Source organism: Macrobrachium rosenbergii, unplaced genomic scaffold, assembly GCF_040412425.1.
Source record: "Macrobrachium rosenbergii isolate ZJJX-2024 unplaced genomic scaffold, ASM4041242v1 60, whole genome shotgun sequence".
Classification (NCBI taxonomy): Eukaryota; Metazoa; Arthropoda; class Malacostraca; order Decapoda; family Palaemonidae; genus Macrobrachium; species Macrobrachium rosenbergii.
In genome coordinates this window covers 934,265-1,005,823 of record NW_027100732.1, presented here as the reverse complement: position 1 = coordinate 1,005,823, position 71,559 = coordinate 934,265, and the positions used below count along the sequence as shown (strand labels likewise).

General features: G+C 44.1%; 3 protein-coding genes and 1 long non-coding RNA gene across 4 annotated transcripts in view; 3 read left to right on the top strand and 1 right to left on the bottom strand.

The window, feature by feature from the left end:
* Nucleotides 1–1,255: 1,255 nt before the first annotated feature.
* Cdc42 (Cell division cycle 42) lies at nucleotides 1,256–16,011 on the bottom strand. Its single transcript, XM_067103180.1, has 4 exons — nucleotides 15,872–16,011; nucleotides 8,160–8,310; nucleotides 3,992–4,174; nucleotides 1,256–3,175 (listed from the first exon to the last, which is right to left on the bottom strand). Exons 2-4 carry the CDS (start codon nucleotides 8,262–8,264, stop codon nucleotides 2,888–2,890), a joined length of 576 nt encoding a protein of 191 aa, XP_066959281.1. The 5' UTR covers nucleotides 8,265–8,310; nucleotides 15,872–16,011; the 3' UTR covers nucleotides 1,256–2,887.
* Nucleotides 16,012–21,906: 5,895 nt separating this feature from the next.
* On the top strand, nucleotides 21,907–38,925 carry Cbl (E3 ubiquitin-protein ligase CBL). Its single transcript, XM_067103238.1, has 8 exons — nucleotides 21,907–22,345; nucleotides 28,555–28,796; nucleotides 29,315–29,461; nucleotides 31,126–31,257; nucleotides 32,115–32,252; nucleotides 37,145–37,223; nucleotides 38,066–38,206; nucleotides 38,378–38,925. The coding sequence occupies exons 1-8, from the start codon at nucleotides 22,037–22,039 to the stop codon at nucleotides 38,537–38,539; spliced, it is 1,350 nt and encodes a 449-aa protein (XP_066959339.1). The 5' UTR covers nucleotides 21,907–22,036; the 3' UTR covers nucleotides 38,540–38,925.
* A 421-nt stretch (nucleotides 38,926–39,346) lies between these two features.
* LOC136838332 (uncharacterized) lies at nucleotides 39,347–61,147 on the top strand. The gene is made up of 6 exons (XM_067103237.1): nucleotides 39,347–41,627; nucleotides 50,651–50,790; nucleotides 51,315–51,664; nucleotides 51,770–52,798; nucleotides 53,522–53,633; nucleotides 54,710–61,147. The coding sequence occupies exons 1-6, from the start codon at nucleotides 41,457–41,459 to the stop codon at nucleotides 54,900–54,902; spliced, it is 1,995 nt and encodes a 664-aa protein (XP_066959338.1). The 5' UTR covers nucleotides 39,347–41,456; the 3' UTR covers nucleotides 54,903–61,147.
* A 7,254-nt stretch (nucleotides 61,148–68,401) lies between these two features.
* LOC136838327 (uncharacterized) overlaps nucleotides 68,402–71,559 on the top strand; it is a 7,277-nt gene continuing 4,119 nt past the window's right edge. The window contains exon 1 of the long non-coding RNA XR_010852940.1: nucleotides 68,402–68,525. This is a non-coding gene — a long non-coding RNA (uncharacterized lncRNA). The remainder of the gene's footprint in view (nucleotides 68,526–71,559) is intronic.

Below are 71,559 nucleotides of genomic sequence, written 5' to 3'. Positions count from 1 at the left end.
CAATATTTAGATTTCTGTTAAGTAACTAAAGTCTGTTAAGGAACAAAGACACTGTAATAAACTTTGTACTCAATATTTAGATTCCTGTTAAGTAACAAAAGTCTGTTAAGGTAACAGACCCTGTAATAAACCTTGCACTCAATATTTAGATTCCTGTTAAGTAACAAAAGTCTGTTAAGGAACACAGGCCCTGCAATAAACCTTGCACTCAATATTTAGATTTCTGTTAAGTAACAAAAGTCTGTTAAGGTAACAGACCCTGTAATAAACCTTGCACTCAATATTTAGATTTCTGTTAAGTAACAAAAGTCTGTTAAGGAACACAGGCACTCTAATAAATCTTGTACTCAATATTTAGATTTCTGTTAAGTAACAAAAGTCTGTTAAGGAACAGACCCTGTAATAAACCTTGTACTCAGTATTTAGATTTCTGTTAAGTAACAAAAGTCTGTTAAGGAACACACTGTGTCATACCTTGCACTCAATATTTAGATTTCTGTTAAGTAACAAAAGTCTGTTAAGGAACAAAGACAGTGTCATACCTTGCACTTAATATTTAGATTTCTATTAATAAAAGTCTTTATATAGAAGCTATATCTCCTATAAACCTCCTATTAAAGGTCAAAGGTTTGTCTTCTTATAGGAACAGCTTCTATGTATATATCGCATACCCAATGGGGGTGCCCAGGGCATCAAATTCCCCCCCCCCTTGAGATGTATGACAGTATTGCACCTGCCCAGGTTTTTTTGCCATGCCCCTAGGTTAGGTTAGTACCTCTGGGGCATTTTGGGTATAGTTAGTTTTTAAGGGACCACGTTTCTTCCAGGGAAGGGTCCTGGTATACCCAGTCACATCTAAGGGGGGAAAATGCCCCCCATGCCACGGTTAGATTAGTGCCCCGACAGTCAATTGGGTATGGGAAACATAATGAGATTTTCAAGATAATTCTATGGTTGGTTTTTAAGATACGGCGTCCTGTTTCTTATAGGGAAAGGTCGGGGTATACCCGGTCACACCTCGGGGGGGAAAATGCCCCCCCCTTGGGGCATGGTTAGATTGGTACCCCAAGTCATTTGGGTATGGGAACCATAGTGAGATTTTCAAGATAATTCTATGGTTGGTTTTTAAGATACGGCGTCCCGTTTCTTATAGGGAAAGGTCCCGCTATACCCAGTCACACCCGGGGGGTAAATTCCCCCCGCCGGGGCACGACGGGGCACCGAACGCCCGAGGAAACACCAATGAAAGACCAAGAATATTAACACATTTTGTAATAGTACATAAAACATTACAAATATTCAAAATGTCTCAAAGCTATAGCATCAGTTTGTACAAAAAAAATTGAAAAAAAAAAAAAAAATCAAAAAATTCAAAATAAACCTAATAAAAAAAGACTCTTTCTTCTCCGACCGTAGTGGGTAAAAGTCCCGGATGGGTGGGTATGGTGGGGGTGGGTGGGTGGGTGGGGGGGACTTTTACGCAGGGGGTGGGGGGCTACCTCCTCCTCCTCGTTGTATAGACCCTCCTCGCAGTTTCCTACGTAGTGGAAGGAGGTGTATATATAGGAGTGGTGACGGATCTCCGACCGTAGTGGGTACGGGTATGGGGGGGGGAGGTGGCCGATTGCATCTCGTTACATAGACCGTTCTCACGGTTCTCTATTTAATGAGAGAGAGAGAGAGAGAGAGAGAGAGAGAGAGAGAGAGAGAGAGAGAGAGAGAGAGAGAGAGAGAGAGAGAGAGAGAGGAAGGAGTATATAGAAGTGGCGACGGAAGGAGGAACAGACGTATATAGGAGTGGTGACGACACGTAGACTCGCGGTTCCCCGTTTAATGAATGAGAGAGAGAGAGAGAGAGAGAGAGAGGACGTAGTAGTTACAGAAGGGGGTAACAGAACCAAACGTACATATAGAAGTGGCAAAGCCGTAGTGGAATCACAGAACCCGACACATACAGGAGTGGAGGAATCGCGGAACCCAGACGTACATAGAAGTGGAACGATATGATAAAAAAAAGTGTTAATACTAAAAAAAAAAAAAACCACCACTTAATTGTATCATTATTATCATCATCATCATTCATCATCATCATCATCATTAATAGTAATAATCTATATATATATATAATAATATTCCCTAGAAAAAGAGTGTAAAAGGCGTACAATTCCTTTCTGCTTCTTCCAATTCTTTTTTTTTTAACACCCCCCCCTTTCCACAATCTTCCCAGAATCCCTTAGGGGGGGGGCAGAGGGGGGGGCTCCGACCCCTTCCCGAGACACACACGCGCACACACACACACACTCGCGCGGGGCGCGGGACGTCCCCCCCTGAGAGAGAGAGAGAGAAAGGGGACGTCACACGCGCGAACTAACAGTAAACCAACTGCGTTTCAGCGGAAGAATCGAAACGAGAGAGAGAGAGAGAGAGAGAGAGAGAGAGAGAGAGAGAGAGAGAGAGAGAGAGAGAGAGAGAAAGAGTGAGATAGAGAGAGAGAGAGAGAGAGAGAAAGAGCAGCATCATCAATTTGAACACCAAAACTGTTATCATATATATGTTTATGTATATATTTATATATATATAGGATTCTCCCTCACACACATTCAGAGACACTCCCGTCCATTGGATAACGATGGAGAGAGGAGGAGAGGAGGAGGAGGAGGAGGAGGAGGAGGAGGAGGAGGAGGAAGAAGGAAGGCGACGACGACGAAGAAGAAGAAGAAGAAGAAGAGGAAAGAGAAAGACTCAAGACGACGACAGCAGGAGGAGGAAGACGGCGAAACGGCATCAGCGACAGACAACAGCGACAGAAAGACGACAGAGAAAAGGCAGCAATATACGACAGGCACCCTACGTCTCTCCCCCGCCCCCGCCCCCGCCCGCGGAGCCCCTAGAGGACGACGCACTTCCGGGGCTTCTTGGTCTCGGGGGGCTCCAGCGCTGCCAGGATGGCCTCGTCGAAGACGTTCTTCAGCCCCTTCTGCGTGAGGGCCGAGCACTCCACGTACTTCACCGCCTTCAGCTCCCGGCTCAACTTGTCCCCCTGTTCGTAGGTGATCGGCTTCTGCTTGTTTTTGGCCAGCTTCTCCACGGTGGCCGCGTCGTCCCGCAGGTCGATCTGGGTCCCCACCAGGAGGAAGGGCGTCTTCTGGCAGTGGTGCGTGATCTCGGGGACCCACTGCAAGAGAAAGGAAGGGCATCATCGTCAGTCGAAAGGGCGTCTCGGAAATCCCCGGAGGGACCCCGAACCTACACTCGATTCGAGCTTCTAAAGATATAAAACTATCGCCTAAACTCAACAGACTTTAGCCATCTCTGGCTTTCCGATCCATAAAAACAGTCTGTTAAGTAACAGACGCCCTGACATGAACATTCCCTAGATTTCTGTTAAGTAACAGAGTCTGTTCAGTAACGCTAAAATTGATTCGAGCTTAAAAGATATAAAACTAACATCTAAACTTGACAGACTCTGGTTGTCTCTGGCTTTCCGATGCATAAAACAGTCTGTTAAGTAACAGACCCCCTAGATTATAACCCTAACATGAACATTCCCTAGATTTCTGTTAAGTAACAGAGTCTGTTAACTAACAAAGACACTAAGAAAGTAACAAGTTTAGATATTTTGGTACATTTTCTGCGCATCAAAGACAATTTCCATTTCTGTTAATTCTGTTAATTCGAAGGAATGTATCGTTAAGTAGCGCCTAACCTTAACAGACATTTAATGGTTCCTGCTCTTCAAGTAACAAAGTTCCTATAATATCCCCTGCACCTAATTTTCTAGAGCTCAGCCAAGCAACACCAGTCTGTTAAGCACCAAAGACTCTAAGTAACAGCCCGCAACCGAACACCCCCTCTTACCAAGTCTGTTAAGCAGTCAAAGACCCCACAACGCACCCTCCAACCGAACACCCCCCCTCTTACCAAGTCTGTTAAGCAGCAAGGACCCCGTGGGGAGATTCGTACCTTCTCCCTCACGGACAGAGATTCGTACCTTTTCTTTCACGTTCTCGAAGGAGGACGGCGACACCACGGAGAAACAGACCAGAAAGACGTCCGTCTGTGGGTAGCTGAGGGGCCGCAGTCGGTCGTAGTCCTCCTGCCCGGCCGTGTCGAACAGCCCTAGTGTGTAGGGCTCCCCGCCGATCATGACGGTGACGGCGTAGTTGTCGAAAACCTGCGGGAGGTTCGGGCGTTAGTGCGTCGTTTCGATGGGGGTCGAAGGGGTGGGGCTTTTGATGTTGGAATGGGGTACAAAATGGAATGGAATATATAAAAAGGACTGGAATACAAAAAGGAATGGAATATAAAAAGGACTGGAATATAAAAAGGACTGGAATATAAAAAGGACTGGAATATAAAAAAGACTGGAATACAAAATGGAATGGAATACAAAAAGGACTGGAATACAAAATGGAACGGAATATAAAAAGGACTGGAATATAAAAAGGACTGGAATATAAAAAGGACTGGAATATAAAAAGGACTGGAATACAAAATGGAATGGAATACAAAATGGAATGGAATATAAAAAGGACTGGAATACAAAAAGGAATGGAATATAAAAAGGACTGGAATACAAAATGGAATGGAATATAAAATGGAATGGAATATATAAAAAGGACTGGAATACAAAATGGAATGGAATATAAAATGGAATGGAATATATAAAAAGGACTGGAATACAAAATGGAATGGAATATAAAATGGAATGGAATATATAAAAAGGACTGGAATACAAAAAGGAATGGAATATAAAAAGGACTGGAATACAAAAAGGACTGGAATATAAAAAGGACTGGAATATAAAAAGGACTGGAATACAAAATGGACTGGAATACAAAAAGGACTGGAATATAAAAAGGACTGGAATATAAAAAGGACTGGAATACAAAAAGGACTGGAATATAAAAAGGACTGGAATATAAAAAAGACTGGAATACAAAATGGACTGGAATAAAAAAAAGGACTGGAATATAAAAAAGACTGGAATACAAAATGGACTGGAATAAAAAAAAGGACTGGAATATAAAAAAGACTGGAATACAAAATGGACTGGAATAAAAAAAAGGACTGGAATACAAAATGGACTGGAATATAAAAAGGACTGGAATACAAAAAGGACTGGAATATAAAAAGGAATGGAATATAAAAAGGACTGGAATACAAAAAGGACTGGAATACAAAATGGAATGGAATATAAAAAAGGACTGGAATATAAAAAGGACTGGAATACAAAATGGAATATAAAAAGGACTGGAATACAAAATGGAATATAAAAAGGACTGGAATATAAAACGGACTGGAATACAGAATGGAATATAAAAAGGAATGGAATACAAAATGGAATGGAATATAAAACGGACTGGAATACAGAATGGAATATAAAAAGGACTGGAATACAAAATGGAATGGAATATAAAACGGACTGGAATACAGAATGGAATATAAAAAGGAATGGAATACAAAATGGAATGGAATATAAAACGGACTGGAATACAGAATGGAATATAAAAAGGAATGGAATACAAAATGGAATGGAATATAAAACTGGACTGGAATACAGAATGGAATATAAAAAGGAATGGAATACAAAATGGAATGGAATATAAAACGGACTGGAATACAGAATGGAATATAAAAAAGGACTGGAATACAAAATGGAATGGAATATAAAATGGACTGGAATACAGAATGGAATATAAAAAGGAATGGAATACAAAATGGAATGGAATATAAAACGGACTGGAATACAGAATGGAATATAAAAAGGACTGGAATACAAAATGGAATGGAATATAAAACGGACTGGAATACAGAATGGAATATAAAAAGGACTGGAATACAAAATGGAATATAAAAAGGACTGGAATACAAAATGGAATGGAATATAAAACGGACTGGAATACAGAATGGAATATAAAAAGGACTGGAATACAAAATGGAATATAAAAAAGGACTAGAATACAAAATGGAATGGAATACAGAATGGAATATAAAAAGGACTGGAATACAAAATGGACTGGAATACAGAATGGAATATAAAAAGGAATGGAATATAAAATGGACTGGAATACAAAATGGACTGGAATACAGAATGGAATATAAAAAGGAATGGAATATAAAACGGACTGGAATACAAAATGGACTGGAATACAGAATGGAATATAAAAAGGACTGGAATACAGAATGGAATATAAAAAGGACTGGAATACAAAATGGACTGGAATACAGAATGGAATATAAAAAGGAATGGAATATAAAACGGACTGGAATACAAAATGGAATATAAAAAGGACTGGAATACAAAATGGAATATAAAAAGGACTGGAATACAAAATGGACTGGAATACAGAAAGGAATATAAAAAGGACTGGAATACAAAATGGAATGGAATATAAAAAGGACTGGAATACAAAATGGAATGGAATATAAAAAGGACTGGAATACAAAATGGAATGGAATATAGAATGGAATATAAAAAGGACTGGAATACAAAATGGACTGGAATACAAAAAGGACTGGAATACAGAAAGGAATATAAAAGGACTGGAATACAAAATGGAATGGAATATAAAAGGACTGGAATACAAAATGGAATGGAATACAAAAAGGACTGGAATACAAAATGGAATGGAATATAAAATGGACTGGAATACAGAATGGAATATAAAAAGGACTGGAATACAAAATGGACTGGAATACAAAAAGGACTGGAATACAGAAAGGAATATAAAAAGGACTGGAATACAAAATGGAATGGAATACAAAAAGGACTGGAATACAAAATGGAATGGAATACAAAAAGGACTGGAATACAAAATGGAATGGAATATAAAATGGACTGGAATACAGAATGGAATATAAAAAGGACTGGAATACAAAATGGAATGGAATATAAAATGGACTGGAATACAGAATGGAATATAAAAAGGACTGGAATACAAAATGGAATGGAATATAAAATGGACTGGAATACAGAATGGAATATAAAAAGGACTGGAATACAAAATGGAATGGAATATAAAAAGGACTGGAATACAAAATGGAATATAAAAAGGACTGGAATACCAAATGGACTGGAATACAGAATGGAATATAAAAAGGACTGAAATACAAAATGGAATGGAATATAAAAAGGACTGGAATACAAAATGGAATGGAATATAAAAAGGACTGGAATACAAAATGGAATGGAATATAAAAATGACTGGAATACAAAATGGAATGGAATACAAAATGGACTGGAATACAAAATGGAATATAAAAAGGACTGGAATACAAAATGGAATGGAATATAAAAAGGACTGGAATACAGAATACAGCTAAAATAATCATCACAATTTGAATAAATATAAATGAGAGAGAGAGAGAGAGAGAGAGAGAGAGAGAGAGAGAGAGAGAGAGAGAGAGAGAGAGAGAGAGAGAGAGAGAGAGAGAGAGAGATTTTGACAAATATATACTTTTATATAATTATTGTATATAGAAGGATTTTTATAAACATGTAGAACGATTTTATAGATATAATATATAGAGAACAATTTTATAGATACAAAACTATTTTATAATTATATTTAAATATATATAGAATGATTTATATATATATATATATATATATATATATATATATATATATATATATATATATATATATATATATATATATATATATATATATATATATATATATATATATATATATATATATATATATATATAGAACTATTTTACATAAATATATAGAACAAATTTTATAGATACAATATATATAATATATAGAAGGATTTTGTAGATATAAATAGAATGATTTTTAATAAAATATATAGAGAGAGATTTTTAGATATATATATATATAGAAGTTTTTATAAATATATATAGAAGGATTTTATAGATATATATATATATATATATATATATAGAACCATTTTATAGATATAAATATATATAGAACCATTTTATAGATATATATATATAGAACAATTTTATTTCCAAAATTACCAACGGCTTAATGCAGCCCAACTCAACCCTGAGAGAGAGAGAGAGAGAGAGAGAGAGAGAGAGAGAGAGAGAGAGAGAAACAGCTTTTAGAGAGAGAGAGAGAGAGAGAGAGAGAGAGAGAGAGAGAGAGAGAGAGAGAGAGAGAGAGAGAGAGAGCGACTCACTGTGGGGACGTATTCTGACGGGAACTTGTTCGTGGTGTAGGAGATGAGGAGGCACGTCTTCCCGACGGCCCCGTCTCCCACCACTACGCACTTGATGGTCTGCATTGTGCCTCGATGATGATGTTCGACTCCTCCGACTCTTCTTCACCACCTGCAACAGAGGACGGGAATTACCACGGGAATCACTGGAATGACGGAGGAGGGGACGGGAATGACTACGGGAATCACTGCAATGACGGAAGGGGAGGGGGACGCAGAGCACCCCTTTTGCGACGGCTTTCGGGGGGCGCCCGGTTACCTTCCGATACTTACTGCTCCTAAAAGAGGACGGGAACTACCGTGGCGGGAGGATGTAGGGGGGGGCGTACACCCCTATTCCTGCAATGGGAATTACGATGATGAAAGAATGAGGGGGGCGTACAGCCCATTTCTGCGACGGGATTTAGAATAATGAAATAACGAGGGGGGCGCAGAGCCCCGCTTCTGCAATGGGAATTACAATAATGAAAGAACGAGGGGGGCGTAGAGCCCATTTCTGCGACGGGATTTACAATAATGAAAGAACGAGGGGGGCGCAGAGCCCCGCTTCTGCAATGGGAATTACAATAATGAAAGAACGAGGGGGGCACAGAGCCCCATTTCTGCAATGGGAATTACAATAATGAAAAGACAAGGGGGCATACAGCCCTATTTCAGTGACAGGAATTACAATGACGAAAGGGGGGAGGGGGGGTTAGAGCCCCCTTCCAGTGACGGCTCCCGGGGGGGCATTTTGGCCTTTCATAAAATGAAAATAACCAAATATAATTAAATATAATTTCAATGTATTATATAAAGTTGTCGCTACAAAATCACACAATCCAATCCTTCCGACGTTAAACAATCACAATGATTTTCATTTACTATAAGATTCACACTACAAAATCTCACAATCCAATCCTTCCGACGGCAAACAATCACAATGATTTTAATTTCTTATAAGATTCACACTACAAAATCACACAATCCAATCCTTCCGACGGCAAACAATCACAATGATTTTAATTTCTTATAAGATTCACACTACAAAATCACACAATCCAATCCTTCCCACGTTAAACAATCACAATAACTTCAATATATTATGAGATTCACACAATCCAATCCTTCCGACGTTAAACAATCACAATCATTTGAATATATTGTAAGATTCACACTACAAAATCACACAATCCAGATCTTAATTCGATCTGGATTGTGTGATTAGAACAGACCTAAATAATCTATACAATTCAAATAAACATTTTTCCTAATATACAAACCCGACGTCTATCCACAGGGGGGGGGGGGGGAAGTGGCCCCCTGTGGCAGAGCGAGGGTACCTGCGGAAGGGCCGGGAGCGAGGGGCGGGAGGGACCCGAAGGGTCGCGGACATCCTACCCAAAGGACACCCACGGCCCGGGTCTCCACCCCACGTCGCCGCCGCGTTGCCCGACGGGCACCCTCCGCCCTGAAGGAGGAGGAGGGCCGAAAGGGTCGTGGCCGCACGCCTTTCACTACCCGGGTACAAGACGCCTGGGTGCCCCTACAAGGGGCTGAGAAAGCTAGGGGCTTTCCCTGACCTGAAGAGGAAGGGTCATCCTGAAGGGTCATCCTGACCCAGGGTCGGGCCGCGGGGTCGCTCGAAGACCCGGAGGTCTTACCCGCTGCCTGCTGGAGAGGTCAACAACCCTAGAGGCCCGAGACAGCACGGCGTCTCGCCCCCGACAGCTTTGCCGTCTGGTGGAGGAGGTGGGGAACAGCCCTGCCCTACCTCCAAGCAGCGACGGCCTCTAGACGGCTGCATTCCCTGGGGGGGCACGGATGCCCGAAGAAGGGGAGGTCCTCTTGGCCAGCGACCGGGCCCCAAGGTCGATCTGCGAGACTGATCGGAATGCTGCCGCGGCAACCGATTCCAGTGCCGATGCCTGCGGGAGGGAGGCTCCCTTCGCACGGAGGTGCTTCTGCGACTCGGGGTGCCCCGGGGACTGGGGTATAGGGCCCTTTGGTCTCCCCAGAACCTGGTCCTCCTCCTGAGTGGGCACACCGAAGGTCTGCGTCTGTGTGGGAAAAAGATTCTTCCCTCTCACCCCTCAATGCTCGACAAGTGCCCGTCGGACATGCCCGGGCATGGCCGGCGTTCTGACGGGGCACAGGAGTCCGGCCCCGCCCCTTTACGATGGTATGGGGGCATGTATACATTATACATAATTAAGAACTGGGTATCGCTCGTTAAAAATAATTTTTTTCAAGCATACCCATATTTTCCTGATGCCCTGCTCGTCCTGGGGCATTGACGAGGGTAGCCTTATGCCGGCACGGGAGCGAGATGAATCGAACGAGCGAGTCGTCACGATCGCCGATTTCACAACGACGTTCGGGCGTTTCAGATCATTTTTCGCTTCGTACGTAATTCACAGATCTTCAGGTGGCAATAATCTCGCTTTCGGGTCGGTTAAACGGGACTTTTTCACTTGAATTGGGCCGAAATTTCTGGATCTTGAAATGGCAATAATCTCGCTTTGGAGTCGGTTAAACGAGAACATATCGCTTGAATTTGTATGTAATTTAAGGATCTTAAAATGGCAATAACCTAGCGTTGGAGTCGGCTAAACGAGACTACATTACTTGAATCGGGCCGAAATTCACGGATCTTAATACGGCAATAATCGACGCCCTGGGTAATAGGCTAGGCTATACCGGACCTAATCAGGTTAGGAAATCGTCGTAACCCGAAACGTCGTTGGAAATCGTTAATAAAACCTTCCTTTTAATATATAAGAAAATTGTTCCATAATCATAAGAGAAAGGGGCTCCGTAATTATGACACAAGAGAAAGTGACTCCATAATTACGGCACGAGGGAAAGTGATTCCATAATCGCGAAGGGAAAGAAATTAATTAAGGTAATTAAGGCATGAGGGAAAGTAGTTCCATACTTATTAAAAGAAAGTTCCGTAAGTATGGAGAAAGCAACTCCACATATAAAAAGAAAGTGGCTCCATAACTATGATCCGGGAGAAAGCACCGTAATTCCGTAACCACGACGCGAGAGAGAGAGAGAAAGAGTATTTCCGTAATTACGGCACGGGGGGAAAGTTATCCAGTAGTTATGGCATACAAGAAAGTGGTTCCGCCACCTGACTCGACTCAACCCTCCACTTAAACCTTTCAAACCTCTCGCTGTCCATCAAAAAAAAACCCTCCAAATTTTGACCGTTCTGACCCCTTTCGGAGCCTCGTTCCTTCCGCCGGACCGGCGCCACCGGTGTCGCGACCCCGGAACGCGCGTCGTGACCCGGGAAATCATTTTTGGCGAACCCCGGTCCTCGACGTGATCGGCTTTCGACGCGAAACGTCGAGTAAATCTTGCGTTGGAGCCCAAACGACGAACAGGAATCCGACACGACGAGTCGTGCGACGTCTGTGAACAAAAGCGTAACGGTCAGCCGCCGTTAGTTGGCGCCATCGGTGGCGTCGTTCCCACGCATCCTTTAAGGCGTTTAAAGCCCACTCGCGCCGACGCCGCCGCCGCCGCTGTTCGGAAAAGTAAACGCTTGCGCCGGCACGACAGAGCTTAAGAAGGATTACTGAGACGGCGGTGGGGTAACTCACGGGCGCGGGTAGTTGGGTGGTTGCAGTGGGGACCCACGCTAACCCCACCTCAACCGCCCAACTACCCGACCGGTAGTTATACGACCGCCGCGCCGCCTCGTCAAGTCTTCAGCGGCCAGTCCAGCTTTGGGGTAGTGACTGGTGGTCAGGAATGGACGAATCCATTCCCAGTCGCTTCTTAACGGGAGAAACCGCGATTCGGAACCCGACGGAATCGAACCTCGACGCTCCTTCCGGAACGGGCTAGCGTCGAGAACCGGGTCTCTGCTGTGCTCGAGGGGCGTCGTTGAGTCGCGCCCGTTGTGACCCGGGAACTGAACTGAATACATTACTTTCTCCCGTGCCATAATTATGGAAATACTTTCTCTCTCGTGTCATGGTTACGGAATTACTTTCCCTCACGCTGTCATTATGGAATTACTTTCCTTCCCGTCACGACTACGGAATTACTTTCTCTCTCGTCGCAATTACGGAACTGCTTTCTCCCTAAAGGCAATTCGAGCGTCACCTGGTATAGCCCATGGAGTAGGGTACATCTCATCCCCGGCCCAACTCATCCCCGGCCCAACTCATCCCTGGCCCAACTCATTCCCGGCCCAAATCATTCCCGGCCCAACTCATCCCTGGCCCAACTCATTCCCGGCCCAACTCATTCCTGGCCCAACTCATTCCTGGCCCAACTCATCCCCGGCCCAACTCATCCCCGGCCCAACTCATCCCTGGACCAACTCATCCCTGGACCAACTCATTCCCGGCCCAACTCATTCCCGGCAGTGATTAATGACATTCGGTAAATATTAAAAACACCTTCATTCAGAATCAAGAATTTATTTTACTTTATGAGAAATGCCTCTTGAATATTCAATGGGAGTCCTTCCATTAAAATCCTGGCCAATTCCAAGGATGCGGGAATCGGCATCCCCGCACTTTTTTAACTTGGCGGGTGGTGGGGCTGCCTGCCGTAAGTGATTCCAGATTCCAAATAAAGATCTCTACCTTTCGGAACTTTGTTAAGTGCATTGATGAACTTCCAGAGCGTGGGAAGTTCCGTTCCTGATTCCATTGGTAATCTGTCCGCCCCTTCGTGATTCAAAGTTCGAAAACTCAAGTTCCACATTCCCAATGGAAAGGGCGGAGCACGTCTGCTATTCCCGCGCCGGTTTAACCGGCCTGTACGATCGTCTTCGAGCCGGTTCAAGACTGGCACGTGCGCTCTGGGGATAATTCATCGGCTAAGACATCAATACACGAATCAATACGATTGACGGGTACAAATGCGGGCGCCAGCACCGCCTTTACTCGCTAAGAAAACGGGCTCTCGTTATCACAGCGAGGACTCGGCGCCCTTTTAGTTCGACTTGTGGACAATCTTCCTCGGTTGCCAAAAACGCTGCAGTTTCAAAATCGCATCCAACCGAAATTCTTTTAGTTTTAATCTGTCTCTTAATCATAAATCTCCCTTGGCTCTGTTTCGTAGGTCGAACATTCGTCAGGGATTGCTGAACGATTTAGGATCGACTGGATTTGGCGGAGAGGCGCTAATCCGATTCCGTTTCCAACGAATTCGGGAGTACTTTCACCGGCGAAGAGTCGTGGGTGCGAGTGTTCACGACTTCAACTGCGTTTCCGAATGTCGCGCGTATTCTCGCTCTACACCTGCCGGGCTGAGCACGTTTCCCGGGCGTCAAATTGCCGTCCGTTTTGCGGAATTTGTCGAAAACGAACAAATTTCGCTTCGCCGCTCCGACTTAAAATTGTCTCCGTTGTAGTTTACTGAAGGTGATATATCGAAAGGTTAATAATGACTGACGTTTTCGTTGACAAACTCTGATTTCATAGTTCGGTATTTTTGCTTAAAAATGGTAGGATTGGTGATTGAGTAACTGTCGTTTCGTTTTGTGTGTGTGTGTGTGCGTGTGTTGGACCGGTGATGAGTTGGGCCGGGTATGAGTTGGGCCGGGTATAAGTTGGGCCGGAGATAAGTTGGGCCGGAGACGAGTTGGGCCGGAGATGAGTTGGCTGGCGATGAGTTGTCCCATTTCGTAGCCCATGACAGTAAACGCAGTCCCCGCGGCTACGACAGCCTCGGCTCACGACGCCCTCCAAATATATCCATCGAAAATGATTTCCCGGGGTACGACGCACCTTCCGGGGTACGATGCCCATCCGACGGAAGAAATATGGCCCCAAAAAGGGGCAAAATGGTCAAATTTTGGAGGTTTTTCGATGAAAAACTCTGAAAATTGCAGTTTACGTCGTTTAGAATTCCGGTTTTCGACGACGTTTCGCATCACGACGATTCCCTAACCTAACCTGAACCCCAAACCAGCCTAATTAGGCCTCGTCAAATCGCCTCCAGTATAGCCTAGCCTATTACCCAAAGCGAGATTATTGCCATTTTAAGAGCCGTGAATTACGTACAAATTCGAGCGACAAACTCGTTTAACCGACTCCAAAGCGAGATTATTGCCATATTAAGATCCGTGAATTACGTACGAAGCGAAAAATGATCTAAAATGCTTGAACGTCGTTATGAAACCGGCGGTCGTAACGACTCGCTCGTTCGATTCACCTCGCTCCCGTGCCGGCATACGGCTACCCTCGTCAATGCCCCAGGACGAGCAGGGCATTGGGAAAATATGGGTATGCTTAAACAAATTAATTATATATTAATTAATATACATATATATATATCATTATAAAAGGGCGGGGCCGGATTCCTATGCCCCATCGGAATGCCGGTCATGCCCGGGCATGTCCGACGGGCACTTGCCCAGCATTGAGGGGGTGAAAGGGATGAATAATTACGTATATATGAGTTAAGGTCGGCCCGATGCCCCCGAGACTCGCAGGAATGCCCCGTGGACCCTTCGCCAATTTCGGGGCACTGCCGCGGCCCGGCCTGGGGTCCGATCGGCGGCGAGAGACCTCCGGAAAGGGGGCGGTCGAGGGTTAAGGATTACATTAATTAAGGATTACATTAACCTTAGGGTATCACCAAGGGGGTGGTGGGTCCCCCTGGGGCACCCCTAACATAATAGCCTACATATATATCTATATAAATCTCTTCACCCTGGGGACCCTAATATAAATCCTGTCAACCAGGCGCCCCCGGGGGGGAGATTTACGCCCCGGATTAATGAGGAAATCCCCTGGAATCCCCATTAAATCCCCTCAATAAGGATTACATCTCCCTTGGCTACCACCTAGCGTATCCTAGGCTATATATATATCCACATAAATCCCTTCACCCAGGGGGAGATTTACGTCCCAGATTAATGAGGAAATCCCCCTTAAATCACCTTGATACGAATCTGGGGCCCCTTTGCATAACCTACCCTAAAGACATATCTACATGAATCCTATCACCCAGGGGAAGATTTTTGCCTGGGATTAACGATGAAATCCCCTGGAATCCCAATTAAATCCCCTTAATAAGAATCCTGTCTCCCCTTGCCACCCTATAGCACATCCTACCCTGTATAAATCCACTCATCCAGGGTACCCTAAGGGAAGATTTACGGCCTGGATTAATGACGAAATCCCCTGGAATCCCCCTTAATAAAAATCCCCTCTCACTTTCCCACCCCATAGCTTAACCTACCCTATATATATATCTACGTAAATCCCATCACCCAGGGGTAGATTTACGCCCGGGATTGCCGAGGAAATACCCAGGAATCCCCCTTAAATCCCCTCAGTAGAAACCTCACCTCCCTTTGCCGGCCCGGGAGGGATTTATCTCGATACCTGTTACTTCAGAAGGCGTCAGCTAGGGAGGGGGACGGGTAGGTCCCCGCCGAAGTCGGGGGGCGATTTCCCCCCCTCGGGGCCGAGCCACCGGGGTCGGGGCGCCCTAGGATACCGTCGGGGCCCCCCGCCGACCCCCCCGCGGCGGCTCGATCCCGGCGGGGGCCGAAACCGCCCGAAAAACGGCCAAAATACGTCGCCGAAACGGCCCTCTCCCGACCTCCCCCTACCCCCTAACCAGCCATTTTGAAGGGACGTCACCACACCCCCCGGGGGGGACCCCACCCCCTCGGAAAAAGCGTAAACATTGTGGGATTTGGGGCGATTTACCTGGTTTCACGTCGCGTCTCCTCGCTCGGCGGATCGCCCGCGTGCTCCTCTGCTTCTCTGCCGCCGCGTCGGGCGGGCCACGGGTCGAAATTCGGCGGGGAACGAGCGCAAATATGGCGGGGCGACGGTCTGGTTGGGGATGACTCCGCCCTGACACTGGCGCCATCTACAGTCGGGGACTGGCAGCAGCGGGCAGCCTTTCCCCGTGACGTCACCGGTGACGTCACTACGGGGCTGGGTCTTCTTCTTCTTCTTCTTGGAGTTCGATGAAAAACGGTGTTTTTATATAGATTTTCTATATGTTTACTAGGTTTTCTTATAGATTTATATTGTTTTATTATAGATGTTTAATATTTTATTAATATGTTAATGTATTTTCGACTCTTTTATACTTTTTTTTACGTAAATTGGGGTCTGGTTCAACTGCTTCGAAGGAGTGTCCTCTACTTCTTCTTCTTAGATTTCGATGAAAAACGGTGTTTTTATAGAGATTTCCTATATATTTACGCGGTTTTCTTATAGATTTCTATTGTTTTATTATAGATCTTTAATTTTTTATTAATATATTAATGTATTTTCGGCTTTTTATAGTTTTTTTTACGTAAATTGGGGTCTGGTTCAACTGCTTCGAAGGAGTGTCCTCTACTTCTTCTTCTTAGATTTCGATGAAAAACGGCGTTTTTATAGAGATTTTCTATATATTTCCGGGGTTTTCTTATAGATTTATATTGTTTTATTATAGATCTTTAATGTTTTATTAATATATTAATGTATTTTCGGCTCTTTTATAGTTTTTTTACGTAAATTGGGGTCTGGTTCAACTGCTTCGAAGGAGTGTCCACTACTTCTTCTTCTTCGATTTCGATGAAAAACGGCGTTTTTATAGAGATTTTCTATATATTTACTAGGTTTTCTTATAGATTTATATTGTTTTATTATAGATCTTTAATTTTTTATTAATGTATTAATGTATTTTCGGCTCTTTTATAGTTTTTTTTACGTATGTTGGAATCTGCTTCGAAGTTGTGCCCTAATCATCTTCTTCTTAGATTTCGATGAAAAACGGCGTTTTTATATAGATTTTCTATATATTTCCGAGGTTTTCTTATAGATTTCTATTGTTTTATTATAGATCTTTAATGTTTTATTAATATATTAATGTATTTTCGACTCTTTTATAGTTTTTTTTACGTAAATTGGGGTCTGGTTCAAAGGAGAATCCTCTACTTCTTCTTCTTGAAATTCGCTTAAAAATGGTATTTTTATATATATTTCCTATATATTATAAAGGTTTTCTTATAGATATCTATTGTTTTGTTATATATCTTTCATATTTTATTAATATATTAATGTATTTTCGAGTCTTTTATAGTTTTTTTAACGTGTATTTGGGGTCTGGTTCGAAGGAGTGTAGGCCTACTCTACTTTTTCGTTTTGGAATTCGCTAAAAGTGGTGTTTTTATATAGATTTCCTACATATTTCCGGGGTTTTAATATAGATTTCTCTTCTTTTATTATAGATCTTTCATATTTTATTAATATATTAATGTATTTTCGGCTTTTTTTATTGTTTTTTTACGTAAATTGGGGTATGGCTCAACTAGTACGAAGTAGTGTTTCCATCTTCTTGTTAGAATTCGATGAAAAACGGTGTTTTTATATAGATTTCCTTTACATCTACGAGGTCTTCTTATAGATTTCTATTGTCTTGTTATAGATCTTTATAGTTTTATTAAAATTTTAATGTATTTTCGATTTTTTTATTGTTTTTTTTACGTATATTTAGGGTCTGGTTCGAAGGAGTTTCCCCTACTTCTTGAAATTCGCTGAAAAACTGTGTTTTTCTATAGATTTCTATTCATTATAAAGGTTTTCTTATAGATGTTTGTCATAGTATTATATATATTTAATATTTTGATAATATATTAATGTATTTTTTACTTTTTTTGTAGTTTTTTTTACGTAAATTTGGGTCTGGTTCGAAGGTGTGTCAAGTGCTTCTTCTTGAAATTATCTCTAAAAAAAAAGGGCGTTTTTATATAGATTTCCTATATATTTCCAAGGTTTTTCTTATAGATTTCTATCAAATTATTATATATATTTAATATATTATTAATATATTAATGTATATTTTACTATTTCTATGTTTTTTCTTCATAAATTGGGGTTTGGTCCGAAGGAGTGACTCTTTCCCCTTCTTCTTGAAATTCGATGAAAAATGGTGTTTATTTATAGATTTCCTATACATTCGAGAGGTTTTCTTATAGATTTGTATTGTTTTGTTATAGATATTTAATATTTTAATGTATTTTTTACTATTCATATTTTTTTTACATAAATTAGGATTTGGTTCTTTTTGGAATTTGCTAAAATTGATGTTTTTATACATATTTTCTATATATTATAGAGGTTTTCTTATAGATTCTTGTAATATTGTTATAGATCTTTAATATTTTATTAATATATTCATGAATTTTTTATTTTTACTGCATTTTTTAACGTATGTTGGGGTCTGGTTCGAAGGAGTTTCCTCTACTTATTTTTGAAATTCTCTGAAAAATGGTGTTTATTTATAGATTTCCTATAAGTCTTTTTATAGATTTCTATTGTTTTATTATAGATCTTTAATATCCTATTAATATATTAGTGTATTTTCGAATTTTTTTATTGTTTTTTTGACGTATATTACGGTTGCTTCGAAGGAGTGTCATCTTCTTCTTGAAATTCTCTAAAAAAGCGGTGTTTTTATATAGATTTACTATATATTTACGAGGTTCTCTTATAGATTTCTATAGTATTATTATATATCTTTAATTTTTCATCGTTATATTTATATATTTTTTGTTTTTTAATGTTTTATATATATAGGTCTAGTTCAACGTGTCTACTTGAAAATCGTTAAAAATGATGTTTTTTATATAGATTTCATATATATTTATGAGGTTTTCTTATAGATTTCTATAAAATTATTATATAAATTTAATATTTTATCAATATATTAATGTATTTTCGACTTTTTTTATTGTTTTTTTCGCATTTTGGGATCTGATTCCTGAAAATCACTTAAAATTATCTTGTTACATAGATTTCCTATATATTCTCAAGGTTTTATTATAGATTTCTATGGTTTGATTATAGATACTTAACATTTCATCAATATATTATTGTATTTTTTACTATTTTTACGTTTTTTATCATATATTGTGGTCTGGTTCAACTGGTTCGAAGGAGTGTCATCTTCTTCTTCTTGAAGTTCGCTAAAATTGGTGTTTTTATATAGATTTCCTATATATTCTAAAGGTTTTCTTATAGATATCTATAGTTTTATTATAGATCTTTAATATTTTATTAATATATTAATGTATCTTTTAATATTTCTATGTTTTTTTTTACATAAATTGGGGTTTGGTTCGAAGGTGTGTCTAATGCTCCTACTTGGAATTCTCTAAAAAATGGCTTTTTATATAGATTTCCTATAAATTTACGAGGTTTTCTTATAGATCTCTATAGTTTTATTATAGATCTTTAATATATTATTAATATATTAATGTATTTTCGACTCTTTTATAGTTTTTTTGACGTATATTTGGGGTATGCTTCGAAAGAGTGTCGTCTAATTCTTCTTCTTGAAATTCTCTGAAAATGGTATTTTTTTTTTATAGATTTCCTATAGATGTCTATAAGGTTTTATTATAGATATATCTATTGTTTTATTATAGATCTTTAATGTTTTATTAACGTGTATTTTTTATTATTTGATATATATATATATATATATATTATATATATATATATATATATATATATATATATATATATATATATATATATATATATATATAGGTCCAATTCTCTCTCTCTCTCTCTCTCTCTCTCTCTCTCTCTCTCCTCAATCTTTCTCTCCCTCTCTCCCACAATCTCTTTCTCTCTTTTGCTCTCTCTCTCTCTCTCTCTCTCTCTCTCTCTCTCTCCCTCTCTCTCTTCCCCCTCAATCTTTCTCTCTCTCTCTTTCTCTCCCTCAATCTTTTTCTCTCTCTCTCTCTTTCTCTCCCTCAATCTCTCTCTCTCTCTCTCTCCTTCAATCTTTCTCTCTTTGCCTCAATCTTTCTCTCTCTCTCCCTCTCTCGTATATATATATATGTATTGAGAGAGAGAGAGAATTTTAATCTTAATAATATATATATAATTATATATATGTATGTGTGTATATATGTACACATACGTGTACACATATATATATACTTATAAAAGCACATACGCACATACACATACATATACAAGCAGGGCTGCCAACCCCGACCGCCTCTCCAGTCCTCGGCGAAGTCGTGAGTCGGTTTCATTCATAGAAAAAAAAAATTTATATAACGAAAAAATTTACAATACACAAATTTCACGTCACGCTTTAAAAAAAAAAAACAAGCGCCATTTTTATTTATTATATAAATTTTATATAATAAAATTCTTCGCTCTGACGTGACATAATTCATAATTTTTTTTTTTTAATATTTATCATCATCTCCTCCACCACAGGAAGTGTCGTGTGTGTGTAAAAAGACGTGTTCGAATTTTTACGACTGACGTCATTCCTTCGTCGTGAGCGTGCTCGCGCGAGCGTCCGAACGCGTATGACGTCATACGCTAGAAGCATTCGCCTGTAATTGAGTTTGTAATGCAATGTTAAATTTCATTCATAAGCAGATGCGCGCGCGTTCATGCGGGCGCGCGCCGCCCTCCCGCGCTCGCCGCGAGGAAAACGGACGCGGGAAATGGCGGTCGGCGTTCCGACGCCGCGATGCCGGCTTGGTTTCTGACGTTATTTTACGCGGTTTCCGCCACCGGACGTCGATTCAGCGCTAATAAACATTATAAATATAATGAAATAACATTCTAATAACGTATTAATAACGTTAAACGACGGAATTATCGTAAATAATGCTTTTGTTATCGTAAATATGGTCAAGAGAATTCACTCGTCCGAACACCCTCACAGGCCGATCTATCAGCGAGATAAATATCTTGAATAAACAAACGTCTCAAATATTATGTATTATTATTCATAGTTTGTTTGTTATGAATAATATTCATATAATATACATATATTTTAATTAATATTACATACATATAACATTTTTAGCCCGATTTATGTAATAAAACTCAAGAAATAAGTTGAAAAACATCGTTTCCTTCCTCCAGGACGTAAAATAAAACGTTAAATATGAATAAATATCCTAATATACATCGTAAATATACATCATCATACATTATACATCGTATATTATGTCTATTTAACATCACACATACAATGCATCGGGTCTAAGGCCCCAACTGTGGCATCTGACATTCAAATAACTTCCCACAGGATGTGTCTTTATCTCTCGACGATACAGCGATATGCAACAGCTTTTCGGCTGCTGTGCCGTGGCTGCACAACGGCATTAATGCTGCACGGCGTCATTAATGCTGTACGACGTTATTAATTGATGGACTGCGGCTGTTATGGCATAAATGACGTTATAGTAAACGCTGGAGTTGGTTGTTGGGGAGACTGAACGCGCCTCTATTCGGGGGCGTTCTGGTCTTGTTGGTAGCACTGATACCCCTCCGGAGGGGGGATAGACCCCCTCCCTGGGGCAGCACCCTACTGACGGTGGATGGCTGGTGGTCCCGTGGTCCTTGGGTAATGGTATTTCGGTCCTGGGGGTACTGGGTAAGACCAGGGGGAGGTGTAATGGGCCCTTTTCCCACTACTACTGAGGTACCACTCCCCTGCTGGGGGAGTCCCCCTTCCGGGGGACTCCTTGGGCGTCCTCGTGGCATGTCGGGGGCGGTATGGCCTCTATTCCCTCCACCAGGGTATTCCACCACCTAATTCCTCACCCAAATCTCCCTCCCGCCTACCCTAACAAGAGAGGATACACCCCTAGTGGAACCCCACACCAATCCGAGACCCTCCTGACGGGGACCTACCAATCCCATCCCCGTCCCGCTGAGAGAGAGAGAGAGAGAGAGAGGGAGAGAGAGAGAGTAAAAGAGAAAGAGAGAGAGAGAGAAAGAGAGGAGGTGGTGGTGGTGGTGGTGGCGGTGGTGGTATAGAGAGAGAGAGAGAGAGAGAGAGAGAGAGAGAGAGAGAGAGACACAGGGCGCCTCTCGCCTCCCCTACTAAAGATGGCTGCTGTCGTTGGGAAAGTACGGAATGGCCAGCCGAAAAATATAGCCGCCCTCATCTCCCGCCTGCAGGACGCCTTCACGGACGTCATGGCGCCCCCGAAGCTGGTCATAGACCGCCGGAGCCTCGAGAAGACGTGGAAGCTCATGGACAAGGTGGTCAAGCAGTGCCAACAGTCCAAGATGAACCTGAAGAACTCGCCGCCTTTCATCCTCGACATCCTCCCCGACACCTACCAGCACCTGAGGCTCGTCTACACCAAGTACGAAAACAACCTCGCCGCCCTCAACAACAACGAGTACTTCAAGGTGCGTCTCCTCCTCCTCCTCCTCCGGCTGAAGCCCCTGGGGACGAGGAGGAATAGGAGGTGGAGGTGGAAGGGATATGAAGACCTTCCTGACGAGGAGGAGGAGGAGGAGGGTGTTCTTCCCCCCCCCGCCCTTCTTCTAATCCTCCTCCTCCCCGTGACGCCCTTTGTCTGCCTGCTGAAGGCCTTGGGGCGGAGGAGGACGAGGAGGAATAGGAGGAGGTAGTGGAAGGGATATGAAGACCTTCCTGACGAGGAGGAGGAGGGTCTTCCCCCGTCCTTCTTCTGCTTCTACTCCCTGCGACGTCCCGGGGTCCTTCGGGTGTCCCCAGGGGCGTGGGAAAGGGAATTAGGAGCCTCCCCTCCTTCGCCTCCTCCGGAGGGAGGTCTTGTACCGTCCTCCCCCTTCTGCTCCTATACCTCCGCCCTCAGGAGGACCTGTGACGCCCTTACCAAGTCCCCGAGGTCCTTGGGGGGGTGTCCCCAGGGGCGTAGGAAGGATAACATAGCCCTCCTGCCCCTGCGGAGGAAGAATCCCCTTCTGCCTCCTCCAACTCCTTCTAACCTTCCTCCTGTGACGCCCTTGCCCTTCCGAAGTCCCTTGGGGCCTCCCCTGGGGCGGAGGAAAGAAGTAAGGGCGCCCCTGTGACGCCCTACGACGCCTCCGCGAAGTGTTCCTCATCCTCCTCCGACGGGAGTTTGGGAATCGAGTTGTACGTGTTTCCTCGTCCCGGGACGCGAATACGACGCCCTTAGGAGTGCTGTGATGTTGTAGTGATGCCCCACGAGGTGTTGTGATACCCTGTGATGCCCCACGAAGCCCTCCTCCCACGGGATCCCTTCATAGACGTTTTCCCGTCCGAGGACTGACGTCCCGAGCTCTTGGGACACTTAGGAGGATCCCTGGACTTGCTACGGTGTCCTACGACGTCCTCCGGGGGGCATACGCCCCCCTGCGACACCCCACGACGCCCCCAGGGGTCGTACAACGTCGTTACCACGTCCTAAGGGGTCGTATTTGTGTCTTTTCCTCCCGTCGGAGGAAGTGGAGGATCCTGAAGGCCCGTGACCCCTCGGAAGTCCTTACGACCCCTTTGGAAGTCCCTGTGACCCCCTGAAGTCCCTTAGTGTCCTCTTGACCTTCCCCTCGAAGTCCTTGACCTCCCAGGGGCACGATACCCCAAGGCCGACGGCCCAGAGTAACCCGCGTGCTGTGTGTCTGTGCGTGTGAGAGTGTGTGTCTGTCGCAGCCGAGGTTCGGTCTCCTAGGCTAGCCTAGGCTAGGCTAGCCTGACCTAGGCTAGCCTAGGCTAGGCTAGGCTAGCCTAGCCCTAACCTAATCGGCTCTCGAATGTAATTCGAATGTAATTATATGTAATTAATGTAATTATTTAAGAATTTTATTCGATTATATTACTTTAAACGTCCCAAAAGCCGCGGCCTACCCTATAGGCGGCCGGGCCAGTCGGTCCGATTTAGCCTCGGTCACGTATGTATGTATGTATGTATGTGTGTGATAGCGTGGCCGCAGTTTATAGAATTGCCGCTTATATATTTAATCAATTACATAATTAATTAAAGGTCCCCAAGGCTGGTCCGACCCAGCGTCCGAACCCCGCGTCGAATCCGGGTCGAAACGTCGCCGTAGGTTAGGCTAGGGAGTCCCGTTTGCGGTCGGAAAGTTTCGTCGGTGCGGAGATTACGCGCTTTGTTAATTTTATATTATTATAAAAGTATTTAATGTCTATAATATAAATGATTGAAATTCGCACCCGGCTTAAGGTACCTCGGCATAAAATGCTACTTTATAATCGTCACGTCAATGTTGTACGTCGTAATTTTATTCCGGCTTGATGCTTAAACTATATATTGTTCTATCGGCATTTAAAATTCGTCAGTCGACGTTGCCGTTTTGTAGATTAATGCGTTAACGGTCCTTTTGGCTGACTGTAACTTCGAGCCGAACGCTTGCTCTAGGGTGTCATCGCGGCAGAATCGATTTTGTCGAGCCTGAATGAGCCGGTATATTTTCTGCCGTAGGAATTTCTATGAAAATTGTATAAAATAAGATTGATTTTGTCGTAATTTTTCATGAAAATTGTATAAAATAGCGTGAATTTTGTCTTGGGGTGAGGCGATTGAGATATTTTTCGTGCCTGGCCGTTCCAGGCCGCCTTATAGGCCAGGCCTCGTCGTGGGGTATACGTTATGAAAAATGGAACGTTCAAGTTCGCCGTCGATCGATAAAAGATAGGCTAGGCCGACACCGAAGCCAAATCCGGCCCCTTTGAAACTCCCGAACGCTTTAAAATTCCTGACGTAGACTTCCGAGGGGTCGTTGTCTTTACTCAACCTTGTATATCCTATCCTCTCCCGTCCCCTGTCGAGGCGCCACGTACCGTAAGTTGCGTAGACGGCGCCCCGACCCTTTGCATTATTCTTCTGTCCCCCTCTTGTAACCTTCTGTACCGTTACCCAGGTCAGGTCAAGTTTCTGTACCCTAATGCACCCTCTGTACCTTTGCCGATGTTAGGTTAAGTTTGTTCTGTCGTGTAAAATTTGCTTTTTGATTTTTATAATTGAATTTTCATTTTCAGGTTCATAATTATAAGGTTTTGCCGACTCTTGTATCTTGAAATTGGGTGCAGTTATTACTGTATGAATTATTACAGCTTCCTAAAAGTTATTTTCAACAGGCTAATGCATCGATCGGCCAAAAGTCGTTTCGCATTCAGATAAGTCATGGAATTAATCTGTATATTATATCCGCGAATTCTTCAGGTTCTCCTGTATTCAAATTGGTCCTCGATTCAATCGCAACAAAGTTTGAACGATTTAAAATGGGTATCTTTATGAATAGAGGAATTTTAAAGCTTGTATTGCGTAAGAAAATTGACATTGTAGGTCATTGACGCCTATCGGCGACCCCCAGAATATCTAGGAAGGCTTCGACGTAATATTTTAGCGAAAGATATTAAAGAATTTCGGAGAATATTTGGCTTGTAGGTTGGTTTAGGTAAGGCCGCAGGTATTAAGGACTTGGAAGTGGTCGAATTCTTGTCTCTTTCATTTCTCCAGTTCTTTCTCGTTTTCTTCGATCCTGGGCTACTTTGGGTCGTGAGTTCGCAAAGGCCTTACGGAAACGAAAGCCTTTTGAGACGGCAGATCTCGTCCTTCGAAGTTTCCGTGGCTAGGTCGCCTCCTGAATGTAACTGTTGCCATTCCCGAGGGCCACTTTTTGGTCGGTTCCTGTGCAGATCGACGCTAACAGTTGTTTGGATGTTATTCGGCGCTGAATGACCTCGTAGGTCCCTGCTCTTCGCCGTTTGCCCGAATTTGATGTTCGCCTCTCGAGTCACACCTGTTGCTGATCGATGTTTATTTTGGCCGAGGCTGAATCGTGTGCCCGAGCTGTCTACGATTCTCCTTCGATCGTTACGAAAGGTTCACGCTGGCTTTTTTTTCATGGGGTCAGACAACGTAATTTGACGTTAACCCCTTGGGTCCCCAGATGCCAGTAGGCACTCTTTAATTACAGTAATCGGCGACTCTGACCGTCCCGTTTAAGGTCTCGTTCTAGGCTGTACCCTAGAGGGAAGGCTTAATAGGTACGATAGATTTTTTCCGTTTTTGTAACTTGACGCCCCTCCAGAGCGACGAGCCATCAGCTTTTTATTATACACCAGCGGCAAATTGCTTTCATTGCTCAGTGCTCGGCATCGACCAGCCCTGGTTTTTGCCGACCCTACACTGGTCAGGATATCAAGAGGTAGACTTGTCTTTTATATAATTATCGAGTCGTGCTATTCAGTGTATTTTAGCTCGACGTTCAGCCATCGTCGGTGATGCATTCTCGCGTTTTTCAGAGTTACTCGTAGATTGTCTGATTGACGACACCACTGTCAGCATTCCCCGTCACCGTGTAATATTGATGCCTCAGGTTTTGCCGTTACGGAGTTCGTCTTCGTCTGAGTTTTCCCTATTGGTTTAATCTGGACTTGGTGTCCCCAACTTTCTCATAATCCCGTTGGTGTTTTTCTTAGGACGCAATCCTGTTACTCCACGCTTAGGGGGGGTGGTATACCCCCCAAAAAATGGTTTAATTAGGCCAGGTTTCGTTGCCGTCGATGCGTCATTTGGCCCGTGAGGGTGGCCAAGATAAACCCGTTCTTATCTGTAGGTGGAACGAGACGTCTTCGCTGCGTTCCTCTCACTTTTTTGCATTCGAACACTCTCCCTTGATTCCTCAATCTTGGCTATCCAACTCCCCCAACCTGCAGGTTCCTCACCCCTCGTCCGAGGGCGGTTCAAAGAGAGCACGTACTTCGTCGTCCCCGTATTGGGCATTACACAAGGTTCTTTGTAGTGTTCTTTCGGCCCATAGCTTCTGAAACGCCTTTAATTCCTTTTTCTGTACCTCTGTTCATATTCCCCTTGCATCTTACTTTCCTTAACTATCTCTTAATAATTGTTTCATGGTGCAACTACGGAAGATTTTCCTCCTGTTACACCGTTCAAATACAGTACATACATTTATATTCTACTCCGTAGCGTTGATCAGTAAACCCCACATTCTGACGTTGGTCTGGACTCGCCCTTGGCGGGGGGTAGAGATAAGAAGCCCCCGGCCTCTTATCAGGGCGGGGGGGAATCGAGGAATCTTTCGACTCACGGTTATCAGCCGCTCGAGAGATAAGGGGAGGCAGATCACGGCTAGGAAAAAATAACGAGGTTGATTCTCGCAAGTTTAAAGCAATGGCTCGAAATTGCGATGTGTTTTTATGCTTCTTTTTTCTTCAGAAATTTGTACGTCTGTCGTTCCCCGAATTGGTTTTGACAAAATGCTCCCTGTCGTCTAAATTGTTTTCCACTCGCTTCTCTTTAGGGGTCAGACGTAAAAGTGGCCCCCCTATATCTCTGCTCGAGTGTAGTGTGCGTTTTTTGAGGGAACTCTTTATCTGCCGTTTCTCCATGATTTTCTCGTATTAAGGCCGTCCACACTCGCTGTTCTTTGTAGAGGCTAATCACGGGCTTACTATCCAATTGGCAACTGTAATCTTTGAACTTGATTAATTTAGAAGATCAACGTCTGTTGACATTCCCCAGGGGTACAATTTCATCCTTTGTCCCATTTCTCTGCTTTCCCCAGGGGGCTAGGGCTTGGCTTTGTAGCTGAACATTCGTCAAATCAAAGTGAATTTCTCGCGCTTTGTATATTCCCAGACAGGAAATCCTCTCGGACGCACAGGAAATAGAACTGCAGGCGACTGCGTCGCTTTTAGAGGCGAACAACGCGAATGATTCATGGTTCGAGCGCACTGCAGGAGGCTTTGGTTGAGGGGGGGTTCTTTGTCGCGGCCCTACGCCTTTTTCCTTCTTGCTCTGCTTCCGTTCGCCTTCCCTTCCGTTTTGTACTTCCTTCGGACCTTTCCGTTCCTCTCGTGGGTCCGTTTGCTTGGCTCTGGCTTGAGTTTCGAGTGCCATTCCATGTGGTGGCATCTGGGTCATGCTGTGATGTAGATGTTTTTGACAATGTAGGGAAGGTTTTTTTTTATATACCTTGAGCTTGGCCCAATCCCAGATACAGGTAGTTAATTTAAAATTAAACTGGAGTAACTTGTACCAAATGATTATCTAGGCTTGGGACCCGAACTCTATTTTAATAAATAGCGCATTTGTCATTTAAAAAGCTAGGCATACCTCAAGGTACCCTTACTTTGTGCAACATGTTGCCGTTTGTCATTGCAAAGTCTTGGTAAGTTCATGCGGAGTTGAAACTAAATGAAAATTGTAGTTTTTTTGTGTTTTGTAAATTATGATCTTGCAATTTGTCGATGGAAAATGCAATGTATTGATAAATTTACCTTCCTGTGACTGATTGCTAAAGGTTCTTTTAAGCGTCCCTCCGACCCCTAGCTACAACTGCTTTCATTCCTTTTACTGCACCTCCTTTCATATCATCCTTCCACCTGGCTATCCACCCTCTCCTAACAATTATATCATAGTGCAACTGCGAGGTATTCCTCCCGTTACACATTTGAAACCTTTTTACTCTCACTTTTCTTTCCAGCGCTGAAAGACCTCATAGGTCCCAATGCTTGGCCTTCAGCCTAAATTCTATACAGTATCCTGTTCCATTCCATTCCCCGCGACCGACATTTGCTGGACGGAAGAGCGAAGCGGAGCCCTGATTCCTCTCGTTTCTTTCAGGTCTTCGTCGAAAACATGATGAGAAAGTGTAAGCAGGCTCTCAGACTCTTCAAAGAGGGCAAGGAACTCATGTTCGACGAGAGTTCGCGCTACCGCCGGAACCTGACCAAACTCTCCCTCGTCTTCTCGCACATGCTCTCCGAGCTCAAAGCCACCTTCCCGCAGGGCACCTTCGCAGGCGATCAGTTCCGGATCACGAAGGGGGACGCGGCAGATTTCTGGAGAAAATGTTTCGGTGATAAGTAAGTATGTTTGTGGGCCCCTCTGCGTACAGACTTCCTCGCAAGATTTGAATTTCCGTTTCAACCCTCTCCTGACGATTCGTAGTCGACTGTAAAAGGTTTTTTTCTTCCTGTTACGACCTTTCAGACCTTTTTGTTCCTCTCGATTTCCCTTTCAGCACTAAATGACCTCATGATAGGACACAGCTTAGGTTGGCCTTTGGCCTAAATTTTACAATCTGTTCTTCATTCTATGTCCTCATGAAATATAGGTTATGTAAGCTTTTTCAAGTGTAGAGTAAAGATTCCCTCTTATTCTTATAAAAAGTTTTACGTACGAAGACCAAATCGTCTTGATAGAAAGCTTCATTACCGTAGGCTAGCTTTGCTCGACTTGAAAACCAGCCCTCGGAACGGAGCTGGTTTGCAAGTAAAGGACCTCAGTTCAGGTCTCGACAACGAGTGATATATAGGACCTCGGAAGCTGACAGTATGCCAGTGATTTCATCCCTCACCCTCGCTCTCTCTCTCCCCCGCAGGACAGTCGTACCGTGGAGATACTTCAGAGACACATTAAGCGAGGTTCATTCCATTGGGTCTGGTTTGGAAGCCATGGCGTTGAAGTCCACGATAGACCTCACATGCAACGACTACATCTCCAGTTTTGAATTCGACGTTTTCACAAGGTAACGAGCTGCTTCGACGACCCTTCGGTGTATGTTAACCTTTCAGATGAATGGCAGCGGCGCCGATATGCAGTAATTTTGCCTCACTGAAACTTTCCCCAAGTCCCAGCGGTCCTTCAGGAATGGCCTCCTCACTGATTGGAACGTCCGACGTTACAGCAAAGATACAATGCGTTACAACCCTAGTACAATTCTCCTTGTATTTAAATACTTCACTTGCATTTTTATCTATTTTCTATTTATTAATATATCTGTTTTACTTTTCTAATAGCTGGTCGCTTCTTTGTGTATGTCCCCATACCGTCTGTTACTTCTTTTGAATGAACACCTTAATGATATTCTTTGGAAGCTTCTTGAATTTCAAGTTGGCGTCTCCTGTTGTGGTCGTGTCCCGTATAAAAAGGGTTCGTCATCTTCTGTAGTAATAATAATAATAATAATAATAATAATAATAATAATAATAATAATAATAATAATAATAATAATAATCTTTTTGTATGTCGACCAAGATGCATTTTTCTATTCCAAACTCCATCCCGAAGTCCCCAGATACAATCCTCTCAGTCTGGATTAGGGCATCTATTTCCTTGGTACTCTCACCATAAAGCTTGATGTCGTCCTTGAACGTCAGAGATGGTTAATTCTGTGTCCGCCTTTCTCGAGCTGGTACCCAGCATCCATCCTCTGCGGTACTTTTGTCGCGGGGATCGTGGCTACTACGAAGAGTAGTGGGGGCGGCGAGCCGCCTTGAAAGATCCCTCTCCTGACGTTAACCTCGGCTAGTTTTGTCCCAGAGCTTGCGAGTACTGTGTTCCGGTTGAGTATTGTGTTTTTAAGGAAGCTGGTGGCGTTTTCCTCCGCCCGATATATTTTCAGGCGTTCTGTTCGCCACGCGTGCGGCGTCGTGTCGAAGGCTTCCTTGCGGCCAACCCCTGCCGTGCTTAGGTTGGTTCTCCGTCCCTTACTGTTCTTCATTACCGTTTTGTCTGTTAGGAGCTGGTCTTTTGTGTCCCTACACTTCCTTCTGCGGCCTTTCCGTTGGTGGGGGTGGCGTTCGGACCCTCTAGGTAGTTGTAAAGCCTTTCACTGATGATAGTAACGTCCACATTATTTTTAGGCATGTGATGATAGGCCTGTAGTTCAAGTTGATAAGTATCGAGATCTGAAAATCGAAATTAGAAGGATTTGGGATATGCCAGTGGGAATTGTACCCACAATCATAGGAACACTAGGCACGATTCCCAAGATCCCGGGAAAGGAATCTGGGAAAACTAGATGCCGAAGTAGCCCCAGGACTCGCGCAGAAGAGTGCGCGACTAGAAGCAGCGCACGTAGTGAGAAAAGTGACGGGCTTCCGAGTAGGCAGGATTAAACCCGGAAACCCCCCCAACACTATAAAAGCCACCCAGTCGAATAGGATGGTTGTATTAGACCAAAAAAATAATGATGATAATAATTGCACTACTCTCTATATTTACCACTAATTTCTGTCACAACGTTCAAATAAACACCTCAATATTCTTCAGAAGCTTGAATTTCAAGTCGACCGATGTCCCCTTTTGCGGTGGGCTCGTCATGTGTCGATAGGGTTCTTCGTCTTCTGAATAACAACAATAATAATAATAATTATCGAGAAAAGACTATTAATTCATCTCCTCTTTCAGATTATTTCAGCCGTGGCCAACACTACTTACCAATTGGCAGATCCTAGCCGTCACACATCCCGGGTACGTTGCGTTCCTCACGTACGACGAGGTAAAAGCAAGGCTACAAAAATACATTCACAAACCTGGGAGGTAAGAAAGGGTCTCTCTCTCTCTCTCTCTCTCTCTCTCTCTCTCTCTCTCTCTCTCTCTCTCTCTCTCTCTCTCCAAGACCCGTTGTTTTATGTTAAGTCTCGCACTGTACATTATTAGGAAATATATCATGTTTAAAATCAAATGCAGGCTGTGATAGGGGTCATTGTTCCGTAATGGACTCTATTTTTTTTAACTTATCTGACACTAAACCTGTGAACAAATTTGTTTTTATTCGCTTTTTGCATTTAGAGAATTACATGCCATCGGTCGTTTCGTTTACCCGTAAGATGGACGTTTAATTGGATTAAACTAGACACAGTATTAAGAAGTGTATGATGACTGGTCATATCCGTATAGACTCACCACCCCTTTCCCCTCCAAGGGGATATTCTGTCCTCCCCAGAACCTAATCATTAACCACAAAAGTCGTTTAGAGCGGACCCCCTGTCTATTTGTAGTTGTGGATTTGTGGCTTCACCCATTTGTGGATTTTGTTGCGGAACGTATATACACATTATTCGCGGAAGATTCGCCTGTTCGTGGTATTTTCCATTGAGAAATATTCTCTGATTACTGTATTTTCATGTCGTTTTCGTGACTAAATGCACTTTTTGTGATAAAACTATCAAAAGAGACAGTTGTAAGGGTTTTTAGAGGGATATTTTGGTGCTTGAACTATCAAAATAGAAATTTATAAGCATTTTCAGAGGGGTGTCAAGTATTTGCAGATTTTAGCTATTTGGGGAGTGTGTTATGCACCCCCTCGAATACCGGGGGTCACCTGTAGTGTTACTGGTAGGCACGGCGATGGCCGACCGACTTCCCAGCGACTCATCCCTCCGTCTCTTTTGCAGTTACGTCTTCAGATTGTCCTGCACGAGACTGGGGCAGTGGGCGATAGGTTACGTCACAAGCGACGGCAGCATATTGCAGACGATACCACAGAACAAAAGCCTGTGCCAGGCGCTACTAGATGGTCACAGAGAAGGATTGTAAGTTGAGTTGTCGCCTTAGTAAACCCTGCGGAGCTTTAGTTTTTTCCTTGAGGGATCGTGTGCCCTTTTTTGTTTAACATTTTAACTTTGTTTTCCTCTTCCAAGCCCAGACGTCCACCCTACTTAGGAACATTCGGCTTCCAAACGTTCAGATACAAATTAGAATTGTGTTCAGAGGTCCCGTTTACCACCTTAAGTTCAGAGTTTGTTTTGGGGGCCTGTTCTGTACGTACAGCGCTGTGTGTACAATGTACTGTTTTAGGGTGAAAAACATACAGTATTGTATTGATTTTATATCATACTTTACTTGAATAGGCAAAAGAATTCAACATGCAAATGGCCATCCCGAACGTCACTCATTTGTAAGTAGGGCGGTGTCCTTTTAGCAGATTTAGAGGAGCATTTTACAGCGCAGGCAGAAGGACGAAACGTCCCTCTCCGGAGGATAATTCTGCCCTAAAATGGATGACTGCAGTATCTGCAAAAAATACAAGACTCAGAAAAATGGTAGATACTTAAGTTTCCCCTTGCCCTACTACTGATTTTACAGATACGGCAAATGGGACCCCCCAAATAAGCATTGACGGATCATTCTGAAAAAGTCTGAGTAATGAGATTTGTCAGGTGCTTGGACGTCTTTCTGAATGTGGCCGAAACCGGACCTCGCGATTGGCGGAAAGATGGCTTTTGAATTCTTTCGCCCAAATTCATAATTGGACCAAGGTTCCTCCGTCAGGTGCCACATCCGACTCCCGTAAGGGGTTCGTGCCTGAAGAGGCGCACTGTAGGCATTAATCGAGGTCCTTTGCGGCGTCCCTGCTGCAACCCTTTTCGTTCCTTTTCCCGTTCCTCCGTTTCTTCCTCCTGTTACGCCTTTCAAACCTTTCTGTTCCTTTCAGCGCCGGACGACCTCGCCGTGAGACCCGGCTTAGGTTGGTCTCTGGCCTAAACTTTGTATTCTCACGTTCCTTCACATCAGTCGGACAGACCGAGACGGAGATCGATATTGTCATTAGATAGTTGATTAGACCTGAAGGAATTGTTTCATCGTGAAACGCATTAGACCTTAATGTATTATAACATAGGGGCTTTTTTTATTTTAGTACGCAATTGGTTCGGTATGGTGGGAGCAGATTTGGAAGTTCTGAAATGAAACCTATTTATTCCTTTAACCTACAGAATTGTAAGTTAAGGTAACCCTAACTTATCCTAGCTTATTTTCCCCCCCAAACTATCAAAAGAACGTTAACCTAATTAAAGAACCCTAATCTAACTGTTCAACCTTAATCTCCAATCCTCCCACAACTATCAAAAGAACATTAACCTGATTCATTAACATAATTTACAACCTACATGAATATTGTGTTTAGACTCATGAAACTTTGAGCATTTGTTTATTACAGTGAAAGAAGTTTTTTGACAGTAAATTTCAATTAATTTGGTTCAATAGATTTTTAGGTATAGGGGATTTTGTTCAAATTTTATGGAATTTTTCAAATTTTATAAAAAAATTTTTTGTTTTATACTCATGCAAATTTTTTCACATATATTTGAAGCACATTATATGTACTTACAAACGCCCATCAATAATTCCAATAAATTAAATAGTAAACTCATAATTAAAATTTTTTTAATTTTGAATTTTCTAAATCATAAAGTTAAAAGTTAAATCCACGGAAAAATAAATAACAAACAAATATTAATTTCAAACAGGCATATTCTATAAAAGATGGAGAATCCATTGCTTCTTACTTTTTTCCGATTTGTTGATAAATGTAGATTTTATAGTCAGTTAAGTATAGCAAACTTCATGAATATTGTTTTGAGAAAATCAAGTTCAAAGTTTCATGAAACTTGACACAAATATTATTCAGATGCATTTTTTTGCACGTATAATATTTACCGAGAACAGACATACTGTTCTCTTGCATATAATATGTTGTTAATCGTCTTTTTACTTTATACAACGTATTTTATAAAGCAAAATATTCTCTTAATTTTCCCTTGAGGTGAAAGAATTTCCTGACCGCCCACAAAGAATCTTCCACGGCTCGATTTTAATATTTCCAAGAGGCCGATTCTCCATTTCTTCTGGAAGACGACTTGATAATATTACTTTCTTTAGAATACTCGTTACTGTTAGAGTGAGTTCGCCATACACTTTGTAAATATGCAGCAACATCTCTTAGAGAAGAAGTATTTGGTATTTTATATTTTTTGCAGGACTGGGTGGCTTTTTATTTTTGGCTATTGTTTTATTGCAAAAACACCACCTATCAACACCCACTGGGCAGTTCTGGTGTGTAGGATTCTGGTCCGTGCTAGACACACGACTTATTGTAGCCAGGAGGTCCTTTTTAAGTGTTGCAACAGAAGAGTTACACTGTAAATATTTTGGAGGGATCTGATCGCGGCCTCTTTCAATTTATTTGCACCTGCAAGAACACTTCTCCTCACTAACTTTCCGGTTTTTGCTTGTATGGTAATAGCCAAGCTTTGTTTCAGTCCAGGAAGTCGGTACGTCACCCTTTTTTTTGCATAATTTGCACATTCTTCTTTGATAACATTATGGTTAGGTCTATACGTCCCTTCTCCATGATTCGCCTTGCAAATTGCAGCGTGGGCAGCCCCGTCACCATCCCCTACGAAACTTTGTGCCTTGTCGGTGAAGTATGCCCCCTCGTCATCCATTTGCCATCAAAACTAACTTCTATATCTTCATCTCTTTTTACTCCTAACTCGTTTTCGTAAGAGTCAGTCAAACATTCGTCATATTTGTTTTGCACAGTTTTTGCAATAGCTAACGTTTATCTGTCACGCGTGGATTGTGGCATCTTGGGGAAATCGAGGCTTGAGGCAAAGTCTTGCAAAACCACGCGCTCCCAATTCACGCTGCGTTCCACTCGCGCAACTACGGATAACATACTTTTCCCTAGGCAGACGCTTAAATCGTAAACTAACAACATTGCGCTTAGCAACGGAAGTTGTTGTAGCAAACTGCTCGTAAAAAAATGAAAAACAAAAATGGAACTTAATTGCACACTCAATAACAGACATAAATAAATATAATAACAAAAAAATGAAACTGTTTTCAAAAACACAAGCCTCTTCTCACAAACCCAATTTCCCACATGACCACCACAACGTTTCCTTCAAAATTTAAGATTTGGGTAAAGCAGAATGTCGAAGATTCTGACAAAATTTCAAGGGTTTGTTTGCGATACTTGGTACATATTGTCGGTTGGAAGTTTGACAGTGTAAATACACCTTTGATTTTGAAGTGTCCTGCACTCAGAATGAGGTCAAATATATGTGGTTCATGGGTGTGACCTGCTTTTAAAACCCAGCTCTCTAATTTATGTCCTGTTTAAAGCCTTCTCTTTGACGAGCAGGTGTTCTCGGCCTATTTGTCAGTGGGAATTGATGCTAAACACTGATTAACTCCATTGGAATGCGCTGAATTCCTCCTTGAACTCAGAGGAGTGCCTTTGGAATTATTTGTTTTAGGCCTTGTATGATTTAGGTTGCAAAATATACTCAAAAGTGACGCTTACTGTGTGGATAATTTGAAAAAGGGGCGTTGGGCTAAATCTAAATCTTTGTTGTCGAAAAGTAATACCTCATCTTGACTTATGTACTCGTCATCGACGTGTACACTGGTCTAAAATGAAAAACTGCAGTGTCTGCAAAATTTACGGAATTGAGATGTGCCACATATCGGGTTCGTGAAACACTAATACCCAAGTTACTCTTTTATTTAGGGGGGTCCCATTTGCGTCATCTGCAAAATCAGCAGTACGGCGAAGGGAGTGTCTACAATATTTCTCAGTTTTGTGTTTTTGCAGATAATGCAGTCTTCCGTTTTAGGGCAGAATCGTCTCACAATGCAGCCGTGAGGTTTTTTCTCCCGTAACGCTTTTAAATAAACCTTTTTTACTCTTCGCTTTCTGTGCCGAATGACCTCACGTCGCCATGTTTCTGAATGCAGAATGCGCAGAATAACAACTTAACATTAAGTGTATACGGCCCTAAACTGGAAGACTTCCAGTATCTGCAAAAATACAAAAATGAGAAAAATGGCAGATACTCCCTTATTACTGATTTTGCAGATACTGCTAATTGGACCCCCCTAAATACTCGTGGAAAGCATTGCAGAATCATTCTGAAACCGCAGTAACTCGTGCATTAGTCTTTCACGAGCCCAGTAGGCGGCATATCTCAATTTAAAAAATGTTGCAGATATTGCAGGTTTCCATTTTTAGTATATTATGCGATTGTCTGACTTTCAGCCATCATTATTGGAGAGTAACCTTTGGAAGATTTTGCCTGAATTCTAGATATTTTTGGGGTATCCAGTTGGTTAACTTTTGGACAAGGGTTTTGTGATTTAGTAAATAGGATCTAATGTCTTTCCAAAGGCCCAATCTTTTTTGTCCAGCGCCCCAAAAATTGAGGGCAAGAACTCATGGCATAGAACTATTTATTTGTAATGAATAGTTTAAGTCTTTCCTCTTCCAATTGTCCCCTTGAATCTGGAAAAGAAACTGCATTGTCATTTTAAACTAAAAGTAATTCCGTATTGCGAGCCTATACCAAACTCCATTTGACATTCATCGTTCATTTTAAGCCGTTAGCGAGCAAAAGACGTCTCGTCTAGGAAAAGTAGCGCGTCGAGAACCCACCACGGCGACCTAGCCGAGACGTGAGGAAGGCCCGTAAGTTTGTGTGTGTGAGTTTGAAGTCCCGATGTTTCGGAAATAGTTTATGTCGCCCTGCTTGGTAAGTTTGTCTCGAATGCACGTCCTTTACGAATGATGATATTAACAGTTACGATGATATGCGTACTCGATAACGCTGTTTTTCGCTAACGCCTCTCCTCGTCCTTCCAGCTACCTGTATCCAGACGGGCGGAACCTCAATCCCGATTTGACGTCGGTGGTGCAGGCGACTCCGGAAGACCACATTAAAGTAGGTGTCTTTCCGTTTCTTTTACTGTAGCTCTGTTCATGTTCTCTTACGTCGTCCTTTCCTCAAACCTCTCCCAACAATTGTCATACCCCAAAAGAAAGTTGATTACATTTATGAAAGAAGGAAGAACGAAACTTATTTCTGGAGGTGTAGAATCTATTCATATGTGAGGAGAATATTATCATTTCTTTCAATAACATGAAATGCATTCAATTGCAAATTGTGTCCTACATTATAGATCTGGACCTGCAATGATTGTACCAAAATCCCTCTCAGGCTTGTTTCTAAATATTAAGCGTCTGTTGCCCGTTGCAAATCGACTTCTTCTCGACCGAATGTTCCTGCCGACGACGAAAGCAGGTACTTCGGTCTTCAATCTCCCATAATGCACTGTTGGACTCTGGAACGGCCTCCCTACTGGGGATACCGTGCAATCGGAACTTCAGCAGTTCAAGAAGGGATCTGTACTATTCTCCTCGCATTTGAATACATTTTTATCGATTTATCAATATATTCATTTATTTTTTCTTTTTTGATAAGTGAGATCTCTCTGTATTTCCCCTTACTTCCTCTTCGTCCTCTTAATGAACACCTGAATATTCTTTGGAAGCTTAAGTTTGAAGTCAGTGACCCATTTAGTGGCCTTGTTCCACATGAATAGGTTTCATCTTCTGAATGACGAAAATGTATTATGTACGAGGATCAAATTGTCGTGAGAGAAAGGTTACTGCAAGCCAACTCAGCTCTTACGAACTGTTCTAGGAACATCAAAGGGTCGGTTAGTATTTAAGGCCTCCGCTTCTTATAACCGAGTCGCTAATTTCCTTCCTCCCGTCTTCCAGGTAACGCAGGAACAGTACGAACTGTACTGCGAGATGGGGTCCACGTTCCAGCTGTGTAAAATCTGCGCAGAAAATGACAAGGACATAAGGATAGAGCCTTGCGGACACCTGCTGTGCACGCCGTGTCTAACTCTGTGGCAGGTGAGTGAGAGAGAGAGAGAGAGAGAGAGAGAGAGAGAGAGAGAGAGAGAGACTTATGTTGTACCCCTAGATGAGTAGCGAGAGAGTTTTATCTTGAGGAATAAAGTATATAGTTTGTAAGATTCTGTAACCGACGTCCCCAACTGACGCCGTTCCTCTGTCTCTCCGCAGGACTCGGAAGGGCAGGGCTGCCCGTTCTGCCGGGCGGAGATCAAGGGGACGGAGTCGATCATCGTGGACCCCTTCGACCCCCACAAGCAGCACAGAACCCACTCGTTACCCAGCGGCCAACTGATAGACATGGAAGAGGAGGATGAGGTATTGATGGATTGACTCTCTACATTGTAGCTTGCTATTGGTCAGCCTCAGCTTACAACTCACAAGTGGCCAATAGGAAGCCCCGCCCCCTGCATCCCATGCCTTCAGCCCTCGTTGGCCGGCTTGTTCGCGCGGACGGCCGCCGGCCGGAAGCCGCGTCCAAGCGGCCAACCGGAGGCCGAGCAAGCCTTGCCCGCTTCCTGGTTGGTGATCGATCCCGTTGCGTTGACCAGTAGGAAGCCGTGCATCGTGTGCCTGAATCCTCATTGGTTATTGCCTGTGAAAAGAGAAAAAAAAAAAAAAAAAATCCCTTGGAACCCCTGCATTGTGCTGCCTGCAACATATCATACCTGATTGGCCCTTGCGTCTGTTGTTGTTCGTTGTTGTTCTTTGTCGTGAGCGTTGCTGTGACACCTCGGAGGATGAATATACTCTGTGATTACCTCCCCAGCCTTGTACTCCCCCTGTTCCCCCTCCCCCCTTCCCCGAAAACGTATACTTTCTCTTTCCCCCCTCTCCTGAAGGAGGAGGAGGAGGAGGAGGCCATGACAGAGGAGAGGACCTTTTGTCTCCCCGACCGTTCTTTTGCCTCGCGTCTCGTGGGGCGTCTGGTGCCCCGTCGAGATGCCCGCCACCCCTTTTTATTTTTGTCTGCCCCTACTTGCATGATTGGTGCCCGCCCGCCTGCCCGCCCCCCTACGAGAACGAAGGAGGACGTACAACCCATCCCGTCACGTGACCCACCCCATGACCCCTTTTAGGCTTTTATCGGAGTGGTTTGCGCTATCTCTCTCTCTCTCTCTCTCTTTCCCTCTCAGTAACATGCAAAAACTTCACATTCTCATGTTTTGTTTTTTAATTCTTAATTCCAAAGTTAAAGCATTGTTTTTCTTACAGAAATTTGTAATTATTTATTTTCTTAATTGATTTTAATTGTAAAGTTATTTTGGTAATCTTATTTTGGTAGCTTCATCTTTTTTTTTTTTTACAATTCTCAGTACTTTTTGATGTTTTATAATTGTTCATGCTGTGTTGTGGTAAAGGATTAGCTGTGTAGCTTGTATGTGAGTGTATGATGCCTGCATTAGGGTGTACTAGAGTGTATCTTGTGTATTAGAGGGTACAGTCGACCCCAAACGTTAGCAAAAATCTGCGGATACTTAAAACCCCCTCTAAAAATGCCTTTAACTGCCTATTTTGATAGTTTAGACACCAAAAAACCTTCAAAAAATGTTTATATGAGTATTTTAATTCAAGCACAAAAAAACCTCTAATGATGTTTATATCTGAGTATTTTAATTGTTCAAACACCAAAAAAAAACTCAAAAAATCTTCTACCTGAATATTTGAACAGTTTTATCAGGAAAATTGCATGTAGTCTTGAAAATTATATGAAAATACAGTAATTAATGAATGTTGCTCAGTGAAAAATACCACGAATTTTCCACGAATAATGTGTATATGCGTTCCACAGAAAAGTCCGCGAATCCGAAACACAAATAGGCAGGGGTCCGCTCTCTTAGCGTATGTCGCTTTTGCCGAAAGACTTCCCGCCGTTCCGTTCGACCAGATGACCCGTATGTGAGTGCGAATGACTCTTACGAAAGCAGACGACCTCGTCCGAGACGGAGCGAGTCGGTTAAGTGCCCCCTCTTGCAAGACTGACTGGTACTTCAATCGACAATCCCTTCTTGACCTCAGATGAGTTTGAATGACCTTACAAGACTGAAAAGCACTGGGACGTCCTATTTCACGTTAAGGAGTGTTTCTTGCCGAAGGCTGAACGATGTTGGGCATTAGTATAGGGCATCCTCAAACTATATAAAAGTACAGGCATTCTGTAGACTGTACAGCCTGCGTTTTTACAGGAAGACGCTTACCAATCCACCGTCCTTCTAGGCTTGTCGAAAATGAGGGCACGTACATATTCTTAGGTGGAAACGGGAACGAAATTCTTTGTAGAGAGTAAAATCGGATGACGTTTTTCCCTAATGATTCTCTGACCTTAGATATCGCGTACGTTGAAGGATTACAGGCACTACGAACATCGTATCGTGTCGGCATAACTGATCTTTGTATATTTTTTACTCTAACGTCTTGGACGCCTTGTCCAGAAGCGCAGACGTACCGAATCGAGTAAGTTGCCAGCCAAGGACGTTGGCTTTGCTTTTTCCAAACGGGTTTTTATCGTGGCAGTCTGGTTAAACTCATCGTTACGGCCTTTCGGGTACGAAGACTCTTCGCCGTCCTGCGTCAGTGCTGTGTAGTAATCTTGTGGTGTCTTCCAGACGCTGGTACGGCGAAGTCTCTCTGCCGTGAAAGACTGTAAAAGACTGTAGTTGTCGTGATTATTCTAGGCTAGAGTAGACTCGTTGAGGGGTAGGTATTGAAAGCAGGGAGATTTACATTTAAAGTATTATATCTTAATTGCAGTTTAGCATGTTTTAGATGTTTTACGGCATCAAAGAGGGCCTCTCGTTAGGTACGAGGCGTCGCAAATGACCGTGCGTCTGCGTGGATGCAGAGAGATCGTTGGTGTCAGGTCGTAGCTTCTTTTGAATGTGGAGGTCACGACCCCAGTGTGCAGAGATACCCCAGTTGAAAATATGTGACCCCTTTTGCTTGTGAATGAACTTCCTTCAGACACCCCGGCACAATGTGACGATACCAGCTAACGAATGTTGTAAAGTAGGAGCGTGTGACCCCTCTTGTGAATGTGCTTCCTTCAGACTCCGCGTCAAGAATGGCGGCTCAAGGCCCTTTTACGTCCCCGGGCAAGTGACTCGCGGGCTTTCGCGGGAACCCCAAGCCTCGCAGTGTAGTTAGGGAGGAGCGAAAGTTGTGTGAGCGAGGTGATTTTCTCTTTATTTTTCATGTCTGTTGTTTAATTTTACCACAGCCTATGGCGGCGCTTTTAAATGTCTAGTTATTGATGGTCTCACGTATCCACCCCCTCTCGCTCTCCTGCGCGCTGAAGATGCTGTGCTATGCGGTGGTCGTAGCTGAGCCCTCTCTCGCTCCCCCTCTCCCTCTCCTTCCGCCTATTCCTCCTCCCACCAGTACCTCTCAGACGCTGCAATGCTCTTCCAGAAGCCAGTCTGCGGTAAGCAACGTTCTCTCTCTTTCTCTCCTCTCCCCTTTTGTTTGAAGCCCTCTCCTGTTGTACGAGTGGTGGTGCCTTAATACTTCGCCCGCGCAGTTTTTTCTCTTTGCTTCTAACGCCCGCTGACAGCCCCGGTCTCTGCCTAAAGCCACGTGAGGTGCTGTCGCGTCTTCCTCGCAGCCTTCGGAGCGGCCCGGACGTGCGTTCGGCGCCCCGGGTCTCGTGGGTGCCCGGCCCGGACTCGGTCTGCAGCCGGGCGTTCTTTGAGACCCGGGGAGACCCGAATCCTGGCTGGGCCGCTCCGCTAGGGTGCGGTGTAGTTTCCGTATTAATCCCTGGCGTAAGACTTTACTCACTTTGGCTTTGCACGTTGTCACGGTGGGGGATATTCTCCCGGTAGAATCAGTAACAGATAACTTGAGAAAGACTTAATCTTGGAACTTCTTTCGTCAACCAACGTTTAACCGAAGGAGTAAAGTTTTACCGCTCTTTATGGCTCGCTGTTTGGTAAAAATGCCGCAAGACGAGGCGCAGTCGGCTCCCGGCGTCGAAAGGTTTGCTCGAGCGCCAAAAGACGTTCTCAGCAATCAGTTTTTCATTTATCACGAACGTTGCAAAACTCAGCGTAAAGGACTTAGACTATCTTGCAAGAGAAGGACGTGGTCGACGATTGTGTTCGTACATTCGATCCTGCCTCAAAAAACCTTGCAGTTGCCGGGAGCCGATTGTTATCGTCACATCTCCAGCTTGAATTAAAACCCTCTTAGGAATGAGACGTAGAAGTAGATACTGTGTACCATTGAATATTAACAGGTCGTTGTCGTGTACAGAATGTTCTCTCGGCTTCTTCAAACCTACGCTTGTTCGGGAACCATCCGCACACAGGCACTACACGTCCCTTGAACGCGCGTCGATTACGTAAACAGTAGAGATTACCTTAGCTGTACAGTATTCGATTTAAAGACACTTAGACACTTGCAGGTCATTCAACGTTCTGAAGTATCTTTCTCCGGTCTTCAGCTTTTAGAAACGTTAGAAATTTAAAGGTTTTATTCAGCGTTCAAACATTTTTTGGACGACACAGCAAGGGTTACTGACGTTTTCAGACATTTGCCACCTTTGTCAAACAGTCCCCCCAAAGATACGCGAGTCAGTTTGAAAGCTAAAACACGTTTGAACCAAGCGATCAAACCGTTTTAAGGTCTTCCATATATACTGTATGCAAACTTGCGACTTTCTGGGGTCATTTTCTCCGGAAGTTAAAAAAGTTTTTCATGAATTTCATAGACTTAAAATCTCTCTATGTTTTGTTCATCATTTCCTTAACTCTGTGGCTCGTTTATTTTGCGTCGTAATTGTTAATCTTTTCATTTAAATTTTCCCCTTTCTTCAAGTCTCCGCCATTGTCGTCCTTCCTTTACCTGTGACGATAATTCTCAAGGCGTGAGATTTTTATTCTTAAAATGTGCTGTCGTATAACACGACCACTTAGTCCTGTTCATATGCAAACGGTTTGTTCGTGAATAATGGTTGAGAAAGTTGATACGAGGAATGGACTGAAAAGTAAATGACGGGAGTTGATGGCTTCCTCGATCCGTCCTTTGCAGTAAAGTCGGCGGAAGAGACCGAACGGGAGTTTTGAAAACCTCTCGTGATGTTTGACGGGGAAGTTTGCGCTGTGGGTCAGTCTTCGATTTGAAATCGCCCTGCCTGCCTGTATTGGCTCTCCGAGCAGTCTTTTTCGTCATCGAAGAATAGAATCTGCAGGAACTTTGATACGCACGAAATAGAAGCGGAATAGAATCGTGATTGAAAGTCTAGACTCACAAAAGGCCTAGCTAAAGCAGCCGGGATGAATTGAAAAAGTCTGAAGGTTTTGCTGTTCATATTATCGTCGTTGCCATTTGTTGCATTCCTGCCTATTTTTTGCTCATTTCTAGGGTTTTAAATATCCATTTCATTTACAGAACCTGTCAGTGTGCACCTATATCTTTCGTAAGATCGTCACGCCCTTACTGACGAACCCCAGTGGGCTTAAGACTGACTCGAGGGCCAGCAAGTCGCAGAATCTTTCGTACCCCGACTTCTCGAGTCACGTCCCCAAAATCGGGCTTTCCAGATGTTGACGCATTGGTAGCCTTGTTTTTCATGTTTTCAAGTTTTCGTGAATTATTTCTCTGTTACGTTTTTGTGATGGCCGACGGACTTGCACACAGAGGGCCGACTCTGTCCTTGGTTACACCAGATCTGCAGTGGAGTTGAGTCTAGTTGGTTTTGTGACGTCTTTAGCAGGCTGCCTGTCGCAGGCTTGGTCCAGAAGTTCGGCAGTTATTAGAAGGATTTGCATCCGATAGGTTACGGTTCCTTGTCGACTCGGTAACTGGGTTAATTGCGGATGCCCGAGTTTCTAGACGATTTCTCATTTATTTGACTTTTATTATTTTCTTGTAACATCTGAGCTTAACGGCTTGGCCATTGGACGTCCCTTTGCTGAAAAAGTGCGACTGACTCATAGACGAGACTAAATCACTTGTGTTTAATCAGTTTCATTTAGCCAGGGAGTCCTGTCTACTCCCGTATGTTTAAGACATCTGCCTCAATCCAAGTCGGGCGGTACGCCTTCGTCAGCGCCCCTCTTTGACGATTCTCTGGGCCTTCGTAGAGGTCTTCGTAATCCTTCTACTGACGTACTAACTTTTCTCAGTAGCTGTTCCTCTCTTGTCACTTGACCATCCATTCCGAGAGATCTCGGTCCATTCTCCAGCCTCCGGGCGTCGTCCATCTTTCGAGGGCCTCTTCGTATGCGACGGAGACCTCGAGAAAATCGGCAGTTATCTTAGGGTGATTGGTCTCAGGTGGCGGTACATGCTCCCAGGGGCGGCTACATTTTATCTAGTCATAGTGGATACACCTTCTGACGCTTCATCTTTGTTGTTCCTCCAAACGGCTACTTTCGTAGGCGGGGGTCCTGCGTGGGCCAAGTTCAGTTACCGTGGCTTTGCTATCCTGGTCTTCGTAGGTCCATGATTTCGTGGCTGTCATCTTTGCACTGCTGCCCTTCCGCATCTGTATCTAACATCTCTCAAGTCTCCTTGGCCGTCAAAAATCTTTCGCATGACCATTAAGCGTCTTTCTCACGCGCACTTTTCTGCAGACTTTGAAAATCGACTTCGAAAGCACTCGAGGAGAGCCAACCTGCCGAGTTCTTCAAGATGAATTACGTAACTCTTGAAAGAATTGCGATGTACGGAATTAAATTAGATTTTTATTATTAAAAACATGTTTGGGTTAGGTCGTGGGAGAGCTGAATGTTCCGACACTCGTCCTCGTTAGACGTTCGAATAGTCAGTGCTTTCGCTCAGTCCATGAAACGTTGTCAAGTCAGATTTCCAAACTGGATGAAGGCACGTCACAGGTAGAAGGAAAATCACAAAACTAACGAATAAAGGCTTCTGATTTGTATGATTTTGAACGATTCCATAACGAATAAAGGCTTCTGATTTGTATGATTTTGAACGATTCCGTAGCGTGCGACATTCCGTCACGTATCGTAAGGTATAAAGAGGCATCCATATCTTCTTTACGATGATTCAGAACGGACGAACATATGTTAGGTTCGAGTTTAAAAGGCTGTGAGTGCGAGCTATCTATACAAATAGGGCCTGTGTTTGTGTGTGTATATATGCGCGTGTGGATAGCTGGTTTGTATAGCCAGGTTGTCGAGCAAGAATTAATTGGTTAGTGCTTCGATTCCTGCCGTACAGGGAACTTGATTCATTCCAGTATTCCTTTTATATTCCTCTCCAGTTTTCCCCTGAATTTCCGTCTCTAACTCCTCCCCCTCATGCTCTCCCATGAGGGCGGCAGTCTTGCTAGTTTTCAAAGGAAGGCCGGAATTAACTTCTTAAACTTTTTCTGTTTGTTGGGAGAGTCTGTGCATTAATGCCGAGGAGTTGAAGAGCTAAAAATGCAAAGGGACCTTAGAGAATAGGTGAAAAGTGCCTGTAGGAGGCTGGATCAGATCTTATGCATCGTACGGTACGCTACTTCCCAAGTCATTGCCTCGTCTGATCCAGTATCGTTCGTGTCTGTTCTTTAGGATGCGAGTGCGCCCTTAGGATGCACTAAGGGTTCAGAATACGTGACGTTAGTTGTCCCGTTGGCTTCGATATCTTGCCAGATTGGTCTGCGATTGTTGGGCGACAGTTTTGTATGATAGGGCCGTTTGTTTGGCCTGCTAAGGGGTTTAACGATCGGTGGGCTCTTGTATCAGGCCTCTGGGTATATGCCAGCGCCTCGTTGGGGCTCTTTATTTATGGACGGGCGGCCGAATCAGTTTTCAGTCCAAGAAAGCATTTTCCAGCCGGTCAGTTCCCCGTCAGACTTACAGTCAGTCCCAAGTTCGTGTACGCAAGTCCCCCTTGTTCGAGAAGGCCCTCTCGTCTGTCATTCTTGTTCCCGGGGCGTTGTGGGGGGGTCAGAGTTCCCCCCCTCCCCCCCTCATGACCTGCTTCCTCCTCTTTCCCCACCCGCTCCCTCCCTCCCTCCCCCCCCTGTTAATCTCTGGATATTACCGCAAGCAAGCAAGCATTTTGGGGCCCTGAGGTGACAAAAAAAAAAGAAAGAAAGGTACGCCCAAAGTGATTCTTAGTTAGAGATGTATATAATTTATAATTATTATTATTATTATTATTATTATTATTATTATTATTATTATTATTATTATTTACTTGTAATTAAATTTATAATTTATATTCAATAAAGATGCAGATGAAAGAAATAAAGTATTAAATATCGAAGCTGTGTCATTTGTGTTCCCTCATTTTTGGCTTGTTTGTTTCTGTTGCGTTCGGCGGGGGGGGATTTCCCCCTCCGCCCCCGTCTTGTGTTATACTTGTTTTCATTTTTGTTCTTTTTCTATTTTCCTTTGCAGCGTCTCAAAGCCGGTTAACGAACGGACGCGCGCGCGGTTGTCGTATTCGAGGACGAAAGAGCGTTTTAATCTTGACGGCGAAAGCGTCGACTCCGATTCCCACTTTCCGAAACGCGAAAGATTGTTTTGTCGTGCTTCTGGATTCCGAAGCTTCGTCCGCTCTGGAGGCAAACAGTTGAAGCCTGGGAGGACTTCTTTTACTGTACCCCCTTTCATATTCCCTTTCCATCCTCTCCTAACAATTGATTCGTGGTTTTTCCTTCTCTTACACCTTTCAAACCTACTCTCGATTTCCATTTCAGCGCTGAATGACCTCGTAAGTCCCTTAGTGCCTGGCCTTTGGCCTATAATTCTACATTCAATTCAGTCAATTGTACGTCGGTACGTTCTGTAGATAATCGCGCAGTGCGTGTGACATAGGTACAGTACACGTCTCGAGTAATGGTACAGTTATGGTACGGTATTTATCACGGAGAATGGTACGGTTCGTATTGTGGAGCGGTGCCTTCGTAAACCTTGTCGGACAGTCGTGAAATTTAACCCCCCTACCGATACTAAAACTTCCTTTCACAGCCTCTTTTCTCCCATTTTCACTCCTTGTCCAAACCGCCCCGTTCCACTTTCTTGCTTGAGATTAATATAGCATGGATATGTACAAGTTGCTTTTACTAATGTTGTAGTTCTTGGTATGCTGTTATTCTCTCTCTCTCTTCTCTCTCTCTCTCTCTCTCTCTCTCTCTCTGTCATCATATTCATCTTCAGAAGATGATGCAGAACGCACCGAAACGGTCCGGTCAAGTAAGGAGAACGGGACAGGACGATCTAAAGGCAGCGTCTCTGACCAAAGCGTAAAACCCCCATTGCGAATGAGTCTGTTCTAGCTTTCCACTTCGCTGTCCAGCTTCTCCATCTTCTCTGTCGCTCTCGAGGGGCTGAAAGCCTCTTCTGAACCTCGAGACGTCAGAGAAGGCCGACACCCGCTCGAACGAGGAATATCGCTCTGCCGCGCCGAATCGTAACGAGAGAGACAGACAGAGCACCCCCCAGTTTTAACCCGCGAAGACCCTCGTTCTGCATTCGGTAAGAATCGTAACGAGACAGACGAGCCCTCGTTTTAACCCTCGAAGACCCCCGTCCAGCATCCGGTAAGTCGTCAGCCGCTTCCTCAGCCGTACACGCGTTCCGTACGCGGCCAGGCAAGGCGATCTGCTTGCTGAGATACACCGCTATGCTACGCTGCTTTGCAAAACTGCTTGTAATAACCGCTTGCCATCTTCTCCGCGCTCGTTTTGCCTCGAGAAGCCACGACGGCGATCCGTCGCTGTCGCCTTCTGCGCACGATGATGACGAATGAACCTTTCTAGTTGCATGTTGCATGTGCGTCCAGTAACGCCTCAGATTATCAAGGCCGTTGACGGTACCACTTTGGACGATGAATTTAAAGCGTAAAGTGACATTTAGGGTCTGCGTTCCTGAACAGACTTCGTTGCTTATCAGAAATCCAGAGCCGAAAGAGTGTCTGTTAAACTGAGGTGCTACTGAACTTTGTTTTGCCGTTTTGAATACTTTTAAGAAAACTAATTGAGTTACGCTGCTGTTGTTTGATAATGGTTTCTGTGGATGTTTTTGTATGGTTACGTAGTCGTTTTAAAAGCTGTATTATAAGTGTCTTGTATAGTTACTTAATGCTACTATAAGTGTCTGGTTTCAGTACTAATGTTATTAGATTGCATACTCATATGTTCTGTGTGGTCTGTGAAACTGCATGCTGTGTCGACCGGCCCTTCCGTGCTTGGCTGCGTAGGAGAGCGACTTGAGTAAGTTCGAATCCGCGAGCTGCGGAAGTGAGTACGTTCGAACGCGTTGTCAGTGAGGCGCCCCCTAAAGCGATGGCCCTGCGGCCTCGTTCCTCTCTGTCTACTCCGCCAAGCACGGAACGGCCGTCGTCATTCCCGCAGGCGTTCCCGACGCATGCGCGCGGCTTTCATTCACCCGGTGGTTGCTTAATTCCAGAATGGGCCCGCTAAAATTAGCAGGGGCGAGTCGTCGGCCCAGGGGCCCGGGACGGCGACGGCGACGGCGATGCATGCGGAGGCCTCGCCTCCTACTCCTCCTCTTCCTCCCTGGCCTGCGAGCGGCCACGACAACGAAGGTCCAGGTAAAAAATCTAGCCTAGGCGCGACCCGACGGAGACCTCCCACTCTGCCTCCGAAGTCGCACAGGCACGCCTCCGCCAGGCCCCTCCCTCCCACGCCTCCGTCTCCGCCCTTTAGTAGTCGCCGAGGAGGAGGAGGTGGAGGCGGCTATTCTCCTTCGCCACCCCCTCTTCCTCCTTCTCCCCCTCCCCCGCCTCTCCCACTGTCCTCTCCTCCTCTCCTGCCTCCGTCCCACGACGCTCCGCCCGTCCCGGTCCAGCGTTCGGGGCTGAGGGAACAGCAGCAGCAGCAGCAGCAGCAGCAGAACCGGTCGGGCGCCGCGTCGACGCCTCCGTCTTCGAGGGACGGGAAGGAAGAGAACGCCTATCTGGCGATGAGCTCCGGCCACCCTCCTCCTCCTCCCGCACCTGGAGGAGAATCGGATTACGTGCAGATGGCGGCGGACAGCGGAAGCGGAGAAGAAGAGACGGAGGCCTGCGGCAACCCCCCGCCAAGCATCCCCCCGCCCCCTCGCTTCGGTTGGGACGGCGACGGCGAGGAACGAGAACAACCGGAGGAGGAGGAGGGTGACGACGACTACGGCACGTTCCGCCCCGCGGCGAAAGACGACAACGACTACTGCGAGCTGCGTCCGCCGCCCTTGCCGGAGCGATTCGACAGCTACGGGACGCCGCCGCCGCCGCTGCTGCTGCCACCCTCCTCCTCCTCCTCCTCCTCCGTCGCCGCAGACAGCACCGCCCCCACCCCGAAGAAGAAGACGTCTCCGGACCACCACCACCACCAGACGAGAGGCGCCAAGCCCAAGGTTCCCGAGAAGCCAAACGTCGGCCTGCTGGGTCGAGCGGAAGGGCCTCCCGGAGGTCGTCCCTCTCCCCCTCTTCCTCCTCTTCCTCCTCCCCCTCCTCCCCCTCCCCTCCCTCCTCCCACATCACCTTCTGTAGGGCGTGCGGAAAAGGACTTGGTAAGTGTGTGGTTTGTCCGCTGTGTGCTTGGCTTGAGACAGCTTATGGGGGCCGGACGTCCTGCCTTTGGGACTTGACGAGAGAGAGAGAGAGAGAGAGAGAGAGAGAGAGAGAGAGAGAGAGAGAGAGAGAGAGAGAGAGAGAATGACAGAGACAGAGAGTGACAATTAAAGAGAGAGAGATATATATATAGATACTGCAGATAGTGAGAGAGAGAGAGAGAGAGAGAGAGAGAGAGAGAGAGAGAGAGAGAGAGAGAGAATGAAACAAACTGACAATTAGAGAGAGAGAGATATATATATATAGATACTGCAGATAGCGTGAGAGAGAGAGAGAGAGAGAGATTGATAGATGATAGAAATAGATGGACAGACAGAGAGAGAAAGAGAGAGAGAGAGAGAGAGAGATAATAGAATTAGCTGGACAGAGAGAGAGAGAGAGAATGACAATTCCCGAATTGATTCCGGACACGCTTGCTTCCGAAAACGCGCCGTACACAAGGAGCGACCAGACGGGCCTTCGTAGCTGTGAGCAGGTAAGTGAGTCCGCCGGCTTTCTCCGATCTCCGCTGCAGCTGTGTCGTAATTACTACGTCAGAATTGCCTGCCTCTTTTGTGTTAGTATTGTTGTCCTCTCCTCTCTCTCTCTCTCTCTCTCTCTCTCTCTCTCTCTCTCTCATTCATTTTGTTGCTTTTACCTTTTATTCTTGGTAATAATTCCACTCTCTCTCTCTCTCTCTCTCTCTCTCTCTCTCTCTCTCTCTCTCTCTCTCTCCTCTCTCTCTCTCTCCATTCAATCTTCCTCAATATCTCTCTCTCTCACTTTCTCCCTCAATCTCTCTCTCTTACTCCCCTTCAATCTCTCTCTCTCTCTCTCTCTCTCTCTCTCTCTCTCTCTCTCTCTCTCTCTGCACACCATTGATGATGACGATGATTCAGGACCACCCACCCACGCCCTTGATCTCACCCACAGGGGTCGCGGAGTCCGCTGATGTCCCCAGGGGCGTCCCCAAGGGCCTGCCGGAGGGACGATGCCATACCACCCCCGCCGGTGCCCCCTAGGAAGGCCAGCCCGGCGCCCAGCCCGCCTTCCACGCCCGCCACGGTCCACAGGTGGGTGGGAGAAGGTCTGAGAAAGTCTGTGAGAGACTTTGAATGTCTGAGAAAGTCTGAGGGAGACTTTGAATGTCTGAGAAAGTCTGAGAGAGGCTTTGAATGTCTGAGAAAGTCTGAGAGAGACTTTGAATGTCTGAGAATGTCTGAAGAAGACTTTGAATGTCTGAGAAAGTCTGTGAGAGACTTTGAATGTCTGAGAAAGTCTGAGAGAGACTTTGAATGTCTGAGAAAGTCTGTGAGAGACTTTGAATGTCTGAGAAAGTCTGAGAGAGACTTTGAATGTCTGAGAATGTCTGAGGAAGACTTTGAATGTCTGAGAAAGTCTGAGGGAGACTTTGAATGTCTGAGAAAGTCTGAGAGAGACTTTGAATGTCTGAGAAAGTCTGAGAGAGACTTTGAATGTCTGAGAAAGTCTGAGAGAGACTTTGAATGTCTGAGAAAGTCTGTGAGAGACTTTGAATGTCAGAAAGTCTGAGAGAGACGTCGCCAAATATCATCCACTCACTTCTCCTCCTCCGCAGGATCGACGTCACGGACGCAGCGGCGGCGGCGGAGGACGACGGGGGCGGAGGAGGGGGAGACTCCTCCTCGGCAACGACGCCCCTAGCGCCGCCCAGAACGCTAGCGGCGGTGGCGGCGGCGGGGGCATCGTCCAGCGTCGCTGCCCCGACTGCCACTTCTACTTCAACCACCACGACTTCTCCTTCTTCCTCCGCTGCCGCGCCTCTACCTCCCCCTCCACCTTCTTCTTCCGCCTCCTCCTCCACCACCAATGTGGAGGCGACGACGCCCACGCCGACGTCCCCGCCCAGGACGATAACCATCGTCGCCCTCGATCCCAACAACCAAACTGTGGAAGCCACAACTGCGGGTGAGTGTTCCTCCTGCCTCGACTCTGTCACCTTCTACAGGTTGTTATATAGTGTCTTTGTTACTTAAGAAACTCAGTTACTTAAGGAGCTTCTCTACTTCACAGGTCCGAACAAAGACGTCCCCCCAGGCATGAGGAAGACAGGGGGCACCACCCCCTCGCCCCTGAGGCACCGGCCGATCTCGGTGCCCCACATTGTCCCTCGGACGACCATCAAACTCATGAGGCCCTCGGGTTCCAACCCCTCCCTGTCGTCGTCCTCCTCCTCCCCCGCCTCCACCCCCGCGACCACCCCGACGCCCGCGACGACGACACCCTCAGCGCCGCCTTTCCCCTCCTCCTCCTCCGCTACCTCCTCTTCCTCCTCCTCCTCGCACTACAACGTAGGAGGAGGATGTTCGACAGTGTCGGTGTCCTTTCTCCCGGCGCCATCTGCTCCCGCCCTCGTCCCCGTCAGCCTGCCCATCCCGAGCAGCCCGAACCTGAGTCACCACCACCACCATCATCATCACCATCAACACCACTTCCACCACCACCAGAGGCATCACCACCAGGTCACGTCGCCCCTGGGAGGGCCTCCGACGACCACAGCTCCGCCCGTGCCGGTGTCCGCCTCGTCGTCGCCCGTCACGGTCATCACCTACACGCCCGTCCTGACGACGGCGGCGGAGGGGGAGGACGAAGACCCTCTTCTCCCCCACCTGCATCACCACCACCACCACCACCTCACCAGGGGCTCCCCGGAGGCCGCCGTCACCTCTTCTTCCCCTGCCGCTGCCGCTACCTCCACGGCGGTCACCCCTCGCCCGCGCACCATCCTCCCCGGGGGAGGAGGACAGCAGACTACGTCGTCGTCTTCTTCCGTTGCGGCGGCGTCTTCATCTTCTTCTTCCGCGTCTCTCATGCCTCCTCCATCCGCCCCCTCAACGACGCCCTCCCCCTCCTCTCCGTCGTCCGTGACGTCGTCTACCTCCTCCTCCTCCTCCTCCTCGGGCTCCACCTGCAGTAGCAGCAGCAGCGGTAACGGGGGGGAGGCCGCGGACAGGAGACCGAGCGGGACGAGCCACGCGGGGGAGCTGGAGGACATTCACGAGGAGGAGCCGCCCTACGAGAACACCACGTTGCCTCCTCCGAGTAGGTCCTCTTCTTCTTCTTCTTCTTCTTCTTCTTCTTCTTCCTTCTTCAGGTTGCTTCCCCAGAGTTCCCACTTTCACTCCTCAGGCTGGCCTGAGGCCACCACTGTTGCATTCCAAGATGATTCCTAGGTTCCAAAGCATTTGATTACAACTCAGTTGCATTCCAAGATGATTCATAAATTCCAAAGCATTTGATTACAACTCAGTTGCATTCCAAGATGATTCATAAATTCCAAAGCATTTGATTACAACTCAGTTGCATTCCAAGATGATTCCTAGATTCCAAAGCATTTGGTTACGACTCACAGTTGCATTCCGAGATGATTCCTAGAGGATGATTTTTGTCTAGAAGTTCAAGATATTTAGTTGATTTATTTTGAAAATTTCAAGATATTTGGTTGATTTGATTTGAAAACTTCAACATTTTTGGTAGATTTAATGACTAACTGTCCGCACTTTTTCCTTTCTGCACTTTATTCTGTCCGCACTTTCTTGTCCACACTTTTTCTGTCCGCCTTCAGATCTTAAAAACTACCGAGGAGGCTAGAGGGCTGCAAATTGGTATGTTAATCATCCACCTTCCAATCATCAAACATACCAAATTGCAGCCCTCTAGCCTCCTCAGTAGTTTCAATTTCATTTAATGTTAAAGTTAGCCACAATCATGCTTCTCGAAACCATATACGACAGACCACCACCTCCGTCTCCGTCTCCATTCCAGGCTGTTCCATGTCGGCCAGAAAGTCTGCGACGGACTCGGACCTGCCGAACTTCCCGGCTCCCTCCGGGACACAGCCGCCCACCATAACAAAGTCACTCTCGGCCGACAGAAGGTGAGAATTGATGTGAATATTTAATGGTAATTTTAGTGATAAAGGTGATTTTCTCATTAGTTACGACCCCTTGAAGTGTGATGCCTGTTTTAAGTATAGTGTGGTATGAGGTGAATACAGTGCGGTATGGTGTTGCATCCTGAAGCACAGTGCTATTTATTTACTGTGCTGTATGTACTGTATTGTATGTTTTTGCATCATAAGACACAATATACTATGCACTGTACTGTATATTTTTGCATCGTAAAGCACAATACACACTGTATGTACTGTACTGTAAATTTTTGCATCATAAGACACAATACACTGTGTGTACTGCACTGTATGTTTTTGCATCCTGAAACACAATACACTGTATGTTTTGCATCATAAAGCACAATACAATGTACATACAACACTGTATGTACAGGACCCTACATTGATCTTACAGCTCGATTTAAGCAAACAAGTTTTACCCGCTAAGAAGTCGCAACTCCGGTTGCTTCCCTCGACCCGTCCTCCCGTTTCGACCTCCGAGGACTCTCGTAGGACGTCCCTCGCAGGACGCGACGGTCGGGACTTCCCTCCGTGACCTTGACCTCGACCCAGGGTGTCGGGCGATGACCCGAGACTTGTTCTGACACTGACCAAACTCCCTTTGCTTTTATGAAGAAGTCCTTATTTGAGACAGACTGGATTCTCGGAAGAATTAGGAAGTGGTCCTCGTCTCAGTTTAACTATTCAGATTCTACGTCCTGTATAACAAACCTGGTGTTTTATGTGTACGCGGAACCAAGGCTGGTGCACGATTGATGCTTCTGTGCGTGAAAACGCTGTTCGTGCTTCGTAAATTTGGTGTTTGATGCATGTCTAGGACCTTTTACGTTTAATTCCGTGTCAAGATTTGCATGCTGTATGTCCCAAGCTTTCTAGGACCTAGCCTAAGTTCACAGGATGCATGTCGAGGCAGAGTGAAGTTGAGGAACCCCCACATCCTTAAGGTGAGTCGGGAGTTCCCTAAGTCATAAGTACTGTGTAGAATAAGTTTAGTCGTAAGCGGAGACACTGACTGACCTCCTTCCGTCTCTTCCCCGCAGCATGAACGTCAGCGAGAGCCTGGAAGGCGACGACTCCCACACGGCGTACGAGAACCTCCACATGGACTACCTCGCCGCGCTGACTCAGGAAGGGTTCGCGCAGGACGCCGTCATCCGCGCCCTCGTCATCACGAGGAACGACATCAACATGGCGCGAGACATCCTGAGGGAGTTCGCCTCGAAGAGGAGCTAAGGGCGGGCCCTCGGGGACGGCGCCCTCGGACGCGTCAGGAAGCGAGGGAGTTGACGGCGGCGGAGTCGCCGTCGTCGTTGGACCTGGGAGAGACAGAAGCAATACGGGGCGTCGGACGCGTTCGAACTGGGTCGCGACGGAGATCGTCTCTCTTCGCGGCGTGAGAGAGATGGAGAGGAGAAAGCGAGACGGAAAGCCGGTGTTATACGCGAGGACGCAGTCGGTCGATGCCTTTGAATGTGTTCTTGATCATTGCAGTATTGTTCATCATTTGTGTCGATTAATACCGTCGTCGCTCGAACTACTTAATATCGTAAGGAATTATTCTGTCATTGTATTTTATCATTGTCATTTTTACAAAGCATTGTACCGAAGGCTCGTAGTTCATCGTACAAAAAGGAGAGTCGACCTGGATCCATGTAGTTCAAATCAAGACGGTGTGTGTCGAAGAAGGAAAAGGAAGTTGAGGTGTCGTATCGCGAACTCTGCTTGGCAAAATTTGCAATTCCAGAGGCCGTTGCCGGCTTCTTCTTTTTATATACAAAATTGATCACGGGAGTGTATGTTGGTGCTTTAGCATTCCATAATGTTTTTGTGATTGTCACGAGTGGCGCGGCGACTGTGACTGTCGTGAGGCGTGGCACGCGCTCCCTTCACTGAGGTGCGACTGGAAAAGTACTCGCGGAACGTACGCGCGAAGTCCGAAAGGTGGAGAAACAGGAACGAGCGTTGTGACGGAGTTACGGAGCAGTCGACGGACGGGTTGACCGCAGCACGCAGAGAGGAACGCGACGCGTTCGCGAGGACGCGACGTAACGCTTTCGGAAAACGACGGATTGATACTCATGAGTGAACAGTAATACTGACTGTCGTCGCAATGAAGGGAAGTGTGTGACGGTGTAAATTGTGAGCCTTCGAGGCCAGTGGAGGTGTCACAAATGGATGCGTTCGCCTCCGAGGTCGGTGGCAGCGTCGTGAGAGGTGTCACGAACGGACAGAAGGACCTCGGGAGGCGGAACGGGTGTCAGGTGCCGAGAGACGCGTACATATATATCTATATATTTGCTAGGAAGCTGATCTTATATTTGATTGACTGTGCCAAAGTGTATTTAGCGATTATTAATATTATTGTTATCATTATTATTATTATTATTGTAATAATAATTATCATTATTATATTGTTATTATTATTATTATTATTATTATTATTATGATTATTATTATTAGTATATATATATCTTGGTGCCAAAGTTCATGCAGAAATAACCTGAATTCTCCTTAATGATGTTTGATCAGGGTCTTGTTTTATGTCCTCTTCAAAGTATCCCCCTCATTCCTACCCTCGCCCTCCTCCCATCTTCTCCACCCTCCCTCAATCCCCAACAAAACCCTCCCCCCACACACACACACACCCAACCCAAACCTCCCATTTCCCTCTCCTCAAGGCATTTCTCAAGTCGTTACGTCGTCTCGCTGCGTTTTGGGCCGACCGAGTTCGGAAGAGATGTCCTCGTTCGATTGCCGCCTCCCGCGAGGCCTTTAGTAGCATCTGTCGTTCATTTACCTCACAGAGGGACGGATTATTGATTGATCGATCGGTCGGTCGGTTTTAGGCGTCGCAAACTACTGCCGCCTGTCCGGTCTGAAGCCGAGCTTGCCGTGGGCACTTCGCGAAACGTGGAGCGAGAGACGTCGTCGAAGAATACGCTGTTCGTGTTATGTCTGGCGGGTACAAATTAGGCTGAGAAGATACTCTTTAAATGCAAGATTCACTTTTGGATTATAATATATATATATACATATATATATCGAGTTATTTGCTGTCGTCAGATCGGGTCGGACCAGGCCGCGTCGGAAACTGCGCCGTTCTGAAGACGCAGGAGTCACGAATAGAGAGATATTAGGACTACGTGATCTGTACATATGTAATATAAATACTGTAATCATTAAATATATATATATATATATATATATATATATATATATATATATATATATATATATATATATATATATATATATATAAATATATATATATATACGTTTATGTATATACGCATGCGTGCACGTATGTATATGAGAAAGGAATTTTCAGAATATTCGTTGTATTTTTGCTGCTATTTATTGCATACTACAGTCGACTAAGTGTCATTTGTAATTACGGTTTTGGTTTCAGACGAATAAAGACCGTTTCACCGCAGTTCCAGACAGCCTCTTGATTTTTCCGTCGTACGGCCAAAAAAGAAAAAAGCGTTCTTCTGTAACAACCCACCATTTCACAAACAGACCAAAAAATAATCACCTTCCTCAGTAGCAGAGGAGAGGTGGTACTGCTACGTCTCTAGCGAGATCATCGTTGGTCAAGAGATTTCACGAATCATCGTCGAAGAAGCCATCAATTTCTTGTCCCCCTTTTTTTTTTTTCACGACTTTTTTTTTTTTTTCGTCCATCGTCACCTCATCCAAAGCCATCGCGCGTCGCTGTCGTCAAGGAGCTTTCGGCGTCCCCAGCGGCGTCTTCGACCTGGGGAGTAAGATATGAACTCCTGTTTCTTGGAGATAGATTCTTGAGTGACCTTTGGAAACGGCCTGATGTCGGTTCTTGAGTGACCTCTTAGATCTGGGGAATAAGATACGAACGCTTGCTTGTTGGAGATCGGTTCTCGAGTGACCTTTGGAGATGACCTGATGAGCCGCCTGCGGTTGGCATCTTACGGCTGAATGACCACGAATAGGTCACGAGCCAGCGGCCCTTTTCAACGGGAAGATCTGTTCACGTTGTACGACAAGGTTTATGCTTAGGTCGTGTTGCGTTTTGGCACTGTGTTTCATTCGGTCAGACGGTTGCCGTCGCCAACCTGGCTTGAAATATTCGTTATCCGTCTTTTCAAATTGGTAAATTCTCAAATTAAAATGTATTAAATGATCAAAGTGCCACTTAATCACATTTGCAAAACATACTCTCTTCTGTTGTAATCTCTCCCGGGGCCAGACACTAAAGAGGGGTGATTACTTTCGTTGTTTAAGCAAAAATATCATTCAGAGGTCACGTAGGAAGCCGCCACCAGCTTAGTGCCAGGCAGACACGCCGTGATAGTCGCCTGACCTGATTCTGCGGAAACTGCCGCGACCGATATGGGGAAGGTAGGCTCCAAGGGTCCTAAAGTTGATGGCGGAATCTCCTCTTTACCCGCAGCGAGGCCGAGAGAAGCAAGCGGAGACGATAGCGACAGAGGAGGAGGGAAAGGATAGCACCCGGTCAATTGACGGCAGTGCCGCGTTCATTTCTCGAGGGGGGGAGGAGAGGTCTGGGCGGGGGGCGAAGTCATCCCCGAATCCTTTCTCCGTTCCGGCGGGGGACGCGACGGAAGATGGCGGCTTCCCTCCGGGTCCTCTCTTCCGCCCTTAGGGCCTCATCGTCATTTTCAGATAGGGTCTCAAGTCACTCACATCTAGGGCTGCGAGCGGGCGCCGGATCGGTGCTCGGCAGAAAGAAACAAATCCCGCCCGGGGTGGGGAGGGATCCGCGATCATCTTGATCGCCGTCGATCCGGAGACGTTCGGGTCTTTCCCGGACGAAATCACTAACCGTCGTCGGAAGACTGGCTACAGAGGGAACGGGGCAATGTTGACGGTACAGGAGGTCCTCGATTTACGGCAGGGATCTAATCCAGCGCTGCGCTGAGTTGATATCCGCCGTAAGTTGGTGGTTCTCCCTTTAATGGTGTTTATGGCGCCATAACTCGATGTTGCATCGATTTACAGCGCCATAAGTGCCGTTAACTTGATGCCCATTCTTGCCGTCTTAGCGCCGTAAGATCGAACCGGCTGTAAGTCAGTGACGCACTTTATCAGCTCAGTCGGTCGAGGTTTGATAATACTCATCCGGAAGCAACGTCGAACGAAGGCCACGCGACGGCCCAGTTACGGGAGGAACCCTCGTGTCTTTAACTCTCAAATACCCCTGCGGTTTGCGTTCGACGCGTCGGTCCTTCTGCCGGGCCGCGATCCCCGCTCGCCCCAGCCTGCACACATTGACTGCATTGAGAATCATTGAATTATGTGATACCATTACGCTTATGAGTGAAAACAAGGTAGTCTTAGATGAGTATGACTGCTGTGTAATATAAGAAGAAGGTAATGTATGATAATAATAGTACATAAATAATACTACTGAATAATAATAATAATAATTAAAGCATTAATGATTACGTGTTGACGGACATATGACGGCCCCCTGGTCACTTCCGCGGAACTCCTCGGGGAGTTTCTTCGCGTTGTCCTTGAGTAGCGCCCTGCCTATCCTGTCTATACCCCGCTCTCTCTCTCTCTCTCTCTCTCTCTCTCTCTCTCTCTCTCTCTCTCTCTCTCTCTTTTCCCCAGCATCCCCAGCAGTGTCTTATTGTCCTGGCATCGCACGTCTCTCTCGCGAGCGAGACGTGCGACTCGTCTCCATCCATTTTCCGAGAGACGCGCCGGACGAAAGTGTAAGCGAAAAGACGGCCCACCCGTCGATTGTAATTTTCCTCCGTCAGAAATCCAGCTCTAAGGTGATTGGTTAGGCCTCGGTTCCTAATTTCTCCATTTAGAATAATTTCTTTCGTGTCTACAGATCTGCAATTTGCAAGAAAGGTTCTTAAACAATCGGGAACAAATCTTTCGCGTACGTCGTCCATTCGTGTTCCGCGTCGCCGCTGGAACCGACTGGGGAGGAACCGATTGCTTAGTTGATTCCAAAACCATCCATCCATTTAAAGCTGAGAATTTTTAGTTATGTTTCAGTTTTACATTCCACGTTAATCGGCAGGACTTTGGTTTGTTTCGCGGTCCCTGTGGCCGCGGAAATCGCAAAAGTTGAAACAGAATGTTGACCGTCATTTCCTGCTTGTCGATTTTATTGCCCCGTTTGTAACCGTGATAAGCTGAAGATTTAGAGGTACTTATATGTATACAGTCGGCCCCCGGTATTCGCTTAGGATGCGTACCGCTACCCCCCAGGAATAGCTAAAATCCACAAGTACTCGACACCCCTCTAAAAACGCTTACAACTGCCCACTTTTGATAGTTCAAACACCAAAAACCCCTCTAAAAACACTTATACCTGAGTATTTTAATAGTTTTATCACAATGAGTGCACTTATTAGTCATGAAAATATGAAAATACAGTAATCTGTGAATATTTCTCTATGGAAAATACCACGAATAGGCGGGGGTCCACTGTAATCGGGGCTTTCGGTCACGGTCGGAATAGCAATCGCTGTGCTAAACACTATTTCCCCCATCTTTCGCGGGCCGGGTAACCGTGAGGGAGAGGAGTAATGGTAATAGCCGGTGCTGCTGCTGTTGCATCTCTCTCTCTCTCTCTCTCTCTCTCTCTCTCTCTCAATTCCACCGTCTGTCGATAGTAGTCCCTTTGTCCCTTTTCGACTCGCTGGTCCGATCTCGCAGGACCTGTCGTTTGCCTCGTTCTTTCTCAGCCTTCTTCTTCTTCTTCTTCTTCCGTACAGAGTGCAGGCAGTCCCCGGATTACGACGGGCTCGGCTTACGACGATCCGAGCTTACGACGCTCTTCAAATATATCCATCAAAAATTATTTCTCGAGTTGCAAAGCGTGTTCTGGGTATAAGATGCCGATCTGAAGGAAGAACCATGGCTCCAGAATGGGCAGAATGGTCAAAATTTGGAGGTTTTTTGATGAAAAACTCAATAAAAATGTAGGTTACGTCGTTTTCAAGACCCCCAAAGGATTAAAGGTACATTTTTCATACGATGTTCGATTATATTTCGGCTCACGACGCGGCGTCGGAACGGAACCCCACCGTGAAACGGGGACTGCCTGTATTTGCATCGCAGTATTTTGGGAGAGGGAGGGAGGGCCCTCTCGCTAACCATATTTACGTTTGGGATCAGGGAATTCATCACGACCATCATCTTCGTCCTCCATCTTCATCATCGTCGTCATTATTCATTATCGTTCGCAGTCCATCGTCGTCACATATCTCAAGCGAATCATGGGGAAGTTTATGCCGCAGTCATCTGCTCTCTCTCTCTCTCTCTCTCTTCTCTCTCTCTCTGTCTCCATGCCTTTATCTCTACCTCCTGACTCCTTCTTCTTCTTCTTCTTCTTCTCTTCCGTCATATGTGTTCAACAGAGGTCAGTCGGCCGGCTGTTGCAAGCCGGCCGAATTCTTCTCTATATGATGATGTCCCAGCAAAGGATGATTATATATATATGAGAAAGAAAATGGTGTTTCATTGTCCCTTGGGAGCGTGAGGAGGTGGATAGCTGGAATGTAGAGTTTAGGCCAAAGGCCCAGCACTCTGGGACCTATGAGGTCATTCCAGTAAAAGGAGTGAAAGGGGTTGTAGCAGATAGGGCCCTAAGGAAGGGTCCTACGGTGGAGTACGATAGTAAGTCAGTTTGGGGATCCGATCGAAAGCCGTTCGACAGTTGCGTTGTGTCGTGTAAAGAATTTTGAATTTATTTTTCAGTCACGAAGGATCGGAGTTTCAGTTTCTGTCAGATTCGTAGTTTCTTATTGTAGTTTCTAGTTTGTTTAAGAGTTTCTCTCTCAAGTTTTTCGGTCGCAAGAAGAATCGCGTCTCTGGGTGGGACGGCGATTCTCAAGAACAGACTCTTCCTGGTGTCCAGGAATTTGATATTGGGGAACTCATCTTCCAAATCATACCGTGATTGGCCTTATAGTAGGAAAGTAAGTGCACCCATCAGTGATTGGATTCTAACTCGCCCCAGACGAAATCTTTAGCCGCCCCAAATATCTCGAAAGGGTTAACTCGGTCATGTCGTGTTTTATACTTTTGAGGGATCCATCATTGAGTATAGTGTTCCGTTTTTAATGTTTGTGCTGAGACGGAGACCCCAATTGACTTCTTAGGTTAATGTAATCAGTTTGATTGGATAATTTCCTAAATACTCGAGTCATCCACACTTGCAACGACATGCCTAAATTATCTTTAGGGATCTCTCAGAATTGCTGGTACTTTCAGAAATCTCCAGGAGATGTAGGTACCTTTGTAAACCTCCCGGAAATAGAGGTACTATTAAAATCTCTCGGAAATAGAGGTACTGTTATAAATCTCTTGGAAATGGGGATACCTCCAGAAATCTCCGGAAACTGGATGAAACGCAGACAAGGAAACATCAGTAAGTAAGAGTCAGAAGCTCGAAGAACCTTTCGGTCGGCCATCTTCAGGCGAGGGTCGCACAAAGGCTCGCCGAGGTGGAATCGAAACGAGTACCGTACCCGAAGGTCCGTACGTACGTTTGGGACCTGCGTTCGAAAGGAACGCGGCGTAACGAGAGCTCGCTACAAATCAGTGAGTACCTTAGAGCGTTGAGACCTAGGACATAGCCGTTCGAACAGAACATAGCGTAACGGCAGTCTCGACACGAGACAAGGCGATGCTCTGTAATCTACGCGGTACGTACCGTCCGGCCAATAGGCCCTTTAAGGTACTGATGGGTAAGATGATGTTTTTGGATAATTAGCTCGGATCGATTCAACCTGACCAAATTCCAAGGTTAGGCAGAGGGTGAATTCCTGGATGGTAAGTACCATTAGGGTATGGGGTATCTGGTATGGTATAGAGAGGGTACTGACAGGTCTGGCATGGACCTATGGACCAGTACCACCCAATAGGAAGCTCCAATAGGCATTTATAGAGTTCATATAGAAATATCAGCTCAATAATCCCTAATTCCTGGACTATAAGTACCATTAGGGGTATAGGATGCCTGATATGGTATAGAAGTGGTTACTAACAGGCCTGGCATGGACCTTTGGACCAGTACCACCCTATAGGAAGGTCCAATAGGCATTTATAGAGTTTATATAGGAAGGATGAGCTATCACATAAGCCTCCTTTCTTTCCAAAGTGCCTTAACAGTTGATGAGAATTGAAAATACGAATCCATCCACTTATATCATCTCGCTGTTTAGCCGAGTTTTACGCGAATATATCGACTTGGGAGTTGATAAATTAATATATTAATCATTAAAGATTAATACTTAATCATTTGAACGCGTTTGGTCAATTTATTCCGAGAGAAAAAGAAGAATTTTAGTGAATATTTGCGATTTTTTCAAACTTTTTGCAAACCAAAGTAAAGATTCGAGTCTATGTATTTTAACGGTTTATTTAGGTATATATAGATATATATATAGGATTTATATAGATTATATAGATCACATATACATAGATTTACCTCAGGTATAGAGAAGAGAAAAGAGAGAATGAGAAAAACGAAGGATTTTATTGGATTTATTTAAATTTTTCTGCAAAGAAATTGCAGATTCGAGTCCCCATCATTTTATCGGTTTATTCAGATATATATAGATATATATTCGTTATATAGGAGTTATATAGATTATATAGATCACACATACATAGATTTACCTCAGATACAGTGAAAGAGAAGCAGAAACAGAGAGGAAATAGGCTTAAATATCATAAAATAGATGAACCGAAGTGTCTCGGCTCAAAGAAAACGAGATTTTAATGGAAGGCTCGATTATTTATATATAAAAATCTGGCTGTTCGGGGAAGGAATAAGCTGTTTAACAGCTTAATCTGGCTGTTCAGGGAAAGAAAAAGCTGTTTAACAGCTAAATCTGGCTGTTCAGGGAAGGAATAAGCTGTTTAACAGCTAAATCTGGCTGTTCAGGGAAGGAATAAGCTGTTTAACAGCTAAATCTGGCTGTTCAGGGAAGGAACGAGGTGTTTAACAGCTAAATCTGGCTGTTTATGGAAAGAAAAAGCTGTTTTACAGCTAAATCAAACCTTTCTATTCCTCCTGTTACACCTTTCAAACCTTTCTATTCCTCCTGTTATGCCTTTCAGACCTTTCTATTCCTCCTGTTACACCTTTCAATCCTTTCTATTCCTCCTGTTACACCTCTCAAACCTTTCTATTCCTCCTGTTACACCTCTCAAACCTTTCTATTCCTCCTGTTACACCTCTCAAACCTTTCTATTCCTCCTGTTACACCTCTCAAACCTTTCTGTTCCTCCTGTTACACCTTTCAAACCTTTCTATTCCTCCTGTTACACCTCTCAGACCTTTAGGAATTGACAAAAAAGGAATGGAGGCGTGCAGTAGGAATGGACAGACGGGGTTGGAATGTATATTATTCCAGAAAGCTATTTACTTTGCATGCTTGCTGGAATCTGTTATTCAGAATTGGAATGTATGATTCCAAAAAGCTGTTTATATATATATATATATATATATATATATATATATATATATATATATATATATATATAGAGAGAGAGAGAGAGAGAGAGAGAGAGAGAGAGAGAGAGAGAGAGAGAGAGAGAGAACTGGAAATGCAAACCTCTGTATGTATGTATACATTACCATGGGGTTGGAAAAGCCAGGGTAGCCTAGGGGCATAGGGGCATTCTAGGGAGGGGCATAGGAGACTCCGGGTAAGGGTATACGACGCTACGGGCACCGGGGGTTGGGGGGTGGGTGGGGGGTTGCCAAATCAAACAGCTGGGCTTAGAGGGGCATTCAAATTCATGCCCAATTTGCATACGGGCCAAATTTTGGGGTGGGAAACCGTATCTCTGGGTTTGTCTGGATGTCTTGGGCACTGGGGGGGGGCACCAGGGGATACCCATGGGCACCTAGCTGTGCCCGGGGATCCCGGGGGGTACCCAGGGGCACGGCCCAAGCCTGCAAATAAATTGAAATTAATGGCCAGGGGTGCCCCTGAATATAATTAAAAAAAAAAACGCGGAATCAGATGTGCTGCCGTTCGGGGCATTTGGGCATTGGGGCATTTGGGCATTTGTGACTTTGAATAACAAAGTACTTTTCTCTCTCTCTCTCTCTCTCTCTCTCTCTCTCAAAAAACACCTATGGTCTCCCCATAAAAATTTGTATAAGTATTGCCTATTTCTCTCTCTCTCTCTCTCTCTCTCTCTCTCTCTCTCTCTCTCTCTCTCTCTCTCTCTCTCTCTCTCTCTCTCAAAAAACACCTATGGTCTCCCCATAAAAATTTGTATAAATTGCCTCTCTCTCTCTCTCTCTCTCTCTCTCTCTCTCTCTCTCTCTCTCTCTCTCTCTCTCTCTCTCTCTCTCTCAGTCCTTTTCCCCCTCTGAACCGTCGCATAAATCATTTTGACAAGAATTTGCATATGGTCTTATTCACATTTATCGCTTTCTCTCCCTCTTTCTCTCTCATTCACCCCTTTCTCTCTCTCTCTCTCTCTCTCTCTCTCTCTCTCTCTCTCTCTCTCTCTCTCTCTCTCTCTCTCTCTCTCTCATAGTCACTTTTTTCTTCAAGATTTGAATAGTTTTTTTGCCTCAGAAATAATTGAAAATATTCCTTTTCCATCACCAAGGGGTTCACAACCATTAGGCAAGATGGAACGTCACCCACAATGCATCTGTGTGACGTCACAGCATTCTGTGATGGCGGATAGGGGTTTGTCATGGTGAGAAATTGATGTATGAGTGTTGGTTCTCTCTCTCTCTCTCTCTCTCTCTCTCATATAACAACTTTTGTCCCCTTAAACATATTGATATAAGTATCTCTCTCTCTCTCTCTCCCTCTCTCTCTCTCTCTCTCTCTCTCTCTCTCTCTCTCTCCCTCCCAGTCCCAATCTATCTCTCCCTGACTCAAGCAATCCCTGGGCTCTCTCCCTCTCTCCCTCCACGGCCCAGTGGGTCCTCAACCTCCCTCCCCTGCCCAATTTTTATGGGGGCAACCCTATGCGTACAAATGGCCCCAAATTTGCGACCCGGAGAGAGAGAGAGAGAGAGAGAGAGAGAGAGAGAGAGAGAGAGAGAGAGAGAGAGAGAGAGAGGAGAGAACGAGTTTGGCGAGTGAGCGTGTGTGTGAGAGGGAGTGGTTAAATACAGAGAGAGAGAGAGAGAGAGAGAGAGTAAATTTAGGAATAAGGAGAATGAGAGGGAAAGATTGAGGGAGAGAGAGAGAGAGAGAGAGAGAGAGGCAAAACAATATAAATCTAAATATAAATATATAAAAAAATATTACATAATTAATCCTATTATTATTCTGACTAATAAAACCTCACATTTTCTTCTCCCAGGGACAGAATAGAACCCAAGGCCACGTGGACCCAGTCGGCGGCTCGGTGGGGGTGAGTGATTATTATATTATTAATATTTTAATAATTTTTTTCAATTGATGATTGGTGATTGTTCAGTTGTCCTGAAGTGGTTTGGACATGTAGGGAGACTGGGAGTTTGTCGTGTGAAGAAATATATATATATGTATATATATATTTCTCTCTCTCCCTTTATGTAATATATGCATATATATTTCGTCCTTTTACCCTCTCTCTCTCTCTCTCTCTCTCTCTCTCTCTCTCTCTCTCCACAAAAGCGTTCAAAATCCAGTTCCGACCTTTTTATCAATTCGGGCTCTCTCTCTCTCTCTCTCTCTCTCTCTCTCTCTCTCTCTCTCTCTCTCTCTCTCTCTTGGGAAGACGCGATAGAAGGGTTTGGTGGGCATAGTAGCTCTTTTGTGCCAACATGCCCAGATCTAACCCTTTCATATAATGCCCAGGGAACTTGGGTATGTGTGTTCCCCAGACACACACATAAGGGGAGAGAGAGAGAGAGAGAGAGAGAGAGAGAGAGAGAGAGAGAGAGAGAGAGAGAGAGAGAGAGAGGTTGGATATTGAAAGGATATATATATATATATATATATATATATATATATATATATATATATATATATAGAGAGAGAGAGAGAGAGAGAGAGAGAGAGAGAGAGAGAGAGAGAGAGAGAGGATTATAGAAAAGAATATTGAGAGAGAGAGAGAGAGAGAGAGAGAGAGAGAGAGAATAAGAGAATATAGAGAAAGAGAGTGAGAGAGAGAGAGAGAGAGAGAGAGAGTGATAAAAATATTGAGAGATAGAGAAAGAAAGAGAGAGAGAATATTGAGAGAAAGAGAGAGAAAATATTGAGAGAGAGAGAGAGAGAGAGAGAGAGAGAGAGAGAGAGAGAGAGAGAGAGAGAGGATTATAGGAAAAATATTGAGAGAGAGAGAGAAAAAATATTGAGAGATAGAGAGAGAGAGAGAGAGAGGATTATAGAAAAAATATTGAGAGAGAGAGAGAATAAGAGAATATTGAGAGAGAGAGAGAGAGAAAATATTGGGAGAGAGAGAGAAAAAAAGATAGAATTTTTAAAATATATCCAATACCCAATAATAATAATAATAATAATAACAATAATAATAATAATAATAATAATAATATTATTATTATTATTATTATTATTATTATTATTATTATTATTATTATTATTTAAAACATGGCGTGCAACTCCCGTAGACTTCCAACCCCCAAAAATCGCCCAATCCAGCTCACAGAAATATTCATAATAAAAAAACCGCGGAAAAAACCAGCCTGATATTAATCCCATCTCATAGAACAAAACCCGGAGAAAAACCTCCGCCGATCCAAAACCGGGAAAAAACCTTTTTTACCGGGAAAAAACGGAAAAAACCGCCAAATTCCGATCGCAAAAAGGGGAATTTTTCCCAACCTTAGACAATGGCGACCAATCAGGGCTTACAACGGACTCCGGGAGGACGAGACTCGGCCGCTGATTGGCTGGCGGCTCGAGAGCACCCGGCGACGCCAGCCAATCAGGGAGCTGGATTCTGTAGTAAAGGTTTTGATAGGAAAATTATATGTATATATATATATATATATATATATATATATATATATATATATATATATATATATATATATATATATATATATATATATATATATAGAGAGAGAGAGAGAGAGAGAGAGAGAGAGAGAGCACATACTCCTTTAAGTTTATGATATATTGAGAGAGAGAGAGAGAGAGAGAGGATTTTAATCTATATCCTAGATTTGATGTAGATTCTCATTTAAGTTTTTGATAAATTGAGAGAGAGAGAGAGAGAGAGAGAGAGAGAGAGAGAGAGATAGGTGTGTGTGTGTGTGAGAGAGAGAGAGAGAGAGAGAGAGAGAGAGAGAGAGAGAGAGAGAGAGTTTAATGCCCAAATCTATGGTTCCAAATCCTCCTATAAGTTTTTGAGATACTGAGAGAGAGAGAGAGAGGGAGAGAGAGAGAGAGAGAGAGAGAGAGATAGAAGGTAGATAGATAGATCAATAGATAGGTGAGAGAGAGAGACAGAGAGATTATAATGCCCAAAATCTCTGCTTGAACTTTCTGAGACATTCAGTGACAGAGACATATAGAGAGAGAGAGAGAGAGAGAAAGCGGAGCCGCGCGCGAGTGAGTGTGCGAGCTAGCAGCGCTGGAGAGAGAGAGAGAGAGAGAGAGAGAGAGAGAGAGAGAGAGAGAGAGGGGCGGTCTCGCAGAGTGGAAGGCTTCACACGGCTGCGAGCCGCTGTAGAGTCAAGACATATCCTTTTTGGCGTTCCCGTCCTTTGGAGGGAAAAAGAGAGAGAGAGAGAGAGAGAGAGAGATAACAATTCCCTGTCCTTTTTCACGGTTCTCCCCCCCCCTCCTCTCCTCTCCTCCTCCTCCACCACCACCCCCAACCCCCCCTTTTTTGCGTTCCCGCAAGCGAGCGAGCGAATTTCTGGAGACAATACGCATCTTGGCTCTTGGGGTACCACTGAATCTTGCTTAATTTCATTTTTTTTTTTTTGGCAATATCGTAGGACCACCCCCCTTCCCCACTTTCTGTCACCGCTCCCCTTCCCTTTTGGCCCTCCGAGGGGTGGTCCGAATTTTCTCCTGGCCCCCCTTGCTTCAGTGGCCCCATTCCGGGGGCGGAAAGGGGTCCCTCTGGAAAAATCTCTGGAAGCTCGTGTTCCGATCGTGTTGGAGCACTTTTGACGCCCCTGGGACCCCGAAAAGGGACCCCTGACCTCTGGACCTCATCGGGCATTCGTCAGACGACCACACCGAGGATCCCCGTTCCTCGAGGTATTTCCGTGCCCCCGGAATCGGGGCATTAATGAAATGCCCAAGTGCTGAAAGTGTAGACTCCGTCAGACAGACCAGTGCGCGGATTTGAGTGTGATTTTTATTGATGTGATAAATTTGATGAAATTGATCTATTACAGCGGATTAATCTGGATTTACGTGATACAGAGAACTAGTGCGGATTGATCCGGACCGTGTGATGTAGAAGTTTGAAGGATTAAGAGGATTACAATCCTAATAATAAATCCTAGAGCAGTGTAGTGTCGAGATCTGTCGTTGAAATCCTAGCGGGATTTACTTGGTGCGATACCGACGGTGCCTTCGACCCCAAAATACCCCGATTTCTGTTAGGATTTAAAGGATTAATCCCGTCGAGGACGCCCGGAGGAAATCCCCCGCCCCTCCGCCAAGGGCGGAAGTGAGAGAGAAGGTGAGAGAAAGGGTGAGAGAGAAAGAGTCGACGATTTTCTCACCCCGGAATCATTTCTTAGCTAACTGGTGCCCCATCGCCGCCGTCTGGAAGGGCGCGCCTTAGGGCGCCGACGAACGGAGGGCGTGCCCCGAGGGGTATGTCGGTGAAGCCCCGTGCCCTTTGGCACCTTTCGGTGTGCCCCTGGGCGTCCTGCGATGCCCTTAAGAGCCAAGGAAAGACGGCTCTTTTGGGGGAACAGTCAGGAGTCTTCTCAGAACGGAAAAATTAATTGAAATATTAATATACATCTATAGAATTCATATAGGAAATTGCTTTATAGACGGAGATATCATATATCGTTTTGCTGGTCTATATAATCGCCGATTTTTATAGATGACTGATTTTATATCATGGTATTTATATTTGAATCTTGAAGGGTTGAACTGGGTTGCATTACGCTTTTGGTAGTTGAAATTAAAATCGCTCTATATTTATTTATAAAATCGTTCTATATATATTTATAAAATCGTTCTATATGTATCTGTAAAATCGTTCTATATTTATTTATAAAATCGCTCTATAGATATCAATAAAAACCGTTCTGTATATATCTATAAAATCTTTTTATATATGTATTTATAAAATCGCTCTATATATACATCTATAATATTGCTCTGTATATACATATTTATAAAAATCGTTCTATATATATTTATAAAGATCGTTCTGTATATTATAAAAAACGTAAATCGTTCTATATATATCTATAAAATCGTTCTATATAGTTATAAAAATCGTTCTATATATATATATTTTATAAAATCATTCTTTGTGTATTTATAAAATCCTTCTATATAAATCTATAAAATCGTTCTATATATTTATATAATCGTTTTATTTATATTATATAAAATGGGTTTATATATATGTATATTTTTTAAAATCGTTCTATATATACCAATAAAATCGCTCTCTATATTTATATAACATCGTTCTATATATAGTGATATAAAATCGTTCTATATATATGTATATATAAAATCATTCTATATATACTTATAAAAGCGTTCTATACATATCTATAAAACCGTTCAGATATATATATTTATGTAACATCGTTCTATATATATCTATAAAAATCGTTCAATATATTTATGTAAAATCGTTCTATATATTTATATAAAATCGTTCTATATATTTATATAAAATCGTTCTATTAAATCGCCCTATATATATCTATACAAAATCTTTCTATATATATTTATGAAAATCGTTCTATATATATCTATAGAACAGTTCTATATGTATTTATATAAAATCGTTCTATATATATCTATAAAATCGTTCTATATATACAAGCCGTTCTATATATATCTATAAAATCGTTATATATATTTATAAAAATCGTTCTATATATATCTATAAAATCATTCTATATATATTTATAAAACCGTTCTATATATATCTACAAAAATAGTTCTATATATATATATTATAATATAAAATCGTTCTATATATATTTATAAAACCGTTCTATATATATCTATAAAACCGTTCTATATATATCTATAAAAACCGTTCTATATATATTATAATATAAAATAGTTCTGTATACATTTATATAAAATCGTTCTGCATATATCTATAAAAAACGTTCAAGATATGTTTATATAAAATCGTTCTATATAAATTATATATCTATAAAATCGCTCTATATATAACTATAAAACCGTTCTGTATATATTATATAAAATCGTTCTATATATATTTATAAAAACCGTTCTACATATATCTATAAAACCGTTCTATTTATATTTATGAAAACCGTTCTATATATATCTATAAAATCTTTCTGTAAATCTTATATAGAAATCGTTCTATATATATTTATATTTATAAATATCGTTCTCTATATATCTACAAAATCGTTGTATATATATCTATAGAAATCGTTCAATATACATTTATAAAAATCGCTCTATATATCTATAAAAATCGTTCTATATATATTTAGGAAAACCGCTCTATATATATAGAGCGATTTTTCAAGATATATATAGAACGAGTTTTATAGATATATATATAGAGCGATTTTTATAAATATACATAAAACGATTTTTATATGAATATACATAAAACGATTTTTATAAATATACATAGAACGATTTTATATGAATATGTATATAGAACGATTTTTATAAATGCATATTGAACGATTTCTATAGATATATATAGAACGATTTTATATATATATATATATATATATATATATATATATATATATATATATATATATATTTTA

Coding starts and splice junctions, on each gene's coding strand:
- Cdc42 (XM_067103180.1), bottom strand. CDS start 8,264: ATGCAGACCATCAAGTGCGTAGTGGTGGGAGACGGGGCCGTCGGGAAG. Junction 4,175..8,159: donor CGTCAGAATACGTCCCCACA/GTGAGTCGCTCT, acceptor AACCTCCCGCAG/GTTTTCGACAACTACGCCGT. Junction 3,176..3,991: donor TCGAGAACGTGAAAGAAAAG/GTACGAATCTCT, acceptor TTTCTCTTGCAG/TGGGTCCCCGAGATCACGCA.
- Cbl (XM_067103238.1), top strand. CDS start 22,037: ATGGCTGCTGTCGTTGGGAAAGTACGGAATGGCCAGCCGAAAAATATA. Junction 37,224..38,065: donor CTCCGGAAGACCACATTAAA/GTAGGTGTCTTT, acceptor CCCGTCTTCCAG/GTAACGCAGGAACAGTACGA. Junction 38,207..38,377: donor CGTGTCTAACTCTGTGGCAG/GTGAGTGAGAGA, acceptor GTCTCTCCGCAG/GACTCGGAAGGGCAGGGCTG.
- LOC136838332 (XM_067103237.1), top strand. CDS start 41,457: ATGGTCTCACGTATCCACCCCCTCTCGCTCTCCTGCGCGCTGAAGATG. Junction 52,799..53,521: donor CACCACGTTGCCTCCTCCGA/GTAGGTCCTCTT, acceptor TCTCCATTCCAG/GCTGTTCCATGTCGGCCAGA. Junction 53,634..54,709: donor TCACTCTCGGCCGACAGAAG/GTGAGAATTGAT, acceptor TCTTCCCCGCAG/CATGAACGTCAGCGAGAGCC.